General features: G+C 37.4%; 4 protein-coding genes across 4 annotated transcripts; 3 read left to right on the top strand and 1 right to left on the bottom strand.

Annotated features, from left to right (window-relative positions):
* Nucleotides 1-35993: 35993 nt before the first annotated feature.
* LOC109163225 (pentatricopeptide repeat-containing protein At1g07740, mitochondrial) lies at nt 35994-37475 on the top strand. The gene has a single exon (XM_019311989.1). It carries the CDS (start codon nt 36055-36057, stop codon nt 37453-37455), a length of 1401 nt encoding a protein of 466 aa, XP_019167534.1. The 5' UTR covers nt 35994-36054; the 3' UTR covers nt 37456-37475.
* A 411-nt stretch (nt 37476-37886) lies between these two features.
* LOC109163226 (dirigent protein 25-like) lies at nt 37887-39934 on the top strand. The gene is made up of 2 exons (XM_019311990.1): nt 37887-37973; nt 38765-39934. The coding sequence occupies exon 2, from the start codon at nt 38866-38868 to the stop codon at nt 39793-39795; it is 930 nt and encodes a 309-aa protein (XP_019167535.1). The 5' UTR covers nt 37887-37973; nt 38765-38865; the 3' UTR covers nt 39796-39934.
* Nucleotides 39935-42280: 2346 nt separating this feature from the next.
* On the top strand, nt 42281-45089 carry LOC109163240 (protein FAR1-RELATED SEQUENCE 5-like). Its single transcript, XM_019312001.1, has 3 exons — nt 42281-42387; nt 43960-44387; nt 44805-45089. Exons 1-3 carry the CDS (start codon nt 42372-42374, stop codon nt 45012-45014), a joined length of 654 nt encoding a protein of 217 aa, XP_019167546.1. The 5' UTR covers nt 42281-42371; the 3' UTR covers nt 45015-45089.
* A 14355-nt stretch (nt 45090-59444) lies between these two features.
* LOC109163289 lies at nt 59445-64507 on the bottom strand. The gene is made up of 8 exons (XM_019312037.1): nt 64326-64507; nt 63575-64218; nt 63296-63433; nt 61980-63197; nt 60884-61894; nt 60754-60810; nt 60358-60637; nt 59445-59781 (listed from the first exon to the last, which is right to left on the bottom strand). Exons 1-8 carry the CDS (start codon nt 64505-64507, stop codon nt 59445-59447), a joined length of 3867 nt encoding a protein of 1288 aa, XP_019167582.1.
* Nucleotides 64508-72089: the final 7582 nt, after the last annotated feature.

Raw genomic sequence — 72089 nt, 5'->3', positions numbered from 1 at the left:
ATCTTATTCCTTTGATAATTGAAGAGTCATAAATGGTTAATTTGAAATACGAAAAGATCATAAATAACTAATTTGGACTACGAATAATAACAATTTAAAGTCAAAAGACCTAATCAATTTAAAAGTATAGGACGTAAAATTACTATACTCAAGAGGCAGATGATATTAAAAAGAGTTAATAACCAAAATGGTCCCTCGACTATGCTATAATTACCAATTTAGTCCTCGACTACTATTCTTATCCAATTAGGTCCTCAACTATGTAATCTTTACCAATTTAGTCCTCGACTACTATTCTTACCCAATTAGGTCCTCAACTATGTAATCTTTACCTAATTTAGTCCTTCGTTAACTTTTTGTTAGTTGATGGTTAAAATTAGGGACAAAAATATAATTTCATAAGTTTTCTCCATCTCTCATCTAAATGTAATTTCATAAGCTCTTGAACTTCTCCATCAACACCGTTCCTCCTCCTTCTTTTAGTTTTAGGCTGTAAAGAATCACATCCCAGGTCTTCCTAGCCCTCGAATAAGTCGTCGTCGGGGCCCAAGCTATTGATTGCCATGTTGGACACGCCGAATTCTTCGTCTTCGTCCTCAAACATATCCTCTCTCTCGTCCTGCGAGTCATAACCTCGAATGGGTGGAATATATTTAGTGGACTCTGAAGTGTCGCTGCATGGCTTTTGGATATCAAGTAAAGAAAACCGACCTTGGCTAGTGCATTTCTCTCCCCTAAATACTCGGACTCCGTGTGTGCTGTTTAATTTCTCCGTATTGGCACTGTATTACAATTGTATTTCGAATTATGTATTTGGTTTTAATTAATAATAATCCTTCGTATTTGTATTTTTTTTTATTTGTTACTTCGTATTTGTATTTGATGAGAAGGAATGTTTCTAATTCGACCATGTCTGACTGCTACAGTCCTAAAAAATAAATAAATAAATAAATAAATAAATATATATATATATATATATATATATTTATTTATTTATTTATTTATTTATTTATTTATTTATTTTAATATGTTATTCAAAAAATGGAAATGGCGTTTGCATAATGTTAATGAAATAGTTGAAATTAATAAGTAGCAAGATTTTGATTAAAAATTCATAAATTATATTGAAATGAAGAAATTGTTCTAGAATTAGGTTAGGAAATCGGACCAAACATACATACATTCGGTTTTATTAGTGATTCAAATTTGGACATTGCATCAAAGAGTGTGTTGTCATTCGACAATACTTACATTTTGTTCTGCGATTGCTACTAAAGTCCATTTCATTGGGAAACCTAGTGGTTCGCCGTTGGCCTCTTTGTGTTCGTGGCTTAGCGTTAATAGGTGGAAGGTAAGTGATATGATTTGTCCACTGAGTATTTTCGGCCAATGGATAGAAATTACCTGCGTAAGCATTCCTGTAGTTTTGGCTGAAGTATACTTGTGGCACGAATTGGTAAAATGCCTCCTTTCGGAAATTACAAGCTGCTATCACATGTGCACACGGTATTCCATCCACGTTCACTTGCCGCAATTGCAGGTACGTTCAGTCAAGTTAACGTGAAAATGAGTGTGTAGACCGTGAGCTATATATCCAGAAATTATAGCAACACCATAAATGCCAAGAGTATCATTATATCTTTGAATACTTGTATTATTTGACTCATTTTCTCTAGCAACCAAATCTTCTTGAATCTTTGGCGTGAAAACCATTTGCTGTTGATGCTCTTCTCTCCCGTAGTACGCCTGTCGGCAAACATTGTTCGTAACTTGTGAAAAGTTATTCGTGTTATTGCCGTGACAGGCAACATCCGATAACTCTTAATTGAGTTATTAAATGACTCAGATGGATTGGTTATTGTTAGGAATATATTGTAAATTTTGATGGGCCGAATGTATTTTTGAAAAATCAAATAGTCCCCATTTTTACTCTATTTGAGTCAGTTTGAGTCTACGGAGTATGGTGCACCCATATCATGCAAACCCATGTACAAGTCTGGAAGATCATGATTTATTTGAAGAAGTTAAGCGGGATTATAGCTTAAGTCCTTAAACACAATTATGTTACGGATACATCACTAAGAACCATGCTAGAGGAGTTGGAAGAAACGCGTGTGAGCTATACCAAATGATCCTAAGTTCGAATCTCAAATGAAGTATTTTTAAGCTTAGGAGACTAGCTTGGACCGTATGAGAGACTAGCTCTAACCGTATGGGAGACTAGCTTGGACCGTATAACCGTATGGGAGACTAGCTTGGACCGTATAACCGTATGGGAGACTAGCTTGGACCGTATAACCATATGGGAGACTAGCTCAAGGTCAAGTATATTGGACCGTATACCGTATGGGAGACTAGCTCAAAGTATACCAAACCGTATGAGAAGACTAGCCTGAGTGTATTGGAGACTAACTAACAAGGAGACTAGCTAAAAATGGAGACTAGCTAAGATGGAGACTAGCTAGATGGAGACTAAGTAAAATGCTCAAGTCTCACAAAAGCCATGCACCATATGGAAAAACACACCAAGAATGGTGAACCAAGCTAGAAATTCGAAACAGAGCATCTCACCATGAACAACTGTGAAGCTTTTACAGAGGTTCCAGTATATTATTTTACAAGGATCATGAAGGAGAAAATAACTGATATAGTTTCATCTGAACATCAAGTTTTTACGGTGGAACCGGAGACGCTCAAAGAAGGCTGATTCGCGGAGAAATTATTTTATACTCAAGCAAGAATCAGCAGATAAATTATTTGATCAACTTGACATGTCAGAGTATCTATGAAGGACCAGAAATGTCAAAGATTGCCGCGCCGAATTTATTCAAAATCTGGAGGCTACAAAATTCAAGAAACGGCAACGGGCAAATTATTCAAATCATCTGACAAAAGGAGAAAAGACATCTACCTAATATTTCAGATCAAGTTGACAATATCTTTTGATCAACTACAATTCAAAATGGACGATTGAGATCGAAAGTTGATCAACGGGCAAATAGCTTTTACTAGCTATAAATTGTCCAAGCAGACTTGAAGACAAAAAAAAAAAAAAGATGAGAAGAGAGCAGTTAAGCAAGAAAAACCCCCAAGAGATTGAACAGTTCAACAACTTTGAACAACGGCTAAAACATACAAGCAAAAGATACAAGCTATATTTTTTTTTAGCCGAAAAAGGGGGAAACAGAGCTTCATAGAATAAAATTTAAGTCTGAGTGAGAGAGAAATTTTATTTCTTTGTAATATTCTCTACTGAGTGTAGAAAGAGGGCGGAGTAACTAGAGAGAGTGAAAAACCCTGGTGGAGTGTAGCTTTGTGCGTAGCACTCGTGGTGAAGGGCAGAGTAACAAGAGGAGCTTGTGAAAATTCTTGGAGGACGTAGCTTTGTGCGTAGTTCTCGTGGTGTAGGAGTACAACTTGGTGCGAAGTACTCGGGAAGGCGGAGTAACAAGAGGAGCTTACGAAAAACCTTGGAGGAGTGTAGCTTTGTGCGAAGCACTCGGAGAAGTGTCGGTGGACACTTATTCACTATTGTATCTGGGTGATCGAAGAATAGTGAATTTCCTCCTTGAAGTGAAAGGAGAAGAGTGGACTAGGAGGATTACACCACCTCTGAACCACTATAAATCTCTCTCTCTATTTACTTACTGCTCATATATTTTGTGCATGCTTATTCTAACTGTGAACTAACCCGATTACGATTTATCGCATATCTTTATCTATCTGGGTTTGATAGTTCCCACGTTTGCATGCAAGCCAAACTTTACGTACATCATCCTTGAACCATATCAAGTGTTTCTAACGTGTAGCATGTTTAGAATCTCTCTTGGAGCACCGCACTAATTAAGCATAACACTTTACCGCTACTTATTCCGCTGCACACTCTAAGTTGTTTATCTTGTTGATACTTGTTACTTAGAGTTGAAATTACCAAAGTGTTATTTGCCTTGTGTGTTTTCGAAGAAAGTTTAAAAAGTTAGAGAAGTCTATTCACCCCCCCCCCCCCCCTCTAGACTTCTCGCCACCCTTTCGGGACCAACAAGTGGTATCAGAGCGGTTGTCTATTTGAGTCGATTTTGACTGCTAGATAGATCTCAAAATCTTCAAGATGAAGAGAGATATGGCTCTTGCTCAAAATTTGCTTTTCTCACTTGATAAATTTGATGATTGGAAAATACGTACGCAGGTGCACTTATCTGCTTTAAATGACGAAATGTGGGAAGTCATCGCAAATGGTCCTATCCAAATTATGGAAGTTAACACTGCCGCCGCACTAACTCCAAATGCTCCACGATACATTCCAAAGCCAAAAATGGAGTGGACAAAGGAAGATAGAGGGCGAAATAATTTGGACAACATTGCCAAAGATATTTTGTTCAAAGCAGTCGATGACACCATATTCCCAAAGATTCGAAAGTGCACCACAGCAAAAGAAATATGGGATACACTTATCGGAATCTGTGAAGGCGATGAACAAGAAAAAGACAACAAACTAACCATTGCCATGAAGAGATTCGAAGATTTCAAAATGCTACCGAACGAAAGCATCACCGACATGGAAGCTCGATTGATCAAAATTCTTGGAGAAATCACGGATCTGGGAAAGACCATTACCCAGAAAGAAATATCGCTCAAAGTGTTACGCGGACTACCTACAAATTGGGATATGAAGGTGACTGCAATACGCGATCATAGAGATCTAAGGACATTATCTACGGATAAACTCTTTAGTGATCTTAAGGCGTATGAGTTCGAAATGAAGACAAGAGTCGAGGAAGAACGTGATGAACGAACATCCGCATTGATGGCCGAACAACCCTCAACATCAAGGTCAGTAGCAAATAATGATTTTTTATCTGACGAACAATTTTCTCTATTTGTTAGGAAATTCAAGAAGTTCATGCGAAAGAACAAAGGATCACCACAAGGAAATTTCTTTCGAGAAAATAGAAGATCAAGAAGGGAACCGGTCGAAGATAACACAAACGTGTGTTACAATTGTAGAAAGCCTGGACATTTTATGGCCGAATGTCCACACCCCAAGGCGGACAAAAATTCGAATACTTCTCCACAAGTGGAATACAAATCCAAAGAGAAGAAATTAAAAAAAGGGCAAACGGAAGGCACTAATAAGCGATCCGTTAGAAGCAAGTGAATCCGAAGAATCATCTAGCGACGAGAGTGATTCATCACAAGAAGATACGGCGCTACTATGCCTAGTGGGCAAGACATCCGAACATGAAGAATGTTATATGGCGCGTGAAATCGACGAAGAGGTATCTTTTAGCTCTTTTAGTTCTTTTAGTTCAGTTGACACTTCTTTCCAGACTCAAGAATCATTTCAAAGTCTTATGGAAGATTGTCAAAAGATCATGGCCACTCATACTCAAATCAAAGAGCGCAATAATACGTTAATTCTTGAAAAGGAAGAAATGTCACAAAAATTGCAAAATGCTCTAAATGAAATGAGTAATTTGAAAGCCGAAAATGCTCGACTTCAAGAAGAGTGCAAAGCTAGAGAGGTTCGAGAACATAACCTTCGGGAAGTAATCGCATCATTTACAAATTCATCCAAAATAATGGATAAAATGGTAAATATGCAGAAACCCGCTGGAGATAAAGCCGGACTAGGCTACGATCCATCATGTTCTCAAACCCCTGTAAAACTGACTAAATCTACTACTACTTTAATTAATAAAGTTCCAGTGGTAAAATTTGTGAAAAGTCAGTATAGCACAATGAGACAAGGAGTTGGTAAACAAATAAATGCCCAGAAAAATGTTGCAAGGCCGAATCAAAAATCTAATATCTCGGATAGGCAACAAAATTTTAAAAGGCAAAAATTTGCATCTCCAAAGAGAACCAACGAGTCTAGTGCAACAAAACCTCATAGGAATATGAGAAGAATTCCGAGAATTGGGGCTGGGAGATTATATCCCTCAGAACAAGATTGGTCGCTTGATAACAAACCATGGACCAAGTCCAAATTTGCTCTTTTTCATAGAATCAAGCAACTATCTGCTTCCCAACCCGCACCGAATCATTATTCGAAAGTGCGCTATGATTATAATGTTTTTAATGGTTACAAATCACCTACTCTTGGATCAATGGGATCTAGGTGGATTTGGATGCCAAAAATTACTAACACAAAAGGACCCAATCAAGCATGGGTACCTAAAAATAATTAATCTTTCTTGCAGGAAGTTTGGTATTTCGATAGCGGTTGCTCTCGACATATAACCGGCAATAAAGCTAATCTAGTTGAGTTCAAAAGTATCGAAGGACCAAAAGTAGTTTTCGGTGGAAACGATCGATATGGAATGACAAAAGGAACCGGCGCAATTGTGAAAAATGGTCTACGAATTGATGACGTATCTTATGTCGAAGGATTAAAATTTAACTTGTTTAGTACAAGTCAATTTTGCGGCAAAGGATATCTTGTAGAATTTTACAAAGGTAAATGTCAAGTCAAGGACGAATCTACGAATGAAGTCGTACTTGCCGGATCAAGAAAGAAAAACATGTATGTTGTGGATTGGAGTACAACGAAGGAATCCGTATGCTTGATGGCAAATAATTCGAATGAAGCTTGTTGGGAATGGCACAGAAGGCTAAATCATTTGAATTTCAAAACCATCAACAAGCTTGCAAGAAACAATATAGTCGAAGGACTACCCAACATTGTGTTCAAGAAAAATCAAATTTGTGATGCATGCCAGAAAGGAAAACAAATCAAAGCATCATTCAAAGTCAAAGCTCAAGAGTCAACATCAAGACCCTTAAGTCTACTGCACATGGATTTATTTGGTCCAGTAGACCCAGTAAGTATAAGTGGTAAGAAATATACTTTGGTTGTTGTTGATGATTTTTCTAGGTACACATGGACAATATTCATCAAGAAAAAGGATGAAGTCTTATCAAAGTTGCCAGAGCTATTGAAGCTACTGCAAGTCGAAAAAGACATGAAGATTGCAACAATACGAACCGATCGAGGAACAGAGTTCGTGAACAGAGTGATTCAATCCTATTGCAATTCACAAGGAATTTTACATCAATTATCTGCCGCACGAACGCCGCAACAAAATGGTGTAGCTGAAAGAAGAAATCGAACACTCAAGGAAGCCGCACGAGTCATGATAACGGCCGCCGGACTACCAAAAAGATTTTGGGCAGAAGCAATTAACACGGCGTGCTATACTCAAAATCGCAGTCTAATCCACAAGTCTTATAACAAAACACCTTATGAATTATGGAAAGGGAGAAAACCCAATCTCACCTATTTTCATACATTTGGTTGTAAATGTTTTGTACTTGTTAATGGAAAGTCTCAATTAAAGACTTTTGACGAGCGAGCGGACGAAGGAATATTCTTGGATATTCATCTACCAGCAAGGCATATAGAATATTCAACAAATCAACAATGGTGGTAGAAGAATCGATTCACGTTGTGTTCGATGAAAATCACGACAATAACGGCAAAAATGGTGAAGGTAATCGTGATTTAATTAAATCTAATGATTTGTTCGAAGACAATGTGTTGCAGGAAGTAGAAGAATCAAGTGATATGAGTGATCACCAAATTGAGGCAATATCAAATGTGATACCCGAAATATCACGCACAACTGAAATTGCACAAGAAGAAATTCCAGTAGTTGAACCCGAAGATGCAACCGTCATTAATACACAACAAGTGGAATCACATCAAGAAGGAAACTCTGAGAATCCAACAAAATTCCAACCAAATCGAAAATGGCTAAGAAGTCACACACATGACTTAGTCATTGGAGATCCAAGTGACGGAGTGAAGACGCGATCATCTACTAGGAACCAACAACAAGATGCAATGTTCTCATGCTTTCTATCTCAACTGGAACCAAAAGAAATTGATGAAGCTTTAGCCGATCCAAGTTGGATAGATGCCATGCAAGAGAAATTAGATCAATTCAAGCGCAACGACGTATGGAAACTTGTTCCAAGACCAACGCACCAAAATGTAATTGGCACTAAATGGGTCTTTAGGAACAAAGCAAACGAAGACGGCGTCATTGTTAGGAATAAAGCAAGATTAGTCGCGAAGGGGTATTCACAAGAAGAAGGAATTGATTTTGATGAGACATTCGCCCCCGTCGCACGACTCGAAGCAATCCGGATATTCCTAGCATATGCAGCGCACAAGAATTTCGTGGTATATCAAATGGACGTAAAGAGCGCATTTCTTAATGGCTTACTTGAAGAAGAAGTTTACGTCGAACAACCACCCGGTTTTGAGGTAAAAGACGTTGGTGATCAAGTCTACAAATTAAAGAAGGCATTGTATGGGTTAAAACAAGCTCCGCGAGCTTGGTATGACACATTTTCGATGTTCTTAATTAGTTGTGGATTCACCAAAGGTCTAGTCGATAAAACCCTCTTTAGAATTCAAGAAAATAATCACATTTTATTAGTACAAATTTATGTTGATGATATTATCTTTGGAAGTACTGATAAATCTTTATGTGAGAAATTTTCTAAGCTCATGTAGAACAGGTTCGAGATGAGTATGATGGGAGAATTAAATTACTTTTTGGGACTGCAAGTCAAGCAACTTGAAGAAGGAATTTTCATAAATCAAGCCAAGTACACAAGAGATCTTATCAAGAAATTTGGCATAGATGGAAAATCCTCAGTCAAAATTCCCATGAGTACATCTCAAAAATTGGATAAAGATGATGAAGGAAAAGACGTCGATCAAACGATGTATCGAGGGATGATTGGATCGTTACTATACTTAACCGCAAGCAGACCGGACATATCCTACTCGGTTGGCGTATGTGCAAGATTCCAATCAAAGCCCAAAGAGAGTCATCTGATTGCAACCAAGAAGATAATTCGATATCTCAAAGGAACAATCAATGTGGGATTATGGTATCCCAAAGAAGGAGATTTTACACTAACTGGTTATTCAGATGCAGATTTTGCAGGTTGTAAAATAGACCGAAAAAGTACCTCAGGGACATGCCAGTTCTTAGGGGGAAGATTGGTCTCTTGGTTCAGCAAAAAGCAAAACTCCATAGCTACGAGCACTGCCGAAGCCGAATATATTGCAGCTGGGAGTTGTTGTGCACAAATCTTGTGGATGAAGCAACAATTATTGGACTATGGGATTAAGTGCGAAAATGTTAGCATTTTATGCGATAATACAAGTGCAATCGCCATAACCCAAAATCCGGTGCTTCATTCGCGAACCAAGCATATTGACGTTCGATACCATTTTATCCGAGACCACGTCGAAAAGAAAGATTTGAAAATCGATCATGTTCCCACGGAGAATCAAATTGCCGACATTCTCACAAAGCCGTTGTGTGAATCTCGTTTTGCAACTCTAAGGCATGAAATGGGAATGATCGAAATGAGCTAAGCAATTCCTTAACTCTTAATTTTTGTTAATTTTTGATACGTACTGTGTGTATTGCATGTAATCTATGTGATCTATGTGTTTTAATTTGAATTTGTGTATGTACGTATAATATATGTTTATTTGTGTACATATTTTCGTAAAATTTATGTGTTATAATTTTGTCTTACAAAATCTGCGTACCTAAATTTGTCACGTTTTTGCATAATTGATTTGTGTAATTTATTTGCTAAATGTGTTTAATTAAATTAATTTGACTTAAGTATGTAATTAAGGGGGAACAAATCCTTGTTGGGTTAATAGATGAAGCATGTGCTTAAGGGAAATTCGAACTGCTATTGGGTTTATATGTTAAAGAATAGTTTTTCTGATGAATGCTTGCCAAATTTGGAAATTCAAAAGTCAAACAAGTTAGGCCCAATTTTAGAAAGTCAAAAGATTTAATTGTTTTGGGAACTTGAAATTCTTGTCGGATATTAGGTATCTGTCTTATCAATTTATTTTTATCAGGTTTCTTTTCAGAAAATCAGCTTTATTGAAATATGAAATTGAAATACTAATATTAATCTGGAGTGTATTTATTGGTCTAACAGATTATTTTCGAGATTTTTTTTTATCTGATTTACTCCAGGTTGGCGGTTATTTGAAGCACAATTTTTGGCGCCATGTACTCACAAATGGAGTATAAAAATTTGAGCTGACAAATTTAAATCATGTGGAAGGTCGAATTTATCCTCAAAGAGATCAATACTCTCTCTCTACCCACTAGAGGGCAAAAGAGTAATTTCTCACCCTTCTCCCTCAATTCTAACGGGTAGAATTGAAAATCTAGAAGAACTCAAAGTCTTCTTCCTCCTCCTCTCTCTCGCCGGCCGGAAAAACACACTAGAAGAAGCCAAAAATCTCTCAATGCTCCTATACCCACTCTAATTTCTCTACACAAAAATCTTCTACACACTAAAATCCATCACCCAAATCCAAAATCCTACCCAAATAACCTCACAATCCAAAAACCCATCCCTTCTATCCTTCTTTCGGACCTCACTGCCGAAACACCCAATCTTGCACCCAAAAATTTCTAAATTCTTTTTTTACTCAAATGGAGATTAATCAAGTGGAGATGGAGTCATTCACAACAGGAGGAACAAGGAAATCTAGCCGTGTACTAAGCGGGATGATTCTAGATGTCACCGACTTCAACAAGCAAGTGGAGGACAAATCTATTGGGGTAAAAATTATCAACTCTCTAGAATCTTGTGGGTTGTTAAATTTTTGCACTTTTAGATATGTTGGTTTCTATAAAGATGAGGTGACCGAATTATACATGAATGCTAGAATAGAAAATGGCTCAATTATTTCTATGATCAAAGGTGTTGATGTAGAAATTAATCTCGATGATTTTCGGAGGATGTTTAATCTTGTTGAATCGAATTTGAGGGTAGAAAATTATGTGCATGATGTCAATGCCATTTGGGCCGAGGTACGCGATGCAAACGCACCGCTATCTCCGAAGGTTAATGGTAACAAAAGAGATTTGAAGAAGGATTATGGATTGTTGTTGGATATTGTTCATAAATGTGTAGAATCCCGGTATCATTGCCGTGACAAGTTGTCAAAAGAAAAATTGTTGATTATGGATATTATCTTGAACAATATTTGTGTGGATTGGGGTGCATTTATGTTTGGAAGGTTGTGTGAGTCTATTAGGAAGGCCAAGCCTTTGGTGGATGGATGGTTTCAATAGGAGATCGGTTACGGTTTGCCGTTGGTGAGATTTTGAGAACCAAGAATGTCACCCTTACCAAAGCCAAGCATATTACAAACCATATCTACCTCTTTCGGCCACCCAACTCCAATGAACCTAAAAATCCTACCTTACCCACAAGCCTACCAAAACCCACCCGAAAAAGAAAATTGCCCAACCCCTTCCAAAACCTTAAACAATATATCCGAGAACCAAGTCATGAAGGTTCAAACACCCATGTCGTTCGATCAAATGAAGAGCAAAATAGCCACCCAATCTCAAGACCCTTAACCACTCAAAACCCGAACCCAATTATCCTTGAGAGCCACGGATTTGTTGAGGAAAATAGAGTTGAAGTGGATGATGTTGTGAATGATCAAGTTGAAGTTGGAAGTGATGATGAAATATCAACAATTGGGGCGGATAGTGCACTTTTGGAAGAGTATAAAAGAGCACTAGAATGGAGAGCATGGAGATTAGGGGATCACAGCTTGCTAGCCGAATCAATAGGGCCGAATACCATGAAAAGGGAAGAAATGGTGTTTAATTGGCTAGGCACACGGGATCTTGCTAGAGCTACCCGACTTTCGGTGATTAAGTCTCACTTTTTGACTAAGCTTGCTAGGAAGAAGAGAACCGAAAAGGGAGTGATGGTTGAAGCCACAACCGAAGAGCCTTTAGGAGAGTTTGATTCAAATGATATTCGCCGTGCCACCGCTATGTCTTTAGAAGATACCCGAAGAGGACCCGGAGAGGGATCTTTGGCGAGAAATGATGGTGTAGAGATCGTGGCATTTGATCCATATCCTGCGAATTTTGGAGATGAAAATTTGAATGAAAATTTGAGCTTTGAGTCTTACTTTCCACATCCCGTAGCGGAGGTTACGGAGTCTATTCGTGAAGAAGGAAATGCACCAAGTCAAGGGGTTTCTTTGAACTTGGATGAAACAAGGAATTTGCCTAATTTGCCATCTTCCTATGAGTTTTATGACCAAGATCATCCAAGAAATAGATCAACATTGCTTCTTTGCTACAACACCAAGGAAGCCGAACCCAACCTTGTTGATACAATGATCACCACACCAAGAGATGATTTTGCACACCCTTTGCCAATTCCAACCCCACCCGTGCAACATGAACCCTTGATCAATACTCAAGCCTTAAGAGACGAGATTGTTGGAGATGTTAAGGCCATTGTACAAGAATCTACGGGTGGATTGAGAACAAAGATGGAGGCAATGCACACAAAACTTGATGATTATCACAAGGAGATGGTGGATCGTGCTCAACAATTGTTTAATAGGCAAGGCCTATTAAAAACCGAAATTGACACGGCCAAAGATGAATTGAAGAAAGATGTGATGAAGTTGTTCAATGAAATGGGAAAGCATGGGTCCGATACTACGTCGAGGCTCAAACTTTTGGAACAACAAGTGCAAGGTTTACTAACTCAATCGCGTATTGACATGGATCTTCTAGAAGGAGTGCGTGACAAGCAAGATTCTTCCACCAAGAGCTTTCAACGATTCATAGATGCTGCCGAAAAGGGGGAAGGATTGGCACGTCATTTTGTACCACAAGCTTATGCGTACACACAACCAAGAGCTCCAAGAGGACCAATGGTTGAACTAATTCGACCAACACCACCAAGAGCTCCAAGCCGTGTAAGTATGATTGATTACCTTAGAGGAACTTGTCCGAGCCCAAGTTCTACATCTCTAGGAGTGTTGCCACCGACGCCGATTGCTCCAACGCCTCCAATGCCGAAGCCAATTGCAACAAGGATTCAAAAATTGCAAGAACTTCAAACGGAATTCGGACACCGTAGTGAACAAATGTGTGACGGCCGAACATTTGATGAATGTATTTTCTGGCATGAAGCAGGAGTATTGAAAGGGAACAACATTAGGGAAGCGTACGGCAACTATGTCACCGGGCAAGTGACCGCACCCTATCAACACAAAGAGCTAGAAAAGGACTTCAAGAAATTGAGGGAGTTCATCAATGCGAAGTTGAAAGGGAGGTAACAAAGTTGTTTGTCAAATTCAATTTTTGGTGTATAATTTATTTTAGCTAGCACATTTGTTTTGACATCCTATATATGCTAAGCTAAAATGGGTTGAAATTGCATGATGAAAATATTTCGTACCATATGAAGTAAGTCCTAGTTAATTTATTTATTTTGTGCTTTTATGTCACAAGATTTTAAATTGGACTTAGTAATTGCATGTGATGCGTATAATTGAGAAAATAAAATTGAAAGGGGGAAGAAAAATTAAAAGATAAAAATCAATACGCAACCCCGCGTTATAGTCTCAACATACGTTTAGGACCGTCCAAAATTAAAATCTCTAGGTCTCAATTTTTTTGTTAAACCCGTCAATTGGCTAGTCGAAATAAAATCGAATAAAAGAAATTATTTTTCAAAATTGACAAAGCCAAAATGACTTGGGTATAAGTTTCGGCATCATCAAAAAGGGGGAAATTGTTAGGAATATATTATAAATTTTGATGAGCCGAATGTATTTTTGAAAAATCAAGTAGTCCCCATTTTTACTCTATTTGAGTCAGTTTGAGTCTACGGAGTATGGTGCACCCATATCATGCAACCCATGTACAAGTCTGGAAGATCATGATTTATTTGAAGAAGTTAAGCGGGATTATAGCTTAACACAATTATGTTACGAATAATTCACCAAGAACCATGCTAGAGGAGTTGGAAGAAATGCGTGTGAGCTATACCAAATGATCCTAAGTTTGAATCTCAAGTGAAGCATTTTTAAGCTTGGGAGACTAGCTTGGACCGTATGAGAGACTAGCTCTAACCGTATGGGAAACTAGCTTGGACCGTATAACCGTATGGGAGACTAGCTCAAGGTCAAGTATATTGGACCGTATATCGTATGGAAGACTAGCTCAAAGTATACCAAACCGCTGTATGAGAGACTAGCTCAAAGTATACCAAACCGCCGTATGAGAGACTAGCTAAGAATATGGAGACTAAGTAAAATGCTCAAGTCTCACAAAAGCCATGCATCATATGGAAAAACACACCAAGAATGGTGAACCAAGCTAGAAATTCGAAACAGAGCATCTCACCATGAACAACTGTGAAGTTTTTACAGAGGTTCCAGTATATTATTTTACACGGATCATGAAGGAGAAAATAACTGATATAGTTTCATCTGAACATCAAGTTTTTACGGTGGAACCGGAGACGCTCAAAGAAGGCTGATTCGCGGAGAAATTATTTTATACTCAAGCAAGAATCAGCAGATAAATTATTTGATCAACTTGACATGTCAGAGTATCTATGAAGGACCAGAAATGTCAAAGATTGCCGCGCCGAATTTATTCAAAATCTGGAGGCTACAAAATTCAAGAAACGGCAACGGGCAAATTATTCAAATCATCTGACAAAAGGAGAAAAGACATCTACCTAATATTTCAGATCAAGTTGACAATATCTTTTGATCAACTACAATTCAAAATGGACGATTGAGATCGAAAGTTGATCAACGGGCAAATAGCTTTTACTAGCTATAAATTGTCCAAGCAGACTTGAAGACAAAAAAAAAAAAGATGAGAAGAGAGCAGTTAAGCAAGAAAAACCCCAAGAGATTGAACAGTTCAACAACTTGAACAATGGCTAAAACATACAAGCAAAAGATACAAGCTATATTTTTTATTAGCCGAAAAAGGGGGAAACATAGCTTCATAGAATAAAATTCAAGTCTGAGTGAGAGAGAAATTTTATTTCTTTGTAATATTCTCTACTGAGTGTAGAAAGAGGGCGGAGTAACTAGAGAGAGTGAAAAACCCTGGTGGAGTGTAGCTTTGTGCGTAGCACTCGTGGTGAAGGGCAGAGTAACAAGAGGAGCTTGTGAAAACCCTTGGAGGACGTAGCTTTGTGCGTAGTTCTCGTGGTGTAGGAGTACAGCTTGGTACGAAGTACTCGGGAAGGCAGAGTAACAAGAGGAGCTTGCGAAAAACCTTGGAGGAGTGTAGCTTTGTGCGAAGCACTCGGAGAAGTGTCGGTGGACACTTATTCACTATTGTATCTGGGTGATCGAAGAATAGTGAATTTCCTCCTTGAAGTGAAAGGAGAAGAGTGGACTAGGAGGATTACACCACCTCTGAACCACTATAAATCTCTCTCTCTATTTACTTACTGCTCATATATTTTGTGCATGCTTATTCTAACTGCGAACTAACCCGATTACGATTTATCGCATATCTTTATCTGTCCGGGTTTGATAGTTCCCACGTTTGTATGCAAGCCAAACTTTACGTACATCATCCTTGAACCATATCAAGTGTTTCTAACGTGTAGCATGTTTAGAATCTCTCTTGGAGCACCGCACTAATTAAGCATAACACTTTACCGCTACTTATTCCGCTGCACACTCTAAGTTGTTTATCTTGTTGATACTTGTTACTTAGAGTTGAAATTACCAAAGTGTTATTTGCCTTGTGTGTTTTCGAAGAAAGTTTAAAAAGTTAGAGAAGTCTATTCACCCCCCCCCCCCTCTAGACGTCTCGCCACCCTTTCGGGACCAACAGTTATCATAATGCCGTACCGATAACCACCATCGTGACATAATGTCCACGCCACTTCATCGAGTTTTGCTAGATAGTTGTATGCATTGGGCCAGTGTTGTTGGATGGTCTGCATGTGTTGATGGAATTGATTTGTTGTTACAGCAGTACCAGCTTCCCATATTAATCTACGTAACTACCGGTTTCTGCTTACCTTTGTTAATACGTTGTTGCGAAGGTGACGAAGGCAATGTTGGAAAAAATAGCTTAAAATGGCATATTAAGTGGCTATTTTGTGGTACAATTATCAGTGGGGTCCACTTCCGATTTGGGTCGGGTCAAAGTGGATTCGGGTTCTTCGTAGTGAGACGAAGAGATTGATATATTGTACGCTCAAAATGGATAATGGGTGAATGAGATATTGATTCTCAAAGTAGACCCATTTGAGTTGAAAATCAAGGGAAAAAGTGAGCTTTTGTCCCACATTGGTTTGGAAAGAGGATTTGCTCCCCTTATATACAAGAGCTCTTTTGAAGCTTGTATAGCATAGAGGCTCTCTCGCTCGCGGGAGGGGGGGGTGCAAATCAAATTTCAACTAAAAACGAGATCGAGAGGCTTGATTCAAGCACGAGCTCGTGTGCGCCGGCACCTGCGGGCAAGAATGTCGTCTGGAAAATGGCTGGCCTTGCGGGCTAAGTTATGCTAAACGGACGGGGTTTTTCCAACACGCCACTGGGAGGATGCAGTTTCGGCCTTGGCCCGAAACTGTGGTCTCAGCCTAGGGGGGCCAAGACTTGGGACCCATGGCCGGAACTTTCAGTTTCGGCCTGGCGGTCGAAACTGGAAGTTTCGGCCTACACGAACCTGTGTAGTTTTGTGACCGTTAGGTGTTCAATTCTACTGTTACGGAATTAATTTTTTGAGTTAATTCCAATTTTTAATTTTTGAATTGAAGGCCATGCTAATGGTTGCTGTTACAGGAAGGTGGAGGGGTGCCCTTAAGTGCCTAATTAAAAGTTATTAAATCCTTCACCCCTATATAAAGAGGAGCTGGGCAGTAGAGTTTGAACACACACAGAAAATATAGAACACGAAAGTTCATCTTTTAGCCTCAAAACCTCTCTGCTTCTACTCTTTCTTTAGCCTACTGTGTTCATAACCATGTCTTGCTTGCCGGATTCATTGTTTGAGTGCTCGAACATTGAATCACTACCAATTTTATCCTGGGAAGCCTAGGCCACAACGCTCCTAGCATCTTTGGGAGGTGGCAAATAAGGTTTTAAGGAAAGAGTGATCGCTTGACTCCTGCAAAAATCCAACGCCAAACACTAGCCAAATTCTCCATCTTTCCTTCCCTATTTTTCCAGAAAATAATAATCTTATTTTTTATTATTATTTTGTTTTTCTACCAACAGTTCCAACAGACTTAAAACCTTATTCATTTGTTTTCCTGTTGGTGGTCTCTCCGAATTTCCTTGAAGAAAAATGGAGCATCCCGTACTGCCAATCGATGGGGAGGATAATGTTGTTGCGGACAACAATGGAAGAAACGACAACAATAACGTTGTTGCGTACAACAGTGGAGGAAACGGCAACAATGTTGCTAATTCCCAAGCTAAACCAATGAACATTGGTTCACAAGATGGTGGGAGCACTGAGGGATATATTCCCATGTCTCGGGTACCTTCGGTAACGAGTGTTCGGCCGAAAAGCCGGAGAAGTTCACCAGTGTTGGTTCGAACTTCAAGAGGTGGCAACAGAAGATGTTGTTCTACCTAGCAACTCTCGGCTTGGCAAGGTTCTTGTCCGAGAAGGTTCCCGAGTTGAAGGAACAAGATGCACAATTCGTGATGGCAGTTGGCTATTGGAAGGATTCGGATTTCCTTTGCGGAAACTACATCCTGAATGGACTGTGTGACACGCTATATGATGTATATCGAAAGATAAGCACATCAAAAGCGTTGTGGGAAGCTTTGGATCATAAATACCGAAGTGAGGATGCCGGCTCAAAGAAATTTTTGGTTGGCCGATTCCTCGACTTCAAAATGGTTGATTCAAAAAACGTGCTAAGTCAGGTAGATGATTTGCAATTAATCTTCGATGAGATCCATGACGAGGGCATGGTGCTAAGTGAAGCCTTTCAAGTGGGATCTGTGATCCACTTGTTGCCTCCAGGTTGGAAGGACTTCAAGAACTACCTTAAGCATAAGCAAAAGGAGAAAAATCTGGAGGACCTGATCCAGCGACTCAGGATTGAGGAAGGGAACAGGACGAATGATAGGAAAGTTCCTATCGTTGTTGGCGCTAAGGCTAACGTTGTGGAGCACGGTAAGAGCTCCAAGAGGAACAAGAAGGACAAGCGAAAGCTAGGTCCGAAAGGTGGCGTTACCAAGAACAAGTTTCCTGGTGAATGCTACAATTGTGGCAAGCATGGCCACAGAGCATCTGAATGCAAGGCTCCAAGGAAGAAAAACAAGAGTTCTGAAGCCAATGTTGTTGGAGATAGCAGTCAGATGGAGGTCGAGATTAGCCTTTCGGCTATGGTGACCGAGGTGAACCTCGTGGGTTCAAACCCTCGTGAATGGTTCATTGATACCGGTGCAACCAGGCACTTGTGTTGCAACCGAGAGATGTTCAACACCTTTGAGACCGTTGAGGGTGAAAAGGTGTGGATGAGAAACTCTGCTCAGTCTGCTGTGGAAGGCATGGGCAAGGTGGTTCTGAAGATGACTTCCGAGAAGGAACTGACGTTGAACAACGTGCTGTATGTTCCTGAGCTGAGGAAGAATCTTGTGTCTGGCTCTCTGTTGAACAAGCATGGCTTTCGCATGGTGTTCGAGTCAGACAAAGTAGTTTTGTCCAAGTTAGGGATGTTTGTTGGTAAAGGATATGTAACTGATGGGCTCTTTAAGCTCAATGTAATTCCTGTTATCAATAAAAGCAAAGTTAATTCTGTTTACTTGCTTGAGTCTTCCAGTTTGTGGCATGGTAGACTAGGTCATGTTAATTTTAATTCTATGTGTAGATTAATTAGCATGGAACATATTCCTAACTTTCAAATTGACACAAATAACAAATGTGAAATTGTGTTGAGGCAAAACTAACGAAAGTACCTTTCAAATCGGTTGAAAGGGAAACTGAACCACTTGAATTAATCCATAGTGATTTGTGCGATTTTAGATCGATACAAACGAGAGGAGGTAATAAGTATTTTATCACATTTATCGACGATAGCACACGATACTGCTATGTGTATTTGCTTAAAAGCAAAGATGAAGCCGTTGATAAATTCATTCTTTATAAGAATGAAGTGGAAAACCAACTTAATCGGAGAATTAAGAAGGTTAGAAGCGATAGAGGTAGTGAATACGAAGCACCGATTGGTGACTTCTGTGCAAGTGTAGGTATAATACACGAGCGTACTGCACCTTACTCACCTCAATCGAACGGTGTTGATGAACGAAAGAATCATACATTGAAAGATATGATGAATGCGATGCTTATAAGTTCGGGCATACCTCAAGATGCGTGGGGTGGGGCGATTTTGACAAGTAATTACCTTTTGAATAAGGTACCCCGCAAGAAGCTCAATAAGACTCCTTATGAGCTGTGGAACGGTAAGAAACCTTCCTACCAGTACCTGAAAGTGTGGGGGTGTCTTGCCAATGTATTGGTGCCAACACCTAAGAAAGTAAAGATAGGTCCTAAGACGGTGGACTGTATCTTTATTGGCTATGCACATAATAGTAGTGCTTATCGGTTCTTAGTACACGAGTCCCATAATCCGGACGTACACGAGAACACGATAATAGAATCGAGGAATGCATATTTCTTCGAAAATATATATCCTTGTAGGTCCAACGAGGGACCAAGTACGTCAAAACGAACGTTTGACGAAACTATGGATTATGATAGTGGGGAATCTGAGAGAGAACCCGAGCTCGAGCCGAGACGCAGTAAGCGGGCGAGAGTTAGAAAATCATTCGGTCCTGATTTTCTTACTTACTTGTTAGAGTATGATTCGGGTACTCTAACTTGTTTTTTAGAAAATGAACCCGATTTTCTATCTTGTTTGATAGAGAACGAGCCTCGAACGTATGTAGAAGCCGTGACTTCTACGGAAGGACCAATGTGGAAAGAGGCTATAAAAAGTGAAGTGGATTCTATTCTACAGAATCACACCTGGGAACTGGTTAATCTTCCTCCGGGTAGTAAACCCTTAGGATCCAAGTGGGTCTTTAAAAGGAATATGAAACCCGATGGTTCCATCGAGAAGTATAAGGCTAGGCTTGTAATCAAGGGTTACAGGCAACGCGAGGGCCTCGATTACTTCGACACGTATTCTCCCGTGACGAGAATAAACTCCATAAGGATGATACTTGCCATAGCCGCGCTGTGGAACTTTGAAGTTCATCAAATGGATGTGAAAACCGCTTTCCTAAATGGCAAATTAGATGAGGAAATCTATATGGAACAACCCGAAGGGTTCGTGGTTCCGGGCCAAGAAAGGAAAGTGTGTAAGTTGGTTAAATCGCTCTATGGTTTAAAACAAGCGCCTAAGCAATGGCACGAGAAGTTTGACCATGCAATGTTAACTAACGGGTTTAAAATAAACGAAAGTGACAAATGTGTCTACGTTAAGGAAACGATAGACGGCTATGTCATTCTTTGTTTATATGTCGATGATATTCTCATCGTTGGTAGTAATGATCGGATGATCAAGTCTACCAAGAACATGTTAAATGCGAGATTTGACATGAAGGATATGGGTTTGGCCGATTTAATCCTCGGGATTAGAATCATTAGAAGACCTGATGGTCTCGTGTTGAGCCAATCACATTATATTGACAAAATCCTTGAGAAATTTAACAAGGATGATAGTCAAGTGGCTAGGAGACCATTTGATACAAATATTCCTCTAACCAAGAACCACGGAGAAGGTATTTCACAAGTGGAATATGCTCGGGTTATTGGTAGTTTGATGTATCTTATGACCTGTAATAGGTCGGATATTGCCTATGCGGTTAGTAAACTCAGTATATATACGAGTAACCCCAGTGCTATGCACTGGAAGGCAATAGTAAAGGTTATGAGATACTTGAGGTATACCCGTGACCTTAGACTGCACTACGGAAGATATCCCGCTGTACTTGAAGGGTATAGCGACACGGATTGGATATCTGATATTAAGGACTCTAAGTCCACGAGTGGCTACGTGTTTACACTAGCCGGTGCAGCCGTTGCATGGAAATCCTCTAAGCAAACTGTGATAGCTAGATCCACGATGGAATCTAAGCTGATAGCCTTGGACAAAGGTTGTGAAGAGGCTGAATGGCTACGCTATTTTATAGAGGATATTCCTAATTGGGAAAGACCGGTACCTCCAATATGTGTGCATTGTGACAGTCAAGCCACAATTGGGAGAGTACAGAGTCATATGTATAACGGTAAGTCTAGACATGTGCGTCGTAGACATAATACATTAGACAACTACTCACAACTGGTGTTGTCTCGATTGACTACGTAAAGTCAAAAGACAATATAGCGGATCCGCTGACCAAAGGGTTAGGCAAAGAAGTTGTGGAGAAGTTGACACGAGGAATGGGTCTAATGCCCTTGGACTAAAAAGTTCTATAGTGGATACCCAACCTAGCTGGCACCTAGGTTCAATGGGACAACTAAATTATGGAACGGAGCGCGTCACTGTGGGGGTCTCAGACTCCCAACCACTCCTCGTTAAAACAGTGACTCCCGCACGAGGCTAGCATGTTAATGCATTAATGATTCTTGAGTATGCGGGATACTCGAGAAAGAATCACCTATGTTAGAGAGAAGTGAGGGTCACTTCAAAGGAGAATTGTTGGGCACAATTCTTTAGAAATTCTCGCAGAACCAGGAACGGTGACCCACGACCAAAACGGGCACACTCGTGAGAGCAAGAGCACGGTTGGGAGATTCCTGTGTGAGATATGTAATCGTCTACACAAACGGCAGTCGGTTCAAAGACATCGCGTTCTACCGTACAGCCAGTAGAGTAAACATGTCTTTACAAGGGAAGGTTCAAAGGGAATAGTGACTCCCTACCTATCCTATGCAGGGATCGACCATTTGAACACAGTTGTTTCCGATTTCAAAATACCCCGAAAATCAATTTTTCATTTATGTGGGGGATTATTGGAAAAAATAGCTTAAAATGGCATATTAAGTGGCTATTTTGTGGTACAATTATCAGTGGGGTCCACTTCCGATTTGGGTCGGGTCAAAGTGGATTCGGGTTCTTCGTAGTGAGACGAAGAGATTGATATATTGTACGCTCAAAACGGATAATGGGCGAATGAGATATTGATTCTCAAGGTAGACCCATTTGAGTTGGAAAATGAAGGAAAAAAGTGAGCTTTTGTCCCACATTGGTTTGGAAAGAGGATTTGCCCCCCTTATATACAAGAGCTCTTTTGAAGCTTGTAGAATTGTATAGCATAGAGGCTCTCTCACGCGGGGTGGGGGGTGTAAATCAAATTCCAACTAGAAACGAGATCGAGAGGCTTGAATGCTTGTGTGCGCCGGCACCTGCGGGCACAAATGTCGTCCGGAAATGAGGCCTTGCAGGCTAAGTTATGCTAAACGGACGGGGTTTTTCCAACACGCCACTGGGAGGATGTAGTTTTGACAGCCGAAACTACACTTGTTGCCATTGTTTCGGCCAAGGTGGCCGAAACTAATGCAGTTTCGGACCAAGCCGAAACTGTGGTCTCGGCCTAGGGGGCCGAGACTTGGAACCCTGGCGGTCGAAACTGGAAGTTTCGGCCTACACAAACCTGTGCAGTTTTGTGACCATTGGGTGTTCAATTCTACTGTTACGGAATAAATTTTTTGAGTTGGTGGAGGGGTGCCCTTAAGTGCCTAATTAAAAGTTATTAAATCCTTCACCCCTATATAAAGAGGAGCTGTGCAGTAGAGTTTGAACACACACAGAAAATATAGAACACGAAAGTTCATCTTTTAGCCTCAAAACCTCTCTGCTTCTACTCCTTCTTTAACCTACTTTGTTCATAACCATGTCTTGCTCGCCGGATTCCTTGTTTGAGTGCTCGAACATTGAATCACTAGCAAGTTTTGTCTTGGGAAGCCTAGGCCACAACGCTCCTAGCATCTTTGGGAGGTGGCAAATAAGGTTTTAAGGAAAGAGTGATCACTTGACTCCTGCAAAAACCCAACACCAAACACTAGCCAAATTCTCCATCTTTCCTTCCCTATTTTTTCAGAAAATAATAATCTTATTTTTTATTATTATTTTGTTTTTCTACCAATGGTTCTAACAGGCAATACTTACGTTTCACTCGAACATGCAATTCTTTGACTTCCTTAAATGTCGCCTCTATTCCAACATGTCTATCCTAAACGATGCACATAGAATCGTAATCGGGAAAGATATATACGGCGAGTAGTCTTAGAAACCAAGTCCAACTAGCATTATTTTCTGAGTCAACAATTGAATATGCCAGTGGATATATTTCTTTGTTTGCATTGTATCTGCATGCTAGTAGGAGATGCCCTTTGTACCGGTTGTACAAGTGTGTACCATCAATACAAATAACTGGGACGCAGTAGCGGAATCCATCAATTGCCGGCTTGAAAGCCCAGAATGTATACATGAAATGCATGTATTCTGGACCCCGTAGTTCGGAAGGCATACACTGTATCTCGGCAATCGTTCCAGGGTTGGACACTTGCAAGTTACACAAGAATTGTGGGAGATCATTGTAGGATTGCTGGAAATTTCCATACTGCATTTCAATGCATTTTTTTTCGGGCGTACCATGCTTTCCTGTACGAAATGTCCACACCATAGTGTTGTCGCACATCTACTTGGATGTGTTTGATTTTGTACTGTGGGTTGGCCGTGATCTTTTGGAAAATCAAATCGCAAATTAGTGCGCTTGTGCACATTCTATCTGCGCCTCCTTGGTTGTATTGTACTGTGCAGTCATGTGGTTCAAAGAACTTTGTCACCATCCACTGAGAAGATGCCCCATGCAATTTCCTTGCTGATAATGTCCAACCACAAAATGGTATTGCATGGAAATTTGGACACGAGACTTTCCAATTGTTTTTTTTCTTGTGATTTGTTATGAATACTGTAAGTTGATACTACTTTTTTCAGTGTTGGAAAATCTGGGAAAACCATTCCGATGCATATGACATTTGTTGAGGGGTCATATGATATCATTTCTTGGGCATCCCTCTCTGTAAACCCGTGGCTGAATGTGGTTGTCATTTGTGGTATTGGAGAATGGTAGAAAAGAATAGCATAATCAGGAACAGTTGTACCTCGACCCCCATATTGTTGAGCAGTTTGTCCCATTGTTTGGAAGTCAATTGCAACTGGCACATCTATGTCCTCGTCCGTAGTATATTCACTGCTTGATGGTATAGACTCAGGTACATAACTTTCATCTGTCTCCGAAGAAGTTTCCACCATCGTTGAAGAAGATGGTGTGCCATCAGTAATATAACTCCCAAAAAATGCTGCCATAAGAAAATATTGAATCAAAGGGTGTTGTTGTGTTTGAAAAATTGGATTTGGATTTGATATGCCTGAACAGTAAAAGAAAAACTAAATAGTAGTGAGGTTCGTAGTCTAAAAATAAAATGAACAGAGGTTGAGGGGTATATAAAGGGGAAGAAGCAAACGGACTTGACAATTCCGTTTGTGTTAATTTTTTTTTTGTAAGTTGGACTCCCCTAGTGCAACTGCTAATTTTTTTGTAAGTTGGACTCCCCTAGTCCAACTGTTTAACTTTTTAAAGTTTCCGCCAGAAAAAAGAATATTTTGTTTTAAAGAGAATATTTATATTCAATTAATGATAATAAGCATACATACTCATTTTTTTTTAACAATACACATTGAATTAATGACATAAGCATACATAGTAAAATTTCCACCAGTTTTTTTTAAGAGAATATTTTATTTTAAAGAGAATATTTATATTCAATTAATGATAATAAGCATACATACTCATTTTTTTTTTAACAATACACATTGAAGTAATGATATATGCATACATAGTAATTTTTTTTACTTTGAAAGTAGATGTTTACATTCTTCAATGATTGCATCAACTCTCATAGCATGTTCATGAGTCTCCCGTGCTATTTCCTGCTGCATACGCTCTAAAATCTCGGCATTAGAAGTTTTTTTTTTTTCATTTTGATTTGTGGTACTAGAACCTAAACTTGAACTGCATTCTCCTCCGATATTGTTTTGTTGATTGTTTATGAATTTGTTGAAAGCTTGAATGGCTTCATCTTTACTGGTATATGATTTATATAAATTGTCGCTAAATCAATGCACTTGAGCTTTTGCATCCTCCCAGTTTTCATATATTCCTGGTTGTCGACCGATAAACACAACATATGTCTTCACCTAATATTAAATATCTTGTTATCGGCGTACTATTAATATAATAATGAGAAATATAACTTAAGACTACGTACCATTGTAGTTGAAATCACAAGCTTGATGACTGGGTTGAAGTGGTAAAACTACAAACGATATGCTGATTGTTGAGCAAAATAAATGTTTCCTCCTTTCCAATATGGTCTTCACGAAAGAAAGAAATTGATGGTGCTTTAAATAAGGCAATTGTATAATCGGTATGGAGTAGTCCAACTATACTTCAATTTTTATTATTTTAAATATTTATTTTGACATGACGTTGTACCTGACATGAAATATATATATAATCGAATAACCACTTGGATCAGTTTCTCATGCTTTGTTTCATAAGTCCTATTTATGATGTTTTGTATAGATAAAATTTTGAAATGACTGATCAGGTGAATATTAATTCCCGATGCTTCTCAATTTTCACTCCTTTTTTATTATGCTTTGTAATGGGAAAGATATCACACTTTTTTGGGAGAAGATATTTGATGCTGAGCTAAAGTTGTGCTCCCCCAGTCCGACTTTACAATAAAGTCACCATTTTTTTGAAAAAAGGATCTCAGGTTCACATGCAAAAAACAATATCAGATTAATGAATACATTCCAGCGCCAAAACTTAAACATTGAACTCACCAACTTTACAATAAAAATCCTCATTTTGTTCCGAAAAGAGGTTGGCACCAACTTTGGTGAAGTAAAGTTGTACTCCCCTAGTCCTACTTTACAATAAAATCACCATTTTGTTTCAAAAAGAGTGACTTTGGTGAACTAAAGTTGTACTCACCGGGTCCTACTTTACAATAAAATCACCATTTTTTGAAAAAAGGATCTCATGTTCACATGCAAAAAACAATATCAGATTAATGAATACATTCCAGCGCCAAAACTTAAACATTGAACTCACCAACGTTACAATAAAATCCCCATTTTGTTCCGAAAAGAGGTTGGCACCAACTTTGGTGAAGTAAAGTTGTACTCCCCCAGTCCTACTTTACAATAAAATCACCATTTGTGAAAATCATATGTGTAGTTCACTCGCCAAAAAATATTACATTAAATTCAAAACAAATGTCTGTTTTCACACTAATATAGGTTAAGTTAATGTGACCTATAAAACTACTCTAGTCAATTTCTCTACAGAATTGAAATACTTACATAGTGAGAGCTGAAAAATTTTCGTGAATATACCAAAGTTGTCAAATAATGGATATGTGGAGATACTTTAGTTCAAACGAGATAGAGATGAATAATTGGTTAGAGAGTATTCAGTATTTTGTGCATACAAAACACAATCGAAAGTATGGTATGTTTTCATTAATTAGACAGAGTAGAAGAAGCAATTACATGCTTGTCGTCTCACCATCATGGCTGATGTTGTCGAATGTTTTAGGATTTTCCGTAACATTCCCAACGACAATCCGCAGCAGAAGACGTGCAGACGAATTCATCCAAAATTTTATTTGTGGTTCAATTGCTTATAATTTTCGCTTTGACCGTTGTATGACTTTAAAAATACTTACACATATACCGTATGATTTATTAAAATGACTAATATTTTCTTAAAATTATATTTAATACTTTTTGGTTGTATATTGCAGCTTGTTACACGTCACCTCAACTTGGAGGCCATACCCATCCGTCCGTGCGCATGGTTAGTTGGTTTGTTGTCGACATTGTCACGCCATTATCATTTCTATTTCCATACTGCATGTTCAACCATTTGATTCAGCACGTAAAGCCTACTGCACTATTATTTCACTGACATTCACACCCGTGGGAGTTACCCGTTGAAAAGATGATGTGTTATGAAGGATGTTCAGACTTTCTACATGCACATGGAATTCATCACGACGACGAGATAGTCATGCATCACATTGGTGCTTTTCAATTTGAATATTTCGCTTTAAGAAATAGGGCTCAGTTGAATTGCTCGATGCCCTTGGTGAGGGGCACGAACGTGATGTGAACGAGAATACGGCAGGCGATATAATATCTGTACCAGCTAGTTCGAGCATCCATCCAACTCTTTCGACGTATGAGCTAATAGGATGCATGACATTAATGATTACGTATCGTGCGCTTGTGGTTCAGCAGTAAGATTCATTCGTACGACATATTCATATCGTACATTCCAAACAGCGATATGCTCCTGATGTTTCTCTAACCAATTTGTACCTGTATTCCCACGTTGGTCAATATCGTGCAACGCTTGGGAGTATACCACCGACGGTGGGATAACCTGCGAACCATAGAACTGCCTGCAAAATCGCTCCGGATAATGATATTCCACAACATGATAGAAGATAAGTGGCACATGGGATGTCCAAATCGCCGACCCAACCTTGTAGTATAATGGCAGTTCATCGATCAATCCAGCATATGGAGTAAACACGAACTGGAAACGAATATTGTTATTCAGGAATACTAACTTAACAAAATATTATCAATAAAAAATAATAATATTGTAAAATACAAAAAAAAACATGATTTTTTAACAACTTACCCTTTGTTCCGATAAGCGATCGAATTGATCACGGTATGCGATTGTGGTGTGGTTTGGCACTATACCCCATGTGTGCGCGCACACCCACCTACAACAATAAAATTGCAAACACAATATAAAATAATTCTAAAATGATTAGTACATGTAATAAGTAAAAGGATACTTACCGATATGCAAGAGGGTAATCTGAGATCGCTGTGAGTGGCAGAACACCATGTGGTCGTACCATAGGCAACCTCTCTCATGCTCATATTTGTAGAAGAAGAAAACAACCACAAACCGTTGATATTCTCTGCCTAGCACCTCTGCACAAGGAACAATACAAATATCCCAAAACAGCTGATCCCCAGCTGTATTGTCTACATAAGTCAAAATTTCTAATATACTCTAACAAGTATGTTTTATAATACATCTTGTTGGTTCTAGAAACAAAAAACTATTTAATAAATGATAAATTAAACGCCGTGTTTCCAAAAACACATATTCGTGTGTGCTACGCTCGTTTAACTGGCCAACCGTCGGAACCACAGTGTCATTAATCCTTGTCTTAGTCATGAATTGCAGTGCCAAATCAAATCCAAGCAGTTGCAGACAATTTCTCACAACTTCAGCTGGTTCATATACAGTATCGTCCCCCGACACTGGCAACCCGTCCACCTTGAGACCAAATAACACTTCCGCATCTTGAAGTGTTATTCCAACCTCACCAAATGGCATATGAAAGGCATGCACTTTCGGCCGCCATCGCTCAAGAATGGCAGTAATTGGCCCATGGTCCAATTTACTGGACGTCAAACGAGAAATACCATAAAATCCGGCAGTACAGAGATGTTCTTGCACTCGAGGATCAAGTGCGGCATCGCACACTGTTACCGTATCGTACCGTGCAACTTTCACTTCACATTCGTAGTTGGGTTTGGTCCAAATTGCTCTACTACGATGTTGCTTTTGAAACGTTAGCACACTCGGATCAATAGGTCCAGGATTCACTCGTTGATGTGCCATAACTATCCTAAATAACAATCAATGATTAAAATTTTTTAATCATGCCATTCATTTATTATTATTTGTATCTTTTCAATAATTTAACAACAATCCTTATGATAATTATTAAATATGAAGTAAAGGAAATGTTGCTTTTTTTTGCTGCTAGGAGAAAGCATTGAGTACAAATGACACTGCACTCATAAACATACATTATGTAACAATCATAATAAAATTCATGACAATTAGGTAACATTCATAATTTACTCATAGACATACATTATGTAACAATCATAATAACAAGTATGTCACAATCATAATAAAAATCATGTAGGTGTAATGTTAGCAAAGAATTTATCTTTTGGGTGCCTTGGAATAATCAAAGTGTGGTTTGTGAATGAAATTTAGTGTTTCAATGCTATCATGATTTTAGTTTTTTTTTGTGTAAGTTATGCCTAATAGCTGTGCTTCGGTTTTTTTTAATTTTAATTTTAATTTTTATGTTATGATACTGAGTACATAAAATATAATCCAATTCATGTAATTAAAAAAATATATAAAAGGCTTGCCCTAGTCCGTTTGTAATTACAAAAAATATATGCATACAGATGGCTTGCCCTAGTCCGTTTTTAATCGCATTTGATCTTTTTTTTTTTTGAAGAACCAGCATGTGGTTTTCACAACAACAACAATAGATTGCCTCAAGATGAAAAACAAATCTTGGGAAATATTCAATTCAAATAAACAAAATGAAAAAAAAAATTTACTGCAAATCAATAAAAACAGTACATTCAAACTACTAGGGAAAATATAAAAACCTTTTGATGCTCAGGAAAACCCTTGTGCTTCTCGTCAGTTTGCCTTCACCACCGCCTACGCCGGCCGGCTGCCGTCACCAATGCTCCGACTAACCTCCGTCAACACCGACACCTCTGTAAAAAACGCCGCCACCTACAGCAGTAACCACCGCGCAACGCCGCTGCCGTCAAAATGGATGTGGGTTATTCTTCAAACTTTTGGGACCATAAATCTTTGGTTTTGCTTATCATTATTTAAATCTGGGTGGGACCATAGAAGTTTGTTTGAAGAGAAAAAATTTGGTAGAAGGCTGAAGAGATGAAGAAAATCGGATGGTGAGGAGTGAATTTAAGGTTAGGGTTTACTTTTGTAGAATGTTGGTTTCCTTGAGCTTAAAACCACGCGGCTATCCAAATATTTTGTAAAATGTATGGGTGTCGTATAATACACTATACACATACTGTAGGAAATTAATTATTTAAATTGTACACAGAGCGTATGTCAGACTTCAATTCATAAATGCTATGGGCTAGACCGTTTCTACTAAAATCGTACTCCTCCAACACACTTTTCCCTACTTAGACACCTATTTCCATGAAGCTACTTTATGGTATCCACCCCCTAGATTTTGCACCCTCGGCAAAACCACCCCGTCCCTGCTGCTTTCTTGCTTTTTCGGCGCCAGAGAAGTCAGCGGCGGCGAGGCACCGGACTTCATGGTTTCCCTGGAGGTCGTTTCTGGTTGGTGGGCTGCCGGCTTTTGGCGAGTGCTGCCCGCGAGCGAGTTCCGGTGGGTAGGCATAGGGTGGTTGTGCTCTGGTGTGTAAGATTACCAGATCTGACTCTGGGGATGCGTTTGGGGTGAGGATGACCACTGGTTCTAGTCAAAAAACAAGAAAGAAGAAGAAAAAGAAAGCTCAGGGGGAAAAGAAGGGAGCCGGTGGTGGTGGGAATTAGCACGCCTTCGTCTCTCTTGTTCTGGTGATGTGCTTCACCGGATTTTCCTTTGGTTTGCTTAGTTATTTTTTGTGTTTTAAATTTTTTGTCCCTTAGTCCCCAGGTTGTTTCTTCGGGTGAATGATTGTCCCCAGGTGGTTTCCGGTGATGTGTTCCTTAGTCCCCAGGTTGTTTCTTCAGGTGAATGATTGTCGCAGCGGGAGACATGTGTGGTTTGAGGATTTGGTGGGAGGGAGACAGATCTAGTAATCCTCCGAGAACAGAGAGGGAGACAGGTCTTGCCTTGGCTGGAAGCCGCTGCGCAGAGGAGCAGCGGCAACGGTGGCTGCGGACGAGGAGGCAGCAGCGGCGACTGAGCAGCCTCTGACCACCTTCCACTCTTTTGCACAGTTAGATGAGAGATGGAGAAAGCTTATGAAATTACATTTTTGTCCCTAATTTTAAACATCAACTAACAATAAGTTAACGGAGGATTAAATTAGGTAAAGATTACATAGTTGAGGACCTATTGGGTAAGAACGGTAGTCGAGGACTAAATTGGTAATTACGGCATAATTGAGTAGGGCTGTGCAAACTTCGGATAATTTTCGGTTAACCGATCAAACCAACAAAGTTCGGTTAACCGTTTTCGAACCAAACTTTTTCGGTTCGGTTAATGGTTAAAGAAATTTTAAAACTTCGGTTAACGGTTAATTCGGTTCGAAAGGTTGGTTAACCGAAGTTTTATATATATATATATATATATATATATATATATATATATATATATATATATATATATATATATATATATATATATATATATATATATATATATATATATATATATATAGAGAGAGAGAGAGGCTATTTTTCAGGTGCAAACCATTATTAACGTGTGAACGAGCGGAACAATCTGGTGCATCGATGTATTAGATCGTACGCCCCAAAACTGACCGCGCACCATACGGTTACGCACCTCGCAACATGGGATCCACACCAGTATTGCGTAACTTCCCTCCCAAATTATTTGAAGAGAGTTTGAGAGTGCATACAACACCTATTTGTTTGGTTGTTCACGCTGTTGTCGTACTCTCATCCGTAATCCCAAGTACGGTCGTACAGATGAGAGGTGATGATGAGCGACTCCAACGACGGTGTAACCTCTAACTTCGTGTTTGTGCAGAAGAGCGAGTGCTGATCCCGGAAGCAGATCCCACCCCCGGCTGTGCAATGAGTTTAATGCGGACTGACCAACACCAACTGCCCCCCGCCGGAGATGTTTCGGTACTGCCAGCAACGGGACGGGTATTTAAAACACTAAACGAAGGTGTGCAATGCTACATCAACTACGCTCGAACCGTTGGGTTTAATGTTCGTTGCAGCTCCGTGAAACGCGACAGAGACGGAAAAATCTACTCGCGGTACTTGGTGTGTAGTCGGCAAGGGGTGAAAGGTGGTGGTAGGATACCCACTGCTCATGACCGGGGTGACAATACGGGAGATAAGCGAGAGCGCCGCCGTCGGCTTTCTAATAGAGTTAACTGCAAAGCCAGGATCGGAACAGGTACGTGGTTGCAATCCGATCACCAATCCCCTTGTTATTATTAGTATATTTGCAACATTCTGAAGCATCTACCCCAGTGCAAACTCAAATTTTTTTATGAGAGTCCATGCAAATTCATTTTTTTTATGTTCCCTCTTTAAAGTTACGATTTTTTAATTTTTTTTTTTAAAGGAATGAATTCAATCTTTTTTCCAAATAAAAATAGCCATATTGGAATTAATGATTTTGTGTTTTTGCACTTCCTTTGTGTATTTGATCACACATATTCCATACCTTTGCTGTGGGGGGTCGTTGCTCCCTTTGTTCCACTTATTACATTTTTACATTCCTTTAGAAGAATATTGCTTTGTTGCCAAGTTATTTGTACTGCATGCATACGGCTGGTACATTAAATATGGCTTAGCAAATCACACATCCATTTTTATTGTGCATGTATAGCATGGTGTTTGTGCCATTCACTGGTGTGGACAATCACAAGCGATGCATCACTTTTGGAGCTAGCCGATTTGCCCACTAAGGAAGACGTTGACTCATACAGCTGGCTGTTGGATAAATTTAAATCTGCGATGGGTAAGAGTCCAGTGTGCGTTGTGACGGACCAAGACCCAGCTATGCGAATTGCAATCCAACAGGTATTACCAGAGTGCCGCCATCGATACTGTATGTGGCACATCATGACAAAGGTTAACGAAAAGCTAGGGAGTGCGTTGGCTAAGGACAATGAGTTTCGCAAGAAACTAAATGCTATCGTCTGGAACGAGGGAATCTGCATTGTTGAGTTTGAGGCGCAATGACAACTATTAATGGATGAATACAAGCTAGCAAACCATCGGTTGTTTTGCAAAATATTTGCTGAACGGGAGAGTTGGATCCTATCATTTTTTTCAGATCAAAGTAGCTTGCTGGGAAGTATGTAGTATGTTTAAGCTGGTTATTTTTATTCCCCTTTACTTTTAGTTCAATTCGCTACCACGTATTTAGCATAGGTCACCTGCAACATCCGCTAGGGACGTTGTGCAGAGCCACATGGCTGTTTGTTGTGCACTGATTACCCGCCAATAAAATTTGAATGCATGTATGAAGGTTAAATTGGGTTTGGTGGATGTTCTTGCTCTCTATTTAATACAAATAGCTGTTGCATTCCTTTGAAATTGCAGTTCTTAGGGTGTTCAATGTCTTGTGGTAATCAGTTAACGAGGTTCTACTGTAGTGGAGCAGAAAATATAGTTAATAATAATAATAATAATAATAATAATAATAATAATAATAGTAATAATAATAATAATAATAATAATAATAATGATAATGATAATAATGATAATGATAATGATAATAATGATAATGATGATAATGATAATAATGATAATAATGATAATGATAATAATGATAATGATGATAATGATAATGATAATGATAATGATAATGATAATGATAATGATAATGATAATGATAATGATAATAATAATAATAATAATAATAATAATAATAATAATAATAATAATAATAAGTATTATTATTATTATTATAATTATAATAATAATAATAATAATAATAATAATAATAATAATAATAATAATAAAGTGGTGCAATGAAGTTGTGATTTGTCATTTCGTTGTTCATGGATTACCGGTGGGTTTTGTTTTGCTCATTCGTCTATAGTTATATCACCCGTTGTATGTTTGTTAATGTTCTTTCGTCTAATCATGTATATCAGGATTAAGTGATTTGGGTTTGATTGTGCATGGCATAGTTATTAATACCTACCATGGCAGAAGCATACAGTACTGGTAATGGAAAAAATTAGATAGTGTTAGGTATGGAAGCTATAATTGGACCTCATAAACACAGTAGCTCCCAATAAATCAGGCCAAGAGCAGTGCACTATGCTCGGTGCATCAAATAACTACGATAATTTCAGCCAAACTAACATATCTACTGTAACCACACAAAAAAAACAAAAACTCCATATTGGAGGCCTAATTACTAGCAAAATTTATTCCAAGCTGCCCCCCGTCCTGATCACTGATGCATCTGTGCCAATCTTTTACTTTCAAAGCCCGCAACGCGTGCTGCAATACTATTTGTATGGGTGCTGTAATGGCGGAGTGTGGAAAACATCACCTTCCCCACTTTCACCATCACTTAGCAGAACCGGGTGACGGTAATCAGATCCTATGCAAATAAATGAGAACCCATGAGCACCACAAGAGATAACATCCAAACTGTTAAACACACATGCAGTACTGGAAAAATTCTAGCTAATTTATATCCAAACTTTTAAACGCAAGGAATCCAAATGAGTGCATAGCCTTACGCACTGCACAAGGCTATTGTAAATTTAAAAAACAGTTTAAGAGACAAAAATGCAGACAGCCTAGCACCAGAGAGCTAAAAGCTTGATGCTTCTGGTCAAAGGATGATAGGAATGATTGCATAGCACTAAACCATGGAAAAAAGCTAATAATCCAATCTAGCTTATTAAAATGCAACATCATATATATCACTGTAAGACACATTTACCTACTGATTGCTGCTCCTAATCAAAGAATCTGATGAATGATTATGCACAAGTCTATTGTAAATTTAAATAACAGTTTAAGAGACAAAAATGCAGACAGCCTAGCACCAGACAGCTAAAAGCTTGTTGCTTCTGATCAAAGAATGTTATGAATGATTACATAGCCCTTAAGCATGGATAAAAGCATACAATCCAATCTAGCTTATTAAAATGCATCACCATATATATCCCCGTGGTTCAAGACACATTTACCCACTGATCGCTGCTTCTGATCAAAGAATCTGATGAATGATTATATAGCAATTCAGCATGTGTAAACCCACATATCCCAATCCAGCTAATTAAAATGCAACATTATATATATCACTGTAGGACAAATTTTTCAACCGGATGTTACGATTGAATCGCATCAAAGAATTGAAATTTACAGCAACTGAGTTTCAGTAATCAATTCTCAAAGATTGGAGCAAAATGCACACTATATTTGATGCCCCCCGCCCCAACCAGTAATTACCCCCACCACCGCCATACCCAATGTTTTGATGCCAAAAATTCAAATTCTTGTACAACCAAACACCCTTATTACCCCAGCCCACACAGACCCAAGCCACCGCACACCCCGATAAAAATATAGAGAACTCACCTTTCTGCCTGCAACGCTGAGCCAGCCTCCTCCGTGCCGACACCCTGGATGCTACACCCGGTGCCGCCCAGTCGAACCCCCCGCGGTGATCGCCGATCGAATGCTGGATAGTGGTCCGGCGACGCCCCAGCTGTTTGAATGTCCGGGAACTAGCCGACGGAGAGGTCAAAGGAGGCAACTGATGGCCGGCTCTTCCACGCATCGAGCGACGACCACTAGCACCAGTTCATGCTGCTACGAACGATTGTATGGTAGGATTACTGTGGGGCTGAGAGGCTCGATCGGACTCCAGTAAGGGGTTGAGTAAAAGTCTGAATGGTAGAGTCGAGGGAGAACTAGAACACTAGAACACACGCACCCCCTAACTTCACGGGGTAACGATCCAATACGCCGGATGCACATATTGGACCGTGCACCCCCGTTTGTATGCGTAGATCATAACAGAATGAACGGCTGGTAGCGGTGCACAAGTTCACACTTAATCCTAAATTCACACCTGAACGGAACTATATATATATATATATATATATATATATATATATATATATATATATATATATATATATATATATATATATATATATACTAATTTGAAGTTATGGATGTTTGGAGTTTATAATGCATGTTTTTTATATTTTGTTATGAATTTATTATGATATGTATTTTATTTTAATTGAATTTATTATTTTAGGTGTTATTTGTAGAATTCTAAATTTTAGCGTTAAAAAGTTCGGTTAACCGAAAAAATTTTGATTTGGTGAATTCGATAGAGCAAACTTTGATTCGATTAACAGTTAAAGAAAAAAAAAAAACTTGGATTAAAACGGTTCAGTTAACCAATTAGTTAATCGATTGAACACCCTATAGTAAGGAATCATTTTGGTTATTAACTCTATTAAAAATCGTCTCATAAGTTTCCTTAATTCCCTCGAATCCTGCTACTGCGACTCTTCTCCAACTATACTATCAGCAGGGTGGCGCGAATGTTTCTACTGGATTCCATGATCAAACTACGATCAAAACTACTCAAGTGTAGATTCGCGATCATCAATTCCACATCCAAATCATACCACACTCGCCGGACTCCTCCTAGGCGACCTGCCTCAGAGCCGCCGCCAAGGCCGAGCAGGCTCCTTCAGCGCAACCCAATACCATTCATCGATGATCTAAAACAAACCCATGACCCACAACATCTCCTCTCCCTCTTCCATGATTACCGGAAAATGGGCTTCAACCATTACTACCCTTCCTACTCTTCCCTCATCTACAAACTCGCCAAGTCTCGGAACTTCGAAGCCGTCGATACCCTTCTTGCTTGCCTTAAGACCTACAATGTCCACTGCAGAGAGACCCTTTTCATTGGGTTGATTGAGCACTACGGAAAATGTGGGTTGGTGGAGAAGGCGATTCATCTTTTCCGCGAGATGAAGGAGTCTTTCAACTGTGTCCGCTCAATACAGTCCTTCAATACGCTTCTCAATGTGTTGGTGGAGAATGGCAGGCATTGCGAAGCTTATGACATGTTCAAGGGTTCTTGGAAGCTGGGGTTTCGTCCCAACTCGGTTTCTTTTAATATCATGATTAAAATGTATCTGGAGAAGGGCGAACATGAAAGGGCACGCCAAGTGTTTGATGAAATGCTCGAGAGAGAGGTTGAGCCCACTGTCGTGACGTACAATTCCCAGATCGGGTTTTTGTGCAAAAGGGGTGAGTTTGAAAAGGGGAAGAGTTTGTTTGAGGATATGGTTAGGAAAGGGACAAAGCCGAATGAGGTCACCTATGCTTTGCTGATGGAAGGGTTGTGTTTTTTGGGGAGGTACAAGGACGCCAAGAAGTTAATGTTTGATATGGAATACCGGGGGTGTAAACCAAAGGTTGTTAACTATGGCGTTTTGGTGAGTGATCTTGGGAAGAGAGGCAAAATCGAAGAGGCGAAAAGTTTGCTCGTTGAGATGAAGAAAAGGCATATCAAGCCTGATGCTGCAATCTATAATATGCTGATTAGTTATTTTTGCAGAGAAGATAGAGCTGCTGAGGCTTACAGAGTTTTGGTTGAAATGCAAATTGCGGGTTGCAAACCAAATGCCACTACATACAGAATGGTGGTTGATGGGTTCTGTAAGGCCGGAGAATTCGAAGAAGGTTTGAAGGTTTTCAATGCAATGTTGATGAGTGGCCATTTCCCACGCACTGAAACACTTCGTTCTCTAGTAATGGGCTTATTTGACTGCGGGAAGGTTGATGATGCATACTTTATTTTAGAGGAAATGGCGAAGAGGAAGAAGATGTTTGATTTTGAGTCATGGGAAGCCATAGTCAAGGATTCCTGCACTTGTGACAAAGCATTCAATAATCATATAACTGAAATTGTGTCTTCTAACTAATGGAATTGTAGAATAACATAACTTTATCAGGCTCACAACAAGTGAGCCGATTTACTTATTGGTTGGCCTAGGTTGTGAGTCTTGGCTTTGGGAGCTGAATGATTGCTTGAGCATCTTACCAGCCCACATTTTCAAAGTTTGAGGTCTTGATTTTGTTCTTGTTGATGGTGACCAAAACACCTCATTTGGTTTCTGTTCATTTGTTGTCATGGTGATGTACAACATTGCCTGGATGGTTTTAATGCCAGGCATCCATGATGAGTGTGGAACAACAATGGAATTCATTAGGGAGCAGCTGGAAAGAGTTTTAAAAGCCTTCAAATATGGCGTTGATAAGTGAAGAAGGCAAATTGTGATGCTTCATTTTGGATATGTTTTTTGGGATATGACCTACTGGGGATTTTTATTGACAAGAGGACAACTCCTTAAACTTATCAGAATTGACCTGGAAAACTTTTCTAGGAAGGATTGCCACAACCCATAAAGGCTTTAATATTACTGACTGCAATGTGGTCCAGGTAAAAGTGTAAAACTCATCTGCAATATAGGCCAATAAAGTGGAGATATGTGCACTATGGGGGTGTTTGGTAAATAGTTATTAGCTGATAAGCTATAACTGATTGGGTTAGTGGGTTTGACTAGTTGATAGCATTAGCTGATTGTAGAAAGATGTTTGGTAAGTTAGCTGTTAGTTATTAGCTGATTACATGCAAAATGGCTTTCTCAAAAAGCTAATCGAAAAAGCTGTTTTGAACAGTTTTTTGAATTTTAATGTTTTGGAGCAATAAACTGTTACAAAAAGTTAAATAATCAAACTCTCATATTGGCTGTTTAACTAAGTCAAACCACTAATAATTGTCAAACAAGTCAAAATTGACTGATAAGCTAACTATGTTACCAAACATGACCTATATATGTAATATGTTGTCATGTTGTTACATTCTTTTATGACATTGTAGTAAAATAAATATAGTGGCATGGGTAATTTCCTGTTGCCATTTGTCTTTGGAATGTTACCAATCCCAGGTTTGTCTTTGAATATTGTAGCATTGGTAAATGTCTTTGAGTTAGTGATGAAGATGGAAGCACAACTGGTCAACTGGCTTTTATTCCCTACTTTTTGTACTCCCTTTATGATTAAATTTATATTCCTTACCTAATCCCCAATTACTACTTTAATATGAAATGATTTTTGCATGTCCTCCAACAAATACACTTGAGACAGTGGAGATGTATATACCTAATTCATCTCATCAACTCCACTAATGCCTTATTCCAACTTCTGAATGATTTTGCATCGAACTTGCAGGTATATATATGCATCTGTCGAGGTGCTAGTGTTCATCAACTACATTGTTGCAAAAAATTTACTGAAGCATCAGGAAAACCTTAAACGCTCCTCCATTGAAGATGTCGACCAAAAATCTACTCAAGAATGTTATTGTTTCACTTGTTATGTCCCTAATGTTAACTGCTGCTGCTGTGTCAGGTCGAGTTCTAGAAGAGGAACCCGTTTCCCCAGGTGTTGAACCTGAAACCCCTGCCTCGGTTGCCACCCCGGTTTCTGGGGTTACAGCCAGCGGAGCGTCTCCCGCTGGTGCTGGTGCAGCTGCAGCTGCAGCCGCTGGTGGTGAAGGTCCTGATGATCATACATTTTCCTTCTTTATGCACGATATTCTTGGTGGATCGAACCCCTCTGCTATAGCTGTTACCGGGATTGTGACCAATCCTGCTGTGAGTGGGCAGGTCGCCTTTGCAAAACCCAACGGTGCTGTCCTCGCAGTGAACAACGGTGTTGATGTCAATAACGCCAACAGCGGAATCATCAGCAACAACAACATCCCGTTCCTTACTGGCCTCAGCGGAATCACAGGCAACGCCATTCAGAACAATGGGAACAACAACAACAACATAATAGGAGGAGGTTTTGGATTCCCGGCCTTGAACATGGCTCAACTGGGCTCCGGAATCACCTTCCAGAAACTCATGTTCGGCACCATGACAGTTTTCGACGATGAACTGACCGAGGGGCACGAGCTAAACTCCGGCCTGGTGGGAAAAGCTCAGGGCTTTTACATCGCAAGCTCGGAAGACGGAACCAGCCAGACCATGGCATTCACTGTCATGTTTCACAGTGGTAGCTACTCCGATAGCCTTACCTTTTTCGGGGTTCACCGGATTCGTGTCTCGGAATCTCACCTTGCTATCATGGGAGGTACCGGAAAGTACGTGAATGCCAAGGGATTCGCGACGGTGAAGACGATTCCGGCTGCACCCAACCAGCAGGAGACTGATGGAGTGCAAACTGTGCTGCACATCACTGTTTATCTTGCTTATTAAATGTCCAGTGTGTGTTGTGTGTGTCTTCTTCATCTTTGGCTATGGCTTCTGTAATCTTCTTCCATGCTTTCTGTCATACTATTTGTTACACTACTTAACAAGTTTATAATGAAATCACCAAATTATTCTGTTTTGTTTTTGTGAAATGTCCATTGTTTCAGCTCTGTCAAACTGCCAACTATCTGATTCCTCTATTCCTTTATTTATTTTTAAATAATAACTCAAGTTTTATGACTTCACTGGACTTCGTGCACCCGCTATCAGGCCCAAATTGTATACGGTTCAAAACGAGGTCATTGAATTTTATGTGTTAGAATAATGTACATTATGTGTTAGAATAATGTATTTTATGTGTTAAAATAATGTATATTATGTGTTAGAATAATAAAACTTATGGAGTAAGATAATATACTTTATGAGTTAAAATAATGTACTCCCTCTGTCCCATTTTATGTGTCTTACTTTCCTTTTTAGTTTGTCCCAAAATGTTGTCCACTTTCCAAAATTGAACATCACTATCATTCCACTTTTTTTCAAATTACCCTTCTAGCTTTTGCTTTCTTTATTGTTTTTATTTCCAAAAGTGAAAAAGTGAGGGGCATAATTGGAAAGTGCATAACATTTACTTTAATTCATTAAAAAGCGTGCAAAAAGTAAATGAGACATCCAATTCGGGACGGAGGGAGTATATTATATTTTAGGGAAAATTGCGATTTTGGTCCCTGAGTTATAATGGTAGTAACGACTCAGTCCCTGAGTTATGACCGTATCCGTTTTTAGTCCCTGAGTTATGAGCGAAGTGGCGCATTTGGTCCCTGACCGTTAAAACTAACGGAAAATTTTAAAAAATATTTAAAATTTTAAGGTAAAGTAGTAAATTCACATTTTATTTTCTTTCTTATATTGAAATCACTTTTGCAACATTATTTTCAACTTCCTAGCATTCTTTTGAAAGATTCTTCAATTCCAAAAGCAATTCAATAATCTTCGTATGACTTGTTAGTAACTTGAGTCTCGTATAAGGAACATGTGATTCAGTAAAAACAAGAGAACACTTGATCATTGTCATCAAGCATGTAAAACACACCATCCTAAAAGTTTCTGATTTCCCTTACTAAACATAATGGTAATCAAACCATAACTTTTGAAATACATGAAGATATCAAATTTCTCAGGTTATTTTTATGACAAATTCACCCAGAGAGTAATTTCAGATTTTTAGTACATAAAATTCTTTCGTAAGCTTTAGAGTAACTTAATTAAGAATCGTATATGTTGACAATATATGAAAATTATATTTTATATATATATATATATATATATATATATATATATATATATATATATATATATATATATATATATATATATATCCATCACCTCCCCTGTCTTCTTAAAAATCAGAGTAATGAATGAGGAACCTAAGACTCAGTTATGAAAATTCTAAAAATTTTTGTAACTTCTAAAAATGATTATTGACGAAACTACTGCATATGAAATAAAATTTACATACTAAATATCTCAAGTTATTCCGTTGGTGAATTTCTCATAAAAGCAAATTGAGAAATTTGACATCATTTGGTATCTCAAAAGTTCTGATTTGATAACCTTTGTTGCTTAGTAAAAAAAAATTGAAAATTGATAGGATAGTCTGTTTCACACGTCTGAAGACACCGATCAAGTGTTTTTTATTTTTGCTAAGTCATAAGTTTGTTATACGAGAGTCAGGTTCATAACAAGTCATACTAAAGTTATTGAAATACTTTTAGAATTGAACAATCTTGAAATAAGAGGCTAAGAAATGAAAAATAATGTTGTGAAAGTGATTTTGATATAAAAAGGAGAATAAAATGTGAATTTCCTACTTTACCCCTCAAATTTTAAATATTTTATAATTTTTCCGTCAATTTTAACGGTCGGGGACCAAATGCGCCATTTTGTTCATAACTGAGGGACTAAAAATGAATACGGTAATAATTCAGGGACTGAATCGGAACTTGGGTATAATTCAGGGACCAAATATGCAATTTTCCCTATATTTTAAAATAATATAATTATGAGTTATAAAAATGTAAGTTGCAGTGGATCAGGTAAAAAAAAAAAAAACCGAAATTACCGCTGTGTGGACAATAAGTATACGCTAGCCAATGCCTTGAGGCTGATTCCTCTGTCCCTAAAGGCTAAAACCATTACCTTAGTAATTGCATTATTCGTAAGATAACTAAAATATTATTTTTTATTACATTTAGAATTAATTACTATGGTCTGACCGGTGTTGAATATGTGATTCGTGATTTATCTCTGCAGTGATTTTAGGGACGAATTTTATGAACTTAAAATTAATTTGACAAAACTGAGATCAACTAGTTAAAAAAAAAAAAAATCAAATATAACAAACTCGTAAGTTTGGTACACAGTATTAAATTGTCAATCTTAACAAATTTTAGACATAATTATCATTAAATAAACATTTAGACCCAAAAAAAATAAAAAATCAAACCAACCGGACACGCTGCTTCTTCTTCTTCTCCTTTGTTCACTTGAACTATTCGGCAATAACCACAAGAATTGCGGCAATGAACGCTCCCGTTAGTAAGTACTTCTCTCGCTTCCTCTCTCTAAAACATCTATTTGCGGTATACGTATACTCAGTGTGTGTGTATATATAGATAAAGATGCAGAACTTTTTTGCTATCTTATCCCAAGTACTCTAAACTTTCGTATGTCTACCGTTTTCTTCTGTTATGCCATTCAATAATTCGACGTTTTTGTTGACGTTTGGGTGTTTCTGCAATTTGGGTTTTGTTTAATTGGTAAATAGATTGCAATATAAATATAAAAGACTGCACTTTTGAAGTTACTGGTTTTTATTTTTTAATTTTTTTTTCATCTTTGGGGATTTTAGAACTCTTTGAAAGGGAAATATTTGGGAATTATTATTAAGTAATTGGAATTTTTATTTCTAAAATTCAATGTGTGCAAAAGTTGGAGTTTTACTTAAAAGATTGAATTAATTCTGTTACCCTCCTAGAAAAATAGAAGTTTGAAAGTATATCAATAATAAGAGGATGAAAATCAGTGGGAAATTAACTTTTTACCAGATAGAGTGCACTATGGAAGTATGGATTTTCAAGAAGCTTGCTTTAATCACTAAAATTGAAAAGCCTTGTTTTTTTTCTCAATGAACTTAAATTTATGAATTAATTAAGAAAACTTACTTGTGAATTACTGATCTCCTTGTAAATGTGCTTGGTTTTCACAGTAGTCAATGGTTTTTATGATTATATACCAATGTTGTAGAAGGCCCTAGGCGCTAGTCGGGCGCCCGAGGGTGCCTAGTGCCTAGGCGGCTGATAATCCGAGTATATTGTCTCTACCTTTTCCACTCGGGGCTGGGAGTTGTTAGACTGTTATAATCCTCCAAATTAGTCAAATGCATATGTTAGATGGTTAGTTGAGTACTTGGCAAAGATATAGAAGAGGAGTAGCCGAGTATGCAAAAAAAACCACACGCCCGAGTTGGGCACCAACTCAACCAAGTTAGAGTGCTCAACTCGGCCGAGTTAGGTGCCCAACTCGGCGCCTAGGGCACCTAGTCGGCCAGTTAGTCGTCTGGCGGACTAAAAACCGCCTAGGCGCCTAGGCTGAAATTGCCTCGGCCTAGGCAGCCGCCTAGACCGATTTTACAATACTGTTATATACTGAATAGCAGTAGCTTGAAATATGGAGAAGCTATTCTAGTCTCTGGTTGCAAAACCGGACATGATTATTGTGCTGAAACATCCGGCTTACTATTGATTTATGCTGCTTTGTATAGGTTTACACCGGATGTATGGTAATCTATCATTCTTCTGAGAATATGTTTGTTCATTTAATTCTAATAGCAATAATTTTTTTTAAAATGGGGACTCGGTTTCAATAACTACAGATGGAAATAGTGTTTAAATTATATATTTTCATGCAAAAGCTAACATGTTGAACATTTAACGATCTTTGGATCCTTTATTTGGTGATTTTCACTCATAAATTTCCCTTATATATTGCTCCAAATCCATGTCATGTTCTTACACCATAGTATACCATTTGTTGCGAATTCTTCTTTTCTCTATCTGTTTGTGCAAAAGTCTAATGAATTGAATGTTTTCATTACATATAATTTTGCAGTGGATGTGCAAATTGCTGTGGATGGTAGCATTGAAAGAGCGGAATTCTCTGCAGGAGGGGAAGTTAGTCCATCTGAAACCGATAGAATTCGAGAACCAAATGAAGGGATGACATTTGACTCTGAAGCAGCAGCAAGAGCATTTTATGTAGAGTATGCTGGGAGGGCGGGGTTTATAACCCGTGTGTTGTCATCCCGTAAGTCTGAGCGTGATGGTTCGACTATATCACGAGGACTCGGGTGTAGAGGGATTCCTGATACTCAGAAGATAGGAAACGCTGCAACTGTAAAGCGAGATAGACGACGCAAAAGCTGTGCAGCAATGATCCTAATGAAGAGAGAAAAACCCGGGACATGGGTGGTAAGAAAGTTTGTGAAGGACCATAATCATCCCCTGATGGTGTCACTCCCCAAGAGACATTCAACTTTCGTAAGCTTCCTTTGTTTTACGACAAACTTATGATTTTGTTTCTACGACCTTAAATTTTCCAATATTGCCTAGGTCTCTCATGCAGGTTTCCAATCATGTTCTACCCCCAGCCAAAATTGCTAAGGATACAAACTTGTAACCACAAGGTCACGAGTTCGAATCCCAGCCCTCTTGGTTTGAGCCGGTTAGCTATGGGCAACCTAAGCTGGTTTACCTTCTTGAGGTCCTTTGCCAGCTAGGGTCACAAGGCGGGGTTTACCCGGTGCACACCTTCGGGTAGTGGCTGCGGGTTTCCCTTGTCACCAAAAAAAAAATAAAATCATGTTCCTTTGTATGTATAGTCAAATGTTTATTTGATATATCCAATTGCCTTATTCTTTTCACTTCCGTAATTTGTTCTCTTTGTGATCTTTGCAGGACGAGAAAGACAAGAAAATTCAGGAACTAACAGCAGAACTTCGAGTCAAGAAACGGCTCAGTGCAGCCTACAGGGAACACCTGCTTGGTATTATGAAAGATGTTGAAAGCCACAGCGAGCATCTGTCTTCCAAAGTTCAAGCCATTCGTGACAATCTTAGATCCCTCGACGCTAAAAGGCAGGAGCTTTTTACCCGCGAGAGACCTTAGAAGGTTGGCCGACGTTTCCTCTTCAGTCAAATTATGGAGCACGCAGACCTCTTACCTGCAAGATGCTATGGCTTGAACCACTACTGGAAATTATGGAATTTCCGATCACCTGAAAGTGATCTTAAATCAAGTCGAAAGTCTTGTTCCGACCACTTTTGATATCCAGAAAAACTTTTGTTGCTATTTCCGACCACTTTTTGTTTTCGACTTGATTTAAGATCACTTTTAGGTGGTCGGAAATTCCATAATTTCCAGCTGTGAACCCAAAGCGCAAGCTCTGAAGCATGTCTGGTTTCAGCAGATGTTTCCATGGCTTGAACCGATGACGAAAAGGGTAACAGTGATCAGTTGGTGATTACACCAAGACCAAACCCAACTTCCTAGCCTTTGATGTTAAGGTAAAATCCTTAACTTTCCCACCTTGATAGTCCTTGTATTGATTAATCTTCATCTTGTAAAATATTTGCCTGAGAAAAAGTGATCTGAGCATCATTTTTTCTGTGTTGGGATCCATAGCAGACCCTTTTTCTGCTGAAGCTGTTACAGTGCAGTGGGGATTGAACATACATTGCTTAAGCTTTTTGGGTTAATAACATTCATGATGAGGACAATGTTGTAATTTAAAACAATTTGGATTCTTTGGACTACTTAATAATTTAAAACATGACACACTTAAACTAGTATATATCTAGTATTACCTGGAGTTAATTAAAATAGAAATAATGTATTTTATTTTTAGATGACAAAATTAATTTGGGGAACCATGAACAATAATTACACTAATCTTATTCTGGAATCTTTCCTTAATAGCTAACTAGTTTCTCACATCCCACCAACATAGTGGATGATTTTGCTTCTTGAGTTGTGTGGGCTCTTACCCCCAACTCCGCCTCTTCCTCCATGATCTGGTCCATACATTTCATAACAACAACAACACACATAAAATCAAGACTAGATAAGAATCAGTAGTCCCGTGAGAATCTGTGGACTAATCTTATCAATCCATCTAAAGATGATCGAGGGTTGAAAATTAAGAGAAAAAAAATACGGTGACATTTCTATAATTAAGATGATACTATACCTTTAGAAACAATTGATAGTAGTGCATTCATGGATAACTAATAATACACTCATGATCTAAAATAGTGTACTCATGTGTGTGCACTATTAGTTATCTCCAGATGCACTATTAAGCGTTTTTAGATGTACCATTATAATCATGGAATTGTCATCGGCTTTTTTCTCTTTTTTTTTTTTTTCTTCTTAATTTTCAACACTTGATTATTATAGATGGAGGGATGAGATTAGTCTGCACATTCTCACGTGGCTACTAATTCTAATGGGAGTCAGAATATATATATATATATATATATATATATATATATATATATATATATATATATATATATATATGATGGTTCATGTGTGAATAGTCTCCCAGGTGAAAGATGGGGTGAGATTTGAGCCGTTGATCACATCTAGATCAACAGCTCAAATCAATGATTTTTTTTTTATAAATGTGCTTCCTGTGAACTGGTTCATTCCTCATACCATTGTTGAACTGATGTATCATAACGCACCTTAAGTGTTGAATTGACGCACCTTAACTGTTAAAATGATGCATCTTAAGTATTAAAATGACGCACCTTTAGTGTTAAAAATGACGCACTTTCAGTGTTAAAAAATGACGTATCTTAAGTTTAGAATGATGTACCTTTAGTGTTAAAATGACACACCTTAAGTGTTAACTGAAATCGTAATATAATTAAAATGATACTTTAGTGTTGCTATAATGAAACTAGTGTGTGGAAAATGAAATTAAAAAATAAAGCTCATGCAATAACGTATATTGTCAAATGAACCTAAAATGTAATCAAAAAGATACTTCAGCATTACTATAATGAAACTAGTGTATGTGAATAGTATTCAAAAAAAAAAAAAAAAAAAAAACTAGTGTATGTGAGATATGAAACTAAAAAACATATTGCTTACAATAACGTATTGTTAAATGAATATGAAATGTAATTAAAATGATACTTCATTGCTACTATAATGAAACTAGTGTGTATAAAAAAAGTAAACTAAAAAAACTGGGCTCTTACAATACCATATATTGTCAAAAGAACATAAAATATAATTAAAATGATACTTCAATGATACTATAATAAAATTAAAAACGGAGCTCATACAATAACATATATTGTCAAATGAAACTAAAGTACAATTAAAATGTAACGAATTTTTTCAAAAAAAAAAAATAAAAATGTTACGACATTGTTTTACTTCTAACTTCTTGGTCCTACCTGGACCATGATCCACATTAAAATTTAGTCGAGGATCAATCGTTATGCTATGGACCCGTGTCCAGCATGCATTGTTATAGGAGTATATGTTCATAATTTTATTACTATATATTCATAATGTCAGAGCTCTATGTTCATAATTTTATAACTGTACATTCATAATTCAATAACTGTAACTTCATAATTTTCGAAGTGTTCACAATTTTAGAGCTTTATGTTCATAATTTTATCACAATATGTTCATATTGTAAGTTCATAATGTCAGAGCTCTGTGTTCATAATTTCATAACTGTACATTCATAATTGCATAACTGTACATTCATAATTGCATAACTGTACATTCATAATTCCGTAACTGTACATTCATAATTCAATAACTGTAAAATCATAATTTTCAAAGCTCGATATTCACAATTTTAGAGCCCTATGTTCATAATTTTATCAATATATGTTCATAATTGTAAGTTCACAATGTCAGAGCTCTGTGTTCATAATTTTATAACTGTACATTCATAATTCCATAACTGTACATTCATAATCCCATAACTGTACATTCATAATGGCACAAACAAATAACGCCGTTAACGGCGAGACAAAATCAAAAAAAAAAAAAAATTAACTAAAATGACGCATTTTCCCTGAAAACAACGTCGTTTTGGACTCGTGTCCACAATCCATTGTGGACACGAGTCCATTGCATAATTTGCGGAGGTGCAATATAACCCAATTTGGATCAAATTTCTTGGGTAAAGAATCATTTAAAAGGAGTCCAAAAACTTAATTGGCCTAAGTAAAAAACAACCGTACTCCATTAAACCCAATGATGAAGAGTCATGTATATAAGTACTAATTTTTTACGCGCATTGCGCGATTGAGATAATGCCCAATGTTTTTCTTAAATAAGTACTTTAAAGTATATCAAGGTAAGATTATATTAGAATTGTTCATGATAATTGAATGTTGAATTTGCGTATTTAAATTGGTAATTATAAGTTTACAAATACAAGATAATATAGTCAAGATTGATTATAATTGTCAATAAAATAATTGTATGAGTATGATTGAAACCAAATACGGGATATAAGGGAGAGCAAATAAAAATTAGAGCATAAAATATTAAATATTAAATAGAGTAAATACCACCTATGGTCCCTCGAGTTTAATGGCATCACCAACAATGGTCCCTAACTTCCGTAATTACCACCCGTCATCATCTGAGTTGCGAAAAGTTACCTTCTACCATCCTTCCGTTACTTCTTCCCGTCTCAGCCGTTAAGTGTGAGGTTACTATAGTCATTTAGCCTTTATATGTGAGGTTAGTATAGTCATTTTGCTTTTTATTTCGTTTTAAATACAAAATCTAAGGCTCGACCACCAAGCATGAACCTTCCAGCAAACGAGTACAACCGAAAGGGGAATCCGGCCACCCATTCTCACCGAAAAAAGGAGAAGTATGCTGCAACGATCAGAACCACCAAAAACCAAACAAAATTTTCGCCGGAAACCAAGACAAAGAACACAGGGCCACCGCCAACCTACAAGATGCAAGCCAGCGACGGGAAAAACATTGGAAGCACTGTTTCTGCCAGAAAAATGACAAGCAAACTGTTCCAAACGAACAGAAACTCACCGGAGAACCCACAAACACAATAAAGAACACCAGAAAATTAAAGCAACAAGAAGCAAACACAGATATGAGAGTTAAAAATCCCACCAGAGAGAAGCATCCCCGGGATAACAGTCTCTGCCTCCGCCTGCCACCTCCTTCTTCTTGTTCCTTTTTGTTATATTCTGCTTGCTTGTGCCCGGAGTATCAGAAATATTCCTGATCCCAAATGCATCAGCCGGTTGGTTCTCAGACGTAGAATCACCAATGCCGGAATCATTTTCCTGTGGCACATCATTACCATTAGCACTGGATTCCTTCGAATTTGAACAACGGGTATCCCCATCGTGGGAACAACCCACACCCTCTGGCACACCATGAGATTTATCCGCACAAACATGTTCAACAACTAACAGGGCAACCTGGGCATTATCTGGCGAGCAATCGTTCTTACCAGATGAAGCAATGACGTTCTCCTCCACAACTGGGCTTTGGGCATGCAGTTTGTTGAATACCTTCAATGCAAGCCTCTGCTCTATCTTTCAAATTTTTGTCAATAGAACTTAGTGAACAATCTTCAGTAACATGTCTGGTGCTTCCACAGTGAGTGCAAAACAGAGGTAGATTCTCAAAGGTGATGGGTTGCTCAAATGAGACGCCATTAGGGAGTTTGACAATAATGTGATCGGGTTGTTGATCCACCGAACAATCAATTTCCACTAAGAGACAGGCAAACGGAAGCTTTTTCATCTCCTTTGTAAACCAATCCGCATACAACGGCTTCCCAATACATGAAGCAATCTTCCCAAGAGCATTCTTGTGCCAGCAAGTCTTCGGCAATCCTGGCATCACCCGGTTTGCAGGAGGGCCTCAGGTTTGCAGTTCACGTCCCACGACTCAGCCAGACCAACCACTAGACGCATTCCCAAAAAACGGTCAGCAAACGTACCAACAAGACTGAATATTTTTTCCTCTTCAAACTCGAGCACATCGTCCACTCCAAGAACTGCGACGCCATTAATGGAGTCAAACTTCTTGATCCAGCACATTTAGATTGGTTTTTGAAATATAGACGACATGTGCCTCTCGAGGTACTGTTATTTTTGAACCAAAATTAAATAATGTAGATCATATACATGTGCGAGATGTATTTGACCGAGAAGAAGCTTCAGGAACACGATAGCTACTCTGTTTCCTCCATGAACGAGCAAAATAGCATCGGCACGGATGATGATGATGAAGCCGCGGCGGCGACGGCAGCGGAGCAGGAATACCTAATCCCGCCAGAAATAGTGAATTCACCGGGGGCGCGGAAGCTGCGGAAGCGGCCGGAGCTCTATCAGTAGTAAGCATCTCCACGTGGGGGAATTGGAAAGTCGGTCAAGCATAGCAATCAAAATTCAAAGCCAAGGCAAATGACATTAATACCCTCACATTTGACGGCTGAGACGAGAAAAAGTAACGGAAGGACGGTAGAGGTAACTTTTCGCAACTCGGAGGATGACGGGTGGTAATTACGGAAGTTAGTGACCATTGTTGGTGATGCCATCAAACTCGAGGGACCATAGGTGGTATTTACTCTATTAAATATATACTAATATTGTTTGAGGAGATTCCGGCAGTAGGATTTGTGGCTAGAGTTCTATTAAGACTTTAATATTAGAATTAGATTAATGTTGTAGTTATAATTCTATATTAGACTTTAACAAGGCGTTTGGTTGGAAGGGGGAATTATGTGGGAAAGGAATTGTAATTCCATGGGAGTTAAATTACTGGGAATAAAGTGGGAATTTAAATTCCAGTGTTTGGTTGACATGAATAGAATTACTGGGAATTTCAATTCCAATATTTGGTAAACATGGGAATTGAAAGGGAATAAGTAGTATAAAGTCCAAAATGCCCATTGTTGTTGTTAAAAGGAAAGATCATACATTATTTTAGGTTAAAAAAAAGAAGGGCAATTTTGTCTCATCAGTATTGTTTTTTCTTCCTAAAATTCCAAGAATTAAAATCCTAGGGGGGGGCATGGGATTTTAATTCCTTGAAAATGGGGGAATTGCAATTCCCTCCAACAAAACTACGGAATTTAATGGCCTTTGGAATTAGGTGGGAATTAAGTGAGAAGGGAATTTAAAATCCCACCAACCAAACGCCCTGTAATATTAGAATTAGACTAATGGCAAAGTTAACGGATCGGATAATCATATAATTAAGGATAAATTAGGAAATCTCAAGGAAAATTAAAATCTGAACAATCTGAACTATTCATTTGATTTAATAATTTGACGGTAATTTTTTCTACATACCCAATGTTTATAATTAAATAAATATTTGAAAGTATATAAATGCAAGATTATATATGAGAAGTTCAACATAAGTAATTTAATGTTTAATTTGTTTTTAAATATGTAATTCATAGTATATGAATATAATGTAATATAGGAGATTCATTATAATTGTTACTAATTTTTTTTAAATAGTAACCAAGTATTTTTTGTTGCAAAGGGTTCTAATATATTTAATGAATGCACATATATATAAGATCAATGAATGAATCAACAGTACCAGTCCTGTTCATTTAGTTCAACCATTATTGTTGATCGAATAAATTATTATGGATAAAGAAATTCCTAGTTTAAGGAATTTGGATGTAGTAAAAATTAATTTTTTTTAATTATAATGTAATCCAAAGATATTGGACGATTGATAAATATGATGTAACCCAAAGATCAAAATGATAAAGAAAGTGTTTTGGTTATCATCACTTTGAAGCAACAATTCGTTCCAAACCACTGAAAATACAAACATTGCAATTTACAATATTTTCACTTAACGTTTTTTAGAATGATTTTCCCAAAACACATCTATATTTTTAAAAACTTATTATTATTAAAACAATTATTGTTATTATTATTATTATTATTATTATATGTATACCCTTAGGTCATTTTAAATGTTAATATAAACAGCTAATTTTTTCAAATATCTTTTTACCAACTGTTGATATAATTCGCTGGTCAAATCCGCTAACTGCTGATTGTCAAACAAGGACATTGCGAGGTAGTTCTCACTTCAATTTGTTGTGTGTTTTGAATGCTCTCTTTGTCAATAGATCCCTCAAGTAGTTAATATAATTGGATTTATTAATGTAAGTTTTTAAATTTTTTTCATGGTATTAATAAAATACTTGGTAAATAAATATATAACATTATTTTGTATTATAATTTTAATATTTAATTAAAAAATAGTGCACAAAAAAGATAATAGACAATGTAGTGAATATAATCAATTGATGAATTTGAATGTAAAGAATTTTTACATTGGAGAAAAATAAAGACAATATAACTAATGAAATTATTTCTCTTAATTAATTTATTGATAATGAATAATTTTTTTAATAAAGACAATGTAGGAACAATGTAGCGAATATAATCAATTGATGAATTTGAATTTTGAATGTAAAGAATTTTTATATTGGAAAAAAATAAAGACAATATAATTAATGAAATTATTTCTCTTATTTAATTTACTGATAATGAATAATTTTTTTTTTTTTTGAATAAAGGCATTGTAGACACATAATTCAAAATTAAAGAAATGTATATATATATAGGGTTGCATTCAAATACAAACCCCCTTAAAATACAAACCCCTCTTAAAATACAAACTTGATCTTGTGCACACATTTACATACTCACATGCACACAAGGTGCACAGCCAACAATTTTTGGGATTAGCTCGTGCACACATTAACATACTTACATGCACACAGTGCGTAGGAAGAAAAAATCACAAGCATCCATCAAAGCTCATGCACACATTAACATACTTACATGCACACAGCGCGTAGGAGGGAAAAATCATAACCATCCATCAAAGCTTGTGCATACATTAACATACTTACATGCACACAGTTTGTATTTTAAGGGAAGTTTGTATTTTAAGGATGGTTTGTATTTGAAAATAATCCTATATATATATATATATATATATATATATATATATATATATATGAAAAAGTTCAGGTGTGAACTTTGAGTTTCGTGTGAACCTGTGCACTGATTGTGCACGTTCATTTTAGATGATCAAATGGTTGTGATCGCATATACTGTGAGTGCACGTGTTACCCTGTGCATTGTGCACATGATATACTTTGGCCAGTCAAGGTAATAGGGGCATTTTTGTATTTCAGCCGTGTTAGTAGGTGTCGTTTTTTTTCCCGCTTCACTCTCTCTCGCACCGTAATCTCAGAGTTGTCTCTCTCCCGAGGGATGCGCGTTTAGTCATGGCTAGGTCCAATCGCCGATCTTTGAGGAGAGCATCCGGTCATCCAGTAGCGCCGCTGACACCGGCCTCCGCCGGGGCTCACAGGGTGCACCCGGCGTCGCGATCATTCAAGTGTCGGTCTGTTCACCGTCCTCCATCCTCCATCCTCCACGATGACCATTTCTGGTGACCGGGCCGCCGGCGGGGTAGCTTCGAGGGTATCCGCAAGGCAACGGGAGGCGCACCGGTGGGCACATCGAGGTCAGTTCCGGTTATTTTGCACCATGCCTATATTCTTTGTAATGCAGTGATTTTTGTTTGGGGGTTGTGGATGTAATTCCCTGGTTTTCTGATTGCGAGGGTTGGCCTGATGCCCATTTCTTCCAGCTTGCATGGCGGGCATAGACAATTTGTTGTCTATGCCCTTTATTTGGGTGCATCACAGGGGTGCATTCTGGATTAGTGCCTGGGGATGGGGGGGGGGGGGTGCATTCTTGCATACCTAGTGTCAGTTAGGTAGATAATCACTTACTTTTGAATTGCACTTGTATAATTGCCACTAAAACCAGGATGCTAAGATGGAAGCACTTAAAAACAATAAAAGACAGTATTAGAACTGGTTAATTTGCAGAAAAATTAAGAGAATTTGCTTGGTGTTCACCCACCTTTCAAAACCCCAAAAACAAATTTTAATAAATGTTTATGTGCGAAGCCTTTTTAAAATTCTTCAAAAATATTTTTGTGGTATGGTGAATAATTGACCTTTGTGATTCGTTGATTTTAGGATGTATTTTACGTATGTGATATATATTTGCCTATGTATGATACAGCTATAGGGATATCTGTGATAATATTAGTATGTTAGATGCGCGAGAGGGCTTATTCGAATGCATATATGTATATTTGTAAGTACAAGTTGCAATCTAGAAATGTGTGCTATCTTGGTGGAATAATTGGCAGCATCATCATTGATTGAGAGTAAAATTGCAGGTTGTATGCAAATTCGTGCCTTTAAGTTCTTGGATTAGTGATTACTTCTTACGGTATCATTGATAATGTTAAAATTTTTACTTATTTTAATAATTTGCCATGTTACTAACTTGCTATGTTACTAAAGGAGCGGACAAATGTGTCGAGAGTGATAGTAGATGCATGGTGTTCAGTGCTCAATGCTAGGTAAAGACATCGGAGATGGGGTGTGCCTTCTCGTCTATTTGCCATGACCCGCTACGGTATGTACACTCTAAACATTTGGGAGGCCGCATTTTGGTCTAGTTAAATAATAAGGAAGAATTTCTTTTTTACTAGGCATTTCATAGAGTGAAAAGTGTGAATAGAGAACAACGTTGTGCATCCATGCCATGTGCATCTATGGTAATCTAGACTTGCATTTGCATTTGTAAATTAACTAAATTATGTTAAATTAACTCATTGAATGACTGTACAGTTGAGTATGCGTAAATGCACCTACACCTACACCTACACCTGCCCCTACTCCCGTACTACGATCTATAAGCGTTGTTAGCTTTACTAGTAGAACTACAATTAGAATCCATTGGCAGTGTTAGGTACAGTTTAACTGTGATTCGTAGTTGGTATGAGATAATTGCAAATAAGACCACAAACCTATGATGGAAGCATTGATATTGATATGCAATAAAAGTCAATATTAGATTTAGAACTGGTTTTGTCAAAACTGCACTTTGGCTTTCATTCTTTTAACTGTGATTCGTAGTTGGTATGGGATAATTGCAACTAAGACCAGAAACCTAAGATGGAAGCACTGATATGCAGTAAATGTCAATTATTAGAATTGGTTTTATTTGCGTAAAGGGACAAATGTTGCATATTGCACGTGAAGAATAGGCAGATTGGAATATGATGCAAGGCTACTGGAATGCTACTGGAATATTAAAGTCTGGATTGAATGTAGCTACTGGAAGGCTATGTTGATGTATACTCTGGAATATTAAGGCCACTTTAATTTACCTTTACTTTTTGCTAACACCTACGTTAAGAACTAAAAACTTGTTTGAAATGCACTTAACATTTCCAACTTGTTTCAAGGAGCCTAAAGCATTTTATAATATTACAATTGGAAGTAGTTACACATAATATTAAACAGCATGTTTATAACTTTACAAATGTGCATATTGGGAGTGCACATGTACGATCTGTAGTGAATAAGTTTAGAACCAGTCTTGATGTAGATGTAGATTACACTTAGTGTCAGAACTTATAACTTGTTTGAAGTGCTCTTAACATTTCTAACTTGTTCATAACTTTTTGACTGTGCAGATTGGGACTGTTGTGGGTATTTATCCAGTCGGGATGAGAGGCTAGTGTGGTTTAAACAGCAACTAGATGCTGATGTGCAGAGAACAGACCACGTGGGGACGACCACATTATACATGGTAACCCTGGTCCAATTCTAAAATACATCATCTCACTGACTAGTGCATAGAACATATCTAATTTAACCGAGTGTCCATTTTTTTGGCAGTATATCTTCCCAATATTGCACAAGGGACGCTACTATGTAATGAGCATCAGTTTCAAGCGATCCAGGTTCGACATTATTGACAGCTCGTCGGCAACGAACACGGGCACATAAATGTATGGGGGAGCACTGGAAAGATTGGTAAACATAACACACACCCAACACTGTACGCCACTGATTAATTCTACTCAACTACCTAATTAAATATAGTTTGATTGCAGATAGACCTCCTGGCCGCGTACTTAGATAGTAAACAACAGACACTTTGTGCGCACCGATTAAGGAACAATGCTACTTCTAAACCTGTGCAAAAGGTTCATGCACAACATCCTGCTCAGTGCAGTAAATGGCAACATGCAGAATATTGTCACACGCGTTGGAGAGTATGACCGCCACAGGTTTGCACAGTTGCTCCAAGGATCAGCTCAACCGTATCAGTAGCAAGATCACAAGCCAAGAGCGTACCTGTAAATAATTTAGTCGCATATTACACCCATTAATAATTTAGTCTCGTATTACACTTTAAAAATCTGGAACTAATGTCCCTTTTTTGTTTGTGGCCACTAAAGTGGTGGCACTACTGTTGGTGTCTGGTACGTTGGGGCCATGATAACTGATAAGGTCCCGAAGTAGTGCAACTGTTAGTTCGGTAGGGTTATTATGCAACAGTATCGAAGCCAATCATCTAATTGCATTTGGTTACATTACAAAAAGTCCTAATCTCCAACATAGTAATCTGATCAAATGCTTTTGAAGCAACCCGACATCGGCGACGGACCACGTGAATGGTCCAGGAGGGGATGGTCTACGATGTTATGTGGACGCGGGTTTCCGGCACGACACGGGCGAGGCTACTTACGGCATGGTAATTATAGCTCCAGATGGCTCGTTTGTGGCAGCAAGGAATGGCAAGTTACCAATTTGTTTTTCACCACTTATGGCGGAGGTTCAGGCATACAAGGAGGCTTTATCCTGGCTACTTGAACGGGACACCACATCAGTAAGTTTACTCACGGATTGCATGGAATTGGCAGCGATATTCAGACACCATCATGCGCCGATACATTCGTACGTTGGGGTCACAGTTGACCAGTGCAGGACGTTTATGTCGTTATTTAATCGTATTACTTTGGATTATATTTCTAGGCAGGTTAATTTACATGCGCATACTTTAGCTACGTTAGCATTTACTCAGGATCAAGCTATGTACTGGGATGCTATCCCACCTGACACTATTTTGGCTTTGATTCATTAATACAATCGTAAGATTGACCTTCAAAAAAAAAATGCTTTTGAAGCAATAAAAGTGAAGGAATCAAGTTGTAGTCTCCAGCACAGTAATCTAATCAAATGATTTTGGATTAACAAAACTGAAATAATAAAGTTTAAATCGGTAACATAGCATATAGTCATCTAATTACACTAAGTTGTGCAGTAGTGCAATCGAATACATTAGCAACGTCAGGTTGTGAAGCAATGTAATGCATTGTTTTTATTGGTTACGATTATTGTACGGCAGGAGCAAATTCAATCATCTAAATGGATTAAACTGTGCAGCAGTGCAATCCATTTTTTTGGTTACGGTTATTGCATGTAATCTAGACAACTGCTTTAAATCAATAAAAGTCAAATAATACCATTACAATTACAAACTTAACTAACAGGGACACACAGTGGTGCATGGGTTCTATCATGGCACTACCACGTGCAAACCATTCTTTAGTTATGGTTATTATGTAACAAGAGCAAACCCAGCAATCTAATTACACTAAGGTGTGCACCAGTGCAGTTGAATACATTAGGTATGTCATGTGGCAATTAATCTAGTCAACTACTTTAAATCAATAAAAGTGAAATAATACTATTACAATTAGAAACTTGTCTAACATGGACACACAACGGTGCATGGACTTTATCATGGACACAAACTCGTCATCCCACAGACCACCTCCTGCAATGAATAAAACAAACCAATGAAATTAAGCATTTGCTCAGTATAAAATGGTTTGCATTGGTCCCGGTAAGAGTCACGGGTTAAAACATGAAAACTCATTAGTAGCACCTGTTCAAGAAGATATACACTCAAAATCTAATGTTTATCAAACAATATTAATGCAGGAGAACTCCAATGTATGTACCAAACCAAACTAAAAGAAAAATAAAAAATAAAACAAGAAGAAAAAAATTAAAAATTAAAGCACGATATCATAGTTATCACAATGGCTATCATATGCAATAACCACTGCGTCACACTCCCGCTCACCATCTCCCCCTCATTGCCCCTGGGGGAAAACATGAAAACATTATATGCGCAACATTACTAGATATCATCTCTAATGAATTTCTTGTTTCGTCTCATTGATTAGTTTACAAACCATTAAAAGTGTTATTTAGCTGTAAAATTAAATTACAGTAGCCGTAACACACTTTTGGTGATTAAGAACTAAAGCCAACACTAAAATAACAAACTAGAATTGTCAGTGCACACCTCCAATAAAACCATTTATTCATTTGTGCATTCTTCGCACTTATTCTACCCTTTTCGTTTCGATTACAAATACTGGAATTCTATTACTACGATTTCTATTCCTTTAAAATTTACATCAGAAAATTGTCAACGAACCCACATGAAATCTCATTCTTCATTCTATTTTTTTCATTAATTAATTACACCGCAACAACCACGGTTGCACAACCAGAAAGGACATAATTGCTTAATTAATGGATTGACTACTAGATTTGACAATGCGCAGGATCAATAAAATACTACATAGTCCTTCCTGTTCCTTTTGCACCATTGTTTCAACCTAACTTACTTGGTGCTATTTTTTTTTATTTTTTTTATTTTTTTTGTTTTTCTTAAAATGATTTTATGTGTTTAGGATGCATTACCAGCTTTTGTGTTAGATTTCAAGAAAGAGAGCATTGAAGAAGCATGATGACTAGCGGACTATATGATTAGAGAAACATGGATGAACTGTGACTCTTTCCCTTTCTGTCACTTAGCTTCACTAGTACTATTAGAATGAAGAATAATTAAAATTACACTCTATTGAAAGTGCACATCTTCAATAAAATACTACAATTGCCAGTGCACACCTTCAGTAAATAATACAACGTCAGTGCACATCATCAACAAAATATTACTAATGCCAAATCTTTTGACACCCTCTACGTATATGAATATGGAGCCAAAAACGACACTACCCTGTATCATTCTTATGATCCACTGTTTCAACCCCACCTTGATGGTGCTATTTTTTTACTACAATTTATTCCCTCTGTGTTACTTAGCTTCACTAGCAGTATTAAAACTAGAATCCATTAAAGAAGCTGGTGTTGCGAACACTCATTACGATTCACAACCAGCACGCGCATTATAGAAGATAAGATTCCCATTAAAAATGTGATAAAACAAATTACAAATTGGAGAAAGTTTTTACGGAGTCGTACTTTTATGACTCATAGCCGCAAGTTTATAAATTAAATTAAAACAAACCTGGGCACCATTAAATATGAAGAAACCTGACCACCTGAGGTATTGCAGTGATCATCAGCTTCACGAACCCCATAATCACATACAAGTCTAATACTCTATAGGGTGGGTGGTAACCAACCTCAGATCACCACCGCAACCTCCAACTTTACTGGACTGTGTATTCAACAGCCCATAATCACCACCACTACTAATTTAGTGGAAGGTGGGTGTAAACCAACATATATACTACTACCCTAATTCGCATGCCAGGGGTTGATCATCCATGGTAGTCCGGCAACGAAGCAGCAGTAGGAGGATACAACCACACCCATAGGGTGCCGCTACAAGGCTGGGATAAGCCACCGCTCCGGCGCACCAGCTGCCGCACAGGGGCTGCCTCCGGTGTCTCCGCCGGTACGACGTCGGCGTTCAGCAAGTGCGGCGTACGAAACCAAAAGAAGGTAGGGAGGGTAAGGGTGGAGGATACCTGTGGAAGCAGTCTCGGATGCACCGGCCGCAACATGCCCCCGCCGGGATGCTCCATCTTCGCGTCGTAGCAACCTAGTCCGGGTACGCAGAAGGATGTCCGGAAAAATAGGATGGGAGAGACGTAACTGGAGTCCAGTCCAATTAAGAACAAAACACGCGATACGCCGATACCTCGGGATGCCCATATTGTACCATGTGTGCCGATGCATCGTAACGATATGAATGCTTATCCTGGGTCGTCAGATGCACGCGATCAATGCACCGGATGGGTGCACAAGTTCACACATTAAGAATGGTATGCACTATAAGACCACCCTATATATCCTAATTCCTTTATTCCTTCCCTAACTAGCAATTATTATTATTTTTAACAATTAGCATCTTGGACCGGGACCTTCTGCTAATTAACAATTACCATTATTTTTATTACTAGTATTGTACCCGTGCGATGCACGGTCTACAAATAAAATTTTAATTTACAGTGTTATTGTAATAAACAAAAATGGATTGTATATATGATAATAATAAAGTATACATGACATAATAATAGTAATAAGTCCGAAAATTGTAATTATATTTACAAATTGTTAAAAACTTCATGATAAACGACATTAGTAGTAGAAGTACAAATATTATTAAGATCATTACAAATTAGAATTTTTAAACCCATAGGATTGCTAACCCTAGACGCAGCAACATACAATTGGCCGTGTACAAACACTGGTTTCTTTAGTAGCAACCCAACATGAGAGAGTGTTTGACCTTGACTTTTATTTATTGTCATTGCATATGACAACATCAATGGAAATTGTTTCCGTTGGAATTTGAAAGGCAATCTTGTTTCTGATGGAGTCATAGACATTCTAGGTATCAAAACCGAACTCCCAGCATTGTCACCAGTCATTATTTTGGCTTCAATCACATGCTCGGACAATCTTGTGATGACCAACCTTGTACCATTGCATAAGCCCAAAGAGTGATCTATATTTCGCAACAACATTACAGGTGATCCAACTTTCAATGTTAATGCATGATTTGGAATCCCCGAACATCGCAACCCATTAAGAAATTCTGGAGTGTGCACACTCCCAGTATACCGTTGTCTGAATCTGCCTTACACACAGTGTCACAACTGAAATATGTTTTACTCTCAGCTGTATGCAAGCCACTCATATACTCATTTATTGAGTTCACAACCTCTAGAGTTAGTGCTAGAACCGCACTGACTTTGCATATAGTTGGGGTCACACCTAGCATTCATAAAATCCGGGAAAATGCTATCAACAATTGTCTGAATCGGGTCATCAATACATGGCAGTAACAAATCATTTGGAATAACAACCTCTGCGTAACCATCGTTTGGGCCCCCAATTGTTCCATCACCAATAGATGCAATCCAATTAGCAAACTCCTCAACTTCAGACTGATGCACACCATGTTCTATTCTATTTAGACGGAGGTTCTTTGTCAACCGCAAAACTTTACAATTATTCCACAAATACAAAGAATTGATAGTTGCGGCAACAATATCTTGTCTTGTGCCTTTAGGAATCACAGGCAATATTTGCCTAAAGTCACCACCAAATACAACTGTTTTCCCACCAAACGTTTTGTCAGCACTTAAAGGATTATTGAATCTAAGCAGGTCTCTCATCGTCCTATCAAGAGCTTCAAAACAATATTTATGCATCATTGGAGCTTCATCCCATATAATTAAATTTGTCTTGATAACCAATTCAGCTAAGTGACTACCCTGCTTTATGTTACATGTTGAATCCTCGTTCACTATTATGGGTATGGAGAACCTAGAATGTGCGGTACGCCCACCTGGTAGCAGCAAAGAAGCAATTTCACTTGAAGCTACATTAATCACAATGTCACCTTTAGACCGCAACTTTGATGATAAAGCCTTCCAAAGAAATGTTTTTCCAGTGCCACCATAACCATATACAAAGAACAGACCACCATTACTGCATTGCACGTCTCCCAAAATTGTGTCATATGCAACACGTTGTTCATCAGTTAGTTGTGAAGTTAACATCTCACTCTCTTTAGCCATGGCTTCACGATCATAAGAAAGTTCCTCCAACAATAACCTATTACTTAGCAATGATACATCAGCTGGGTTTGGTAATGGCATTGGTGCAAAGTCTTTCAAAGACTTATTATAGACTTGTAACAATTTCTCAATCTCCATCAACCCAAAATTTTTCGTTGATTCCTCTGACAAAATCAAATCTGAAAAATTTGAAAACAATGTAAGAAAACTAATTCAAAATAGCTAGCAAAATAATAATAGAGTTTCACTAAATTTATAATAAACCTTGATATTGTGCTATTCGTCTATGGTAGTATTCTGCATCTTCTAAAAGGTACTGCCATGTAGCATTCCAAACAAATTCAGGTCTTACCATTGAATTTGATGTTAGTAATATAACAAAAAGTTTTCTCATTGCATGACCAGAAGACCATTGACTTGCCTCGTTGATTGCATCGATATACTCCTTATCATCATCTAACAACCCTCGAGCATAACATGCATCTTTGAATGTCAAGTGTGTTACACCATTGACAGGCTTGATGTCTTCGAAACTGGTAGGACCACGTACTATGTTCAAAAGACACCTTAAGTAATATATTTCGCCACTTCCTGGCGGAACATAAAAGATACGACCAATCGAGAATCTCCTCTTCCTAGGATGCCATTCTCGGACTGTCTTTTTCCAAACAAACTTAGTTGGCATATCAATGTAAGTCAAAAGTCTTGCAGCTGGGTATTTCTTGTTTGCTTCAAACCAAGCAGTAAACATACTTTGGGCTACCGTAGGACGACTTAGCACACGTTCAATACTGTCGTCATCATCGAAAATCACAGATTGGCAGTCGGGTAGATGAAAACTCAATCTCTCCACCGATGGCATCCTAAATTGCACGTCATTACTAAACAGTCGCCATGTCGCCTCGCAAGTAGACACATAACGACAATCATAATACATGCCTATCTCATCTATCACTTCTGCAGAATTTTCATCAACTGTACTCTTATAGAACTCAGCAGTCACCCTATCATTTCCCTTATTCATATACATGAAAAGGTACTTGATAGACTTTGATTGATTACACCACTCAACGTTGATGTGTGCATTATATTTAAGAAGAAGGTATTTATTATGAGGCACAACATATCGATTGTCCAACTGTGTACCACTTTTCAACACTGTTCTACCATCATCACATCTCCTATACTTTGGGTACCCATTATCATCTAAAATAGAAGCTTCTACAAATTTCTTGGGGAAATGCTTTGAACATTTTCCGTTGATCATGCATGGAGACTTTTTATTTACTACACCACATGGGCCATGAATCATGAATTCCTCGACTGCATTGTAATATTGGGTGTCTCCATATTTGTCGAGGATCTCTGCTGATATAATATTATCCATGCATGTCGTGGATAATGTTGCACTCTTCCTTGACAGAAAGAGAAGTATATGCGCATGAGGCAAACCTCTCTTCTGAAATTCAATTGTGTATATAACTGTGGAAATTAAAATAACAACTTAGTAAACATCATCTAATTGAAAAAATATATATATATATAAAATTTAGAGAAAGTACAAAGTAGTAATCACTAACCTGAACTGACCTCTCCAAATACTTGACCAACCCTGATTTCTCTAATTAGCGAATCCAGTTTCAATTTAAAAATCCGGCACACTATGTCTGGTCTGTCCTCAGCTTTCAAACCCCGTTTATGTATGTAACGTTGGATCTCTGGCCACTTTGGATTACATGTAAATGTAATAAACAAATTCGGGTATCCAATCTAACGACAAATAGCCATGACATCTTGATAATTCTATATCATGTATCTAGCCCCTCCTGTAAAACTTGATGGTAAGACTATTTGTTTACCTTGAGTGGTAGGATCAACTTCACCACGTGTTAATGCGTCTGACAAACCTTTGTACGCTTCACACCTCAAAGACTTTTGATTTTGCCTGATGAATGTGAGTCTACTGGATTCCACCATAGTGTATGCATCAACTAAAAACTGTTGCAATAGACGCTTTGAAAACAACGTGTTTACCTCATTAAGCCTCTCGTGTATACGAAAAGCGAAGAACTCCCTTTGGGATATTCGTTTCCGCCCAACGTTAGAACTTGAGCTTGGTACAGAGAATTGTATATCTTCTCGATAACCATCCTCACCGTATGGAAACAAAATAGGATATTGTAAGGGAAGATATGATGGATTCAATTCATTTATACGCTTCAAATCTCCACATTTGGACTCAACCAAAATATCACGTTCCCCTAACGTTGGATCAAAGTCACCAACTATTAAAGCTGCAACTTCTGAAACATTTGGTAAGTTATAAGTTCTTGCATCACTACTCCTTTTACCAATAAGCCTCGTCTTAACCTCAACACGGGGGTTAGATTCAATCTCACCCTTAGCCATCCGAAATGATTTAACTAACACATTATGCTCATCTAGTACTTCTTTTATGTCTGCAACAACGTCAACACGAATATTACTTTTTCCATCCGCATTCCTACAAAATATTCAAAACATTGTACTTTAATAAATAAATAAAAAAAAACTTAAACATTTTACATAAACTTTATTAAAAATTATGTATAACTTGTTATGACACAACACCTGAATGTGTTGATACGATTGTTGACCTCTTGTTGGGTGTCATGAATGTAAATCTGTGCAAATTTTGGTTGACTACCATCCGTGGGTAATAAACTTCCGATCAAATGAAAATTTTGACCATTTATCCTAAAAATTGGTTGAGCATTCCCACAATTTATAGACTTGTCAACTTTGCCACCCATCGAAGTGAAGCAGAACATACTATTATATGTTCTAATATGTTCCAAGAAACTTGTTCTTTTTTCACCTATCACTAAAAAGAGGTCTAACATTTTTTTTGGAGGGGCAATCATTAGCGGTAACGTAATCTTCCCCTGAGCGCAACATGCTGAATATTTAGGTAACCTGCAAACTATTGATTTGTTAACCCTTTCTCCGTACCAAAATATGGCATTGCAATGCTCACAGCTGTATTCCGGATCGCCTAAGTCTGCATATTGTACTACATAAAACATACAAAAAAAAAGAAGTTATATTATTACGTTTAATAAGCATGCTCTTACCAATTTAATAAAGAATACTACTCAAATACAAAAGTATAGTCTAACACGGACCATTATTACTATTTTCTTCCATTTCTGTTGGTTGCGAAGCATCATCAAAATCAAGAGTTAGGTTTCTACGATTGAATGCTGATTGTTCACCAACTTCCATATCGCAATCAATTGGCCTCTTGGACTTTTTATTAAAGATCCTTATCTGTTCAACTGGCATTAAATGTGGAAATATATATATATTAGTGATTTAATAGAAATATTTAAAAATTGGTTTGAAAATTATTAAAAATATATAATAATAATTACAGATGTTTGAAACAAAAATTATGTACATATTTGATTTTTCTCAAAGAAATATATGATAAAACGACTACATCAATGCTTCCTAGACACACCGGCATGTATTGGAGTTCTAGATATTCCATTTGTGTTGCATGTGTTTATTTAACAATCCTTAAGACCATAAAATATCTTCTTAGCATATGTATAGTTATGGGGTTTGTATTTTCAACTCAATACATACAATTTGTAACATCACTCAATGGGATAGTTGAATTGAGTGGTATATGTGATTCTGAGTCCATTTGCACATTTTTCAAGAAATGACTCTTCTTTACATTTCTTTCACTACCTGCATGAAAGAACAATTATAAGTTAGACTAAAATTAAAATATATGTTAAGTCATGAATAAATTAAACATTAAAAAAACGTAAAATAAAACAAATGGTACTACAAAAAAGAATAAATTCTTTACTAACCAATAGTATGATCCAGGGTTTGAAAACTTGGTATGTTTTCCAAAGTACAATGCAAGTGCATGTTACTTGAAGATGAACCCAATTGATTAACACTCTTTATTGACGATTTGACTAAACTCCCATCTTGCATAAAAAAAAAAAAACAGTCGTATTTAGAACTACATGTTTAAAAAATTAAAATCAAATGTATTTAACAGTTGACACTTACTATATGTACAATGCGTAGAGGAGTACCATAATTTCCTTGAAATATACCATACATACAATTTTGAGTTGTAGTACAATGTAAACTAACCGTCTCTTCCGTGAAATTTTCTTTGTTCCCTAAACAAAGAGAATAATATACATCATTCAGTGTGACAATAATAATGTACCATGCATAACCAATATAACTTACACAGGGCCGGCCCTGGGGCAAGGGCAGGCTGGGCCTTTGCCCAGGGCCCGTGCTTGGGGAGGGCCCTATCCTATCTCTTATATATATAGTATATATGTATTGAGTATAAGTAATTTATTATATACATATGTTTTATAGTAAGGTGAATTAGCTTGGTTAGTAAAATACTTGAGTTTTAACATTATTTAATCAAAGGCCGGTGATCCAATCCTTCCCTTTAGAATTCCTCAATTTTACTTTTTGCTTATATTTTAAAAATTTATTTTTATTGATTTTTTGTGTTTAATATGGAGTAGCATTTTTAATGTAGTTTTTAAATATATAAATTTTCATATATTTATACTAAACATATTATGAAAAAATTTTATATTAAATATATAAATTTTTATATTAAATTTTTAATGCAATTTTTAAATTTATAAATTTTTATATACTTATACTAAACATATTATGAAAAATTGAATTAAAAAAATTTCAATCAACTCATGTTAATCAAACAAGACCCGTAAAAATAGGACGAAGGGGGTTATATGATGTATTTTGAGATTGAATTATAAAAAAAAAATTATAAGATAATTTACTCCGTACCTTTTTATGAATATATAACCAATATAATATAGAAGCTTCTATCATGTGTCATTGTATTCAAATTATTCTAAAAAAGTTTGAAATTTATCTATTTAAAAGAAAAAGTATTTACAAAAATCATATAAATAATATAGAAGATGTGTGATTTATAATATGCTTTATGTTCAAACTATTTTATCTATATAATTATGTTTCATATCTTTTTGCATTTTTTATTGCGTTTTGAAATATTATAATTTCTTGCTCCTAGCCAAAAAAGATTTTTAGCTTCATATATGTTTGTAATTATTGTTTTATAAATTTTTAATAATAATTAATTTATTATTTATTAAGATAACAATGTTATTGTTTATAAGTTTACTCGATTTTAAATTATTTATTCATTTTTATAAATTATAATATTATTTATTTATGAAGGCACTTATACGGTTATTTATTATTTTGCATTAAGGAAAGCACCTAGAATTTTTTTCATGATTATTATTGTGTATGTAAAATTGTTAAAAACTTGTTAATCTTATTTAAAGTTATTGATATTAATAATTTTTTCCTTATTAAATTTAAATTTTAGGCATAAAATATATATTTACCGGGGCCCATTTTTTTTTATCCTGCCCGGGGCCTATAAAATGATAGGACCGGCCCTAAACTTACATTAAATAAAATTTTCTTTTCCATATATACATTAATATAATCGGGATGTATTTAAAAAAAATAAAAATGTGTCATTCTCCTGCTAATGTCCGTTCCATATATACATTAATATATATTAATATACATTAATATATTGTACTTGTGCGATACACGGATTAAAAATTATAAATATTGTTGTTATGTTATGATATTAAAAATTCTTAGTCTTATTAAATTTTAAATATAAATAAATTATGTAAATACTAAAATAATAACTTTAAGACCCTCAGGGTGTTTAGTTTAAGGGGATTTAAATTCCCTTCCCACTTAATTCCCACCCAATTCCAAATGCGACAAAATTTTCTTGTTTGGTTGAAAGGAATTGCAATTCCCCATTTTCATGGAATTAAAATCTCATGTCCCCCTCAAATTGTAATTCTTGGGATTATTCATTCCTTTTTTAACCTCAAATTAATGTCTGACAATAAAATGGACATTTTGAACTTTATACTACTTCTTCCCTTTCTATACTATTTATTCCCTTTCATCTATCTCGGATCAAAACTTAAGTACCCACATTATTTCTTGAAATAATTTATGCTTCAATAAGATTATCTCCTAATTTACTAATAACAAATCTCATTCATCGCATTAAACAACAGATAACTTAATAATAATAATACTACTAATAATATTAATATTGTCAAAGGTCTTGTGGTCAAACGACGTAGTTGTGGCCCCAACAAATTTTATTTTATTTTTATGAAAAGAATACCGAGCAAATATATTTATGCATAAATTACAGAACTAATTTTACTTTATATATATATATATATATATATATATATATATATATATATATATATATATATATATATAAAAGCAAGGAGATATTTAGAACTAATTCTAGATATGTTCTTGCATTGACGTATATTCTACTTTCCTAATTCTGGGCTAGTGTTGTGTAGAAATCTCCATTTCACTCCATGCGAGAGAAGAACATCTAAGCGTAAGATTTCTTCCTCTCACTTTCAATCTGAGTATTGTACTTTGCAAGCTCCACTCAAATTGATGGAGGCAGGTTCTTGGTTCTCAAATCATAGTTCTCAGGCTGAAGTTTTAGAAACTTCAACCTCAGTGCATGGGCAATATGTTGTCTACGATTGATTTTTGGAGAACAATATCTTTGAATTTATAGTCAAGATGAGGTAGATTCTTAAGCTTTTCGCCAGATTCTTCAGTACGAACGAACCCACTTCTTTCTTTGGAACAGATCGGCGAAGGCGATGCAAAAATTTCATAGTTTCAGACAACGACAGATGAACTACCTCGGCCAGATAAGTCAATGCACAGGTTTAATTCAGATTACCTCCTAGATCTATATCTAGGTTATCATCTAATATGTTCTTCATATTATTTATTATGATGCTTTGCAAATTGTAATCAAATTGAGGCCCGTTCTTCATTCTAGATTCATAATAGTGAGATTGCAGTTGTATAAACTTACACGTCCTACATGATTTTGTCTATTATAGTTTCACATACTGCTTGTTCTTCAACTTTAGTTTTAGTGAATACTCTACAATAGGTCTGTTCTCGGTGGTTTTCACATTAGATTGCATAATGTCAGTGTAAGTAAAATTTTAATTGTTTTGAAAATTTACTAACCAAACATGCTCATAATATACTTTTTTATTTTTTGGAAAAGTGCTCATAATATACTTGAACCGTATAGAAATCGAAACTGTGAACATACCTGTGTCTTGTGATTGTTGTTTCCTTTTTTTGCCAATTACGGTAGAACTCGTTAACTTCTTCATTATCTCTTAACTTGCTTACCTCCCGATTAATGTGCTGGTATTCTATGTGATGGTATTCTATGTGGATGAGTAATAAGTGATATTCTATGTGAGGCTATTTATATTGCAGGTTGCTATCAGTCAAACACTTTTTTATTGGAAATGACAGATGAGTAATAAGTGGTATTATGCTTAGTTTCAATATATTTGTATTTAATATTGCTGTTCAGGACCTCTTTTTTGTTTTTTTATTTGATTTATTTGATCACTTTGCAGGTAGCTATGAATTTTGCATTGGAAATGACAAATAAAGTATACAGCTTCCTAGATGTGTAATAAGTGGTACTATGTATTGCGTATCCAACCTTCCATATATCATCAGTACTACTATGTATTTGTACCTTGCTAAACGTCTGCGTTTTGATTGAGCGGGAGATTTTGCCATTGGTGTTCCCTAGGTGTATGGCCATTTTATATAGTAAGATTTAATTCAATTCCCAAATCTCAATTAGCCGCTCTTAAGATGAACAGTGTGATGATATTGATGAAAATAAATTGTATATTGAGCTAAAATTGCTTAGAGAGAATTTATCGAAAGAAAAGATAGGGGTAGTGAGTATATTGAATTCATTAAAAAAATTGGTTGTTTTCCAAATGCTAGTATTGCATATCGAATATTATTGACTATCCCAATTACAGTTGTCTATGCATAAACGAGTTTTTCAAAATTGAAATTGTTGAAATCTTACTTACGATCAAGTGTGTTGCAAGAGAGACTCAATGGAATAACTTTAATCTCCATTGAAAATGATCTTTTGGAAGAAGTTTATGCCAAAAGTTTGATAGATGATTTTGTGTCTAAATATGCACGGCACATGTCACTTTTTAAATGAAATTTTAGATATATTTTTTATACAATATTTATATTTTGATACAACTATTATTTATATATAGAAATTACTTTAAAAAAGGGTCTCAAAATAAGATATTGCACAGGGTCCCAATTTTTATTGGAACGGCCCTGTTACATTACTGATGACAAATTTGTTACGGAGTATTTTTTTATGGCAAACCATATATCAAACATTATATTAAAGGAAAGAACTGTTCAGTACCAGATGAAATAGCATATTATACATTAAACAAGATGAACCAACATTAATAGAACTTGTTGACCTTGCAAGAATATATATAGGCCAACAAATTCGCTGATCTACGAATGAACTGAAAGGACACATTATCAAAGTTTCTGGTAATAGATCAGCATCTCGCAATTGTACAACCTGCATAAGATAAGTTCATGAATGACAAATTTGATATTAATTAGTAGATTGTCTTCTTTATTTTAAAGCCCAGTTGATGCATGCCAACTCCAAATAATTGTACTTCTAACCATGTTTGTGCAAAATCTCCTTTGATTAAATTCTCTTCCACTTCAAGTCCAATTGTATGTAATATCTGTAGGATCCGTTGGTAGAAAAACAAATAATAATCAAATAAAATTGACTATTATTTTCTGGAAAGAAGGGAAGAAAAGATGAAGAAATTTGGCTAGTGTTTGGTGTTGGGTTTTTGCAAGAGTCAAGTGAGCACTCTTTCCTTAAAACCTTATTTGCCACCTCCCAAAGATGCTAGGAGCGTTGTGGCCTAGGCTTCCCACGATAAAACTTGCTAGTGATTCAATGTTTGAGCACTCAAACAAGGAATTCGGCGAGCAAGACACGGCTATGAACACAGTAGGCTAAAGAAGGAGTAGAAGCCGAGAGGTTTTGAGGCTAAAAAATGAACTTTCGTGTTCTATATTTCTGTGTGTTTTACTCTACTGCCCCAACTCCTCTTTATATAGGGGTGAAGGATTTAATAGCTTTTAATTGGCACTTTAAGGCACCCCCACTACTCCTGGTAACAGCAGCCATTACCATGGGTTTCAATTCAAAAATAAAGATTGGAATTAATTCAAAGAATTAATTCCGTAACAGTAGAATTGAACACCCAACGGTCACAGACTGCACAGGTTCGTGTAGGCCGAAACTGAAAGTTTCGGCACAAGGTCGAAACATGGTGCCCACATGGCCGAAACTACCATGTTTCGGCCATGATTCTCACAAGGCCGAAACATTTAGTTTCGGCCATGATGGCCACAAGGTCGAACTTTTTCAAGTTCGGTGTTGGAAAATGATACCGAAGTTTGGCATAACTTAGCCCGCAAGGCCAGCCAATTTCCGGACGACATTCGTGCCCCCAGGTGCCGGCGCGAGCTCGGGCTTGAATCAAGCCTTTTTCCGTCTCGTCTAGTAGTTGGAATTTGATTTGCACGAGGAAACGGTCGATCCCTGCATAGGATAGGTAGGGAGTCACTATACCCTTTGAACCTTCCCTTGTGAAGATATGTTTACTCTACCGGCTGTATGGTAGAACGCGATGGCTTTGAACCGACTGCCGTTTGTGTAGACGATGACATATCTCACACAGGAATCTCCCAACCATGCTCTTGCTCTCATGAGTGTGCCCGTTTTGGTCGTGGATCACCGTTCCTGGTTCTGCGAGAGTTTCTAAAGAATTGTGCCCAACAATTCTCCTTTGAAGCGACCCTCAGTTCTCTCTAACATAGGTGATTCTTTCTCGAGTATCCCGCATACTCAAGAATCATTAAAGCATTAACATGCTAGCCTCTTGCAGGAGTCACTGTTTTAACGAGGAGTGGTAGGGAGTCCGAGACCCCCACAGTGACGCGCTCCGTTCCATAATTTAGTTGTCCCATTGAACCTAGATGCCAGCTAGGTTGGGTATCCACTATAGAACTTTTTAGTCCAAGGGCATTAGACCCATTCCTCGTGTCAACTTCTCCACAACTTCTCTTCCTAACCCTTTGGTCAGCGGATCCGCTATATTGTATTTTGACTTTACGTAGTCAATCGAGACAACACCAGTTGTGAGCAGTTGTCTAATGGTATTATGTCTACGACGCACATGTCTAGACTTACCATTATACATATGACTCTGTACTCTCCCAATTGTGGCTTGACTGTCACAATGCACACATATTGGAGGTACTGGTCTTTCCCAATTAGGAATATCCTCTATAAAATGG

Source organism: Ipomoea nil, unplaced genomic scaffold (genome assembly GCF_001879475.1).
Source record: "Ipomoea nil cultivar Tokyo-kokei standard unplaced genomic scaffold, Asagao_1.1 scaffold3016, whole genome shotgun sequence".
In the NCBI taxonomy this organism is placed as follows: Eukaryota; Viridiplantae; Streptophyta; class Magnoliopsida; order Solanales; family Convolvulaceae; genus Ipomoea; species Ipomoea nil.
The sequence above is the reverse complement of the archived record's forward strand: the minus strand, read 5'-3'. Positions and strand labels throughout refer to the sequence as shown.

Bases quoted from the DNA above. Each gene is read 5' to 3' on its own strand.
- LOC109163225 (XM_019311989.1), top strand. From the start codon at position 36,055: ATGTTTCTACTGGATTCCATGATCAAACTACGATCAAAACTACTCAAG.
- LOC109163226 (XM_019311990.1), top strand. From the start codon at position 38,866: ATGTCGACCAAAAATCTACTCAAGAATGTTATTGTTTCACTTGTTATG.
- LOC109163240 (XM_019312001.1), top strand. The intron at 44,388-44,804 runs GTAAGCTTCCTT...TGATCTTTGCAG, and splicing joins CCAAGAGACATTCAACTTTC to GACGAGAAAGACAAGAAAAT.
- LOC109163289 (XM_019312037.1), bottom strand. From the start codon at position 64,507: ATGGGTGGCAAAGTTGACAAGTCTATAAATTGTGGGAATGCTCAACCA. The intron at 64,219-64,325 runs GTGTTGTGTCAT...AATATTTTGTAG, and splicing joins AATCGTATCAACACATTCAG to GAATGCGGATGGAAAAAGTA. The intron at 60,638-60,753 runs GTATACTGGGAG...TGCGAAATATAG, and splicing joins TAAGGCAGATTCAGACAACG to ATCACTCTTTGGGCTTATGC.